This window comes from Spermophilus citellus (assembly GCF_964194105.1).
Source record: "Spermophilus citellus genome assembly, chromosome: 6".
NCBI lineage: Eukaryota > Metazoa > Chordata > Mammalia > Rodentia > Sciuridae > Spermophilus > Spermophilus citellus.
In genome coordinates, this window is record NC_138187.1 from 90203430 (window position 1) to 90275518 (window position 72089).

The window sequence follows — 72089 nt, forward strand, 5'->3', positions numbered from 1 at the left end:
ACATGTATCCACCATTACACATGAATCATACAGAAGGGTCTCACTGCCCTGTAAATTCCCTGTGCTCTGTCTGTCCCCTTCTTTTCCTCCAAGCCCTGACAACCACTGATTTTCTTGTTGTCCCCCTAGTTTTTGCCTTTTCTGGTATGTTCCCTAATTGGGATCGTACAGTGGGTAAATTTTCAAATTGGCTTCTGTCACCGAGTAACATGCACTCAACATTCCTCTGTGTCTTTTCACGACCTGAGAGATCATTTCTTTTGAGTGCTGAGTAATATTTCATTGTTTGAATGTCCCGTGGTTTATCTATCTATTCACTTACTGTCAGTCCATTTGTGCTGCTCTAACAAAATACTGGAGGGAGACTAGGTGATTTGCAGAGAACAGAAATTTATTGCTTACAGTGCGGAAGGCTGGGAAGACCAAGGTGAAGATGTCAGTAGATTTCATGTCTAGGGAAGGCTGCTCTGCTTCCGAGGGAAGTGGTAGCATCTGGTAGCAGCACCCTCGGGAAGTGGGTGAACACAGTGTTGTCATATGCAGAAGGGACAGAGGGAATGAACCCACTTCTTAAAGCTCAAGGACCCAAACCGACTTCAAAAGGCCTTACCTCTTAATATCACTTTGGCCATTAAGTTTCAACTTATGATTTTTAGGGGACGAATTCAGAAGAGCTAACAGGAGAGATTATGGGGAGGTTTTTATGGGTATGACTTGAAGGAGAATGTGCTGGCAGAAAAGTATTCTAAGAAAAAAGGAGGCATATGATCAGTTGCCCTGGGAGGGTAGAGCCACTGGGGATGGGTGGTGCAGTGCGTTCAGTCGGCATTTCTTAGAAGTTGGGTGGTCAGGTAGGAAGGAGTTGGGAGTCTGGCTGGCAGAGCCTGGAAGTGCAGTAGCATAAGCTCAAGATGGTGGTGGGAAGAGCAGAGGGAGAGGAAAGCACCCAGGCATAGGAGGCCTATCCCTGAGTGGTGGTGTCTGGGAAAGAATCCTGTATGGGAAGTCTGCTTGATGAAGAGCCGGTCTGTGCCTGAGCCAGGCCTTTGGAGCACCTCTGGGTGAAGAGTCTTGTATTTGGAGAGGATGGACTACAGTGCAGAGAGCCCCTGCAACAGGAGACTCCACACATCAGGGTGGAAGGAGGGCAGGCTGAGTAGAGCGTCAAGCTTGCTCATGGCACGATGTGGAGATAAAGGGCATCAGGCAGCAGAATCTTTGGGCCTGAATCTCAAGAAGCAGAGTTGGGCCTGTGTCAGTGGTTTATGTGTTATGGGACTAGGGAGCCACATTATTATCACGTAGGTTGACCCCGATAGTGAATGACTTCAGGTACTAGCCAAATGTGAGAGTGTCATGTTTCTGAAACCTAGGGAAGCCCAGTGTTTGAAGAGAAAAAAAGGATAAGGAATAGAAGTTTGGTAACTGCAGGGGGATTGTCCCAGGGCCCCCTGTGGATATCAAAATCCCCTGATACAAATTTTGGCATATAACCTATGCAATCCTCCCATGTACTTAAATCATGCCTAGATGAATCATAATACCTAATGCAATAGAAACACTATGCAAATAGTTGTTGTATTGTATTGTTTAAGGAATAATTACAAGAAAATAAAGTCTGTAATTTTCAGTATAAACACATTTTTGCCCCCCAGTATATTTTTCAATCTGCAGTTGAATGCAGAACCCATGGATGCTGAGGGCCCTATTTTCACTTCCAAGGTCTGTCTGCATAAACTGAGCCAAGCTTTAGAGTGTGCTGGTAGCAAAGAGGCAGTGTCTGCAGAGGAACAAACATCAGAGATATGTTTAATCTCAGCTTTGCTATAAACCAGCTGTGTGGTCTTGGGTAAGTCGCTTGCTGTTTGTAGATTTCAGATTCCTCAACTAGCTGGTAAAGAGAGGATCAGACTAAATGATCTATGTGGGTTTCCAGGTGTAACTTGATAGATCTGTGCCTGCTTGTCAGTTCAGTAAAAGAGGGAAATTAAAAACCCTTCCACCTGCCCCCAGGAGCAGCTGTTGAGAAATCTGAATTCTATGGGAGATTATCAGAACTCTTTGAATCTAGCTAATTTTGTCTTACTTTCAGATCTAAATAACAGCACAAACATTATCAGATATTGCAACACTATCTTCTTTAAAGATGGTAATATAGTTAGTAAACGAGCGGTTGGTAGGAATTCTCAGACAGGCTGAATGCAGTTGCTTCCCTGGAAGACCTGGAAACTATATAGCAGTTTCCCTTTGTTCACAGGGGAGGTTTTGAGATTCCCAGTGGATAGTACTGAATCCTGTTTTTTCCTATATGTCCATCAGTGTTGCTAGAGTTATATCAATCACTACCCTTGTGTTCTGGGGCCATGAATAAAGAAAATAAGGGTTATTTGAACACAAGTCCTGTTGATACTGTGACAGTCAATAGGATAACCATGATGACGACTAAGATAGCACATACAGCATGGGTGTGGGGCACAGGGGTGATTTACATCCAGGATAGACAGAGAGATGTCATCAAGCTATTCAGAACAGTGGAGAATTTTAAGACATATGAATTATTTCTGCCATTTTTCATTTACTATATCTGGACCATGGCCAACCATGAATAGGGAAGCCACGAGGAACCGTTGTACTGCTTCTTCAATGCCTTGGTGCACATAGATGTTTGTGTGGAGGAGAAAAAAGAAGTACAGAAAAAAAAAAAAAAAAGGCAACACACAATACTGAGAGACAAAGAGAGGAGGACCACAGCCATATTGACTAAGCCAGAATCAGGTTAGGCTAATGCTATGGCCCAGTTGTAATGGAGAGAGCGCAAGTATGAAGTTCAGGAAAAAGATGTGGGTTTCTGTGAGATGGCAAATGCAGCCACATCACTGAACATTCTGCCTTTATTTTGGAAAGTAAAGGTTGGAGATTCTGAGGGAATGAAGAGGTCGAGGAACTGGAAGCATAAGTGACAGCTGAAATTTCATGTTCTCTTTAACTTTGTTTTTTAGAGAATTTCCAAACATGTACAAAGATTTAGGCAAAGAACAGTTTACGGCCAATCTCATTTCCTTTTTATTCTCAACCATTTTCCTGCCCCATATTTTGAAGGACATCCCAGACATCACTTATTATATTTCTGTTTGCTGCTGGGAATTGAATGCAGGGCCTCATGCATGCTAAGGAGATGGTCTACCATTGAGCTACCATTGTTAAACATAAAGTAACTACTTCAAATATACACTTGATTCTGGGTAATTCCCTGATGATTTTACTTAAAAACTTTATTTGGTTTAGATGCAAATCAGGTCAATATGATGCAGTTGTTTGAGATTTAAGTCAGATTCTTCAAACTCCTCCATCTTTTTTTTTTTTTTCTTTTTACTGTTTGTTTTGTTGAAGCAACTGTTGTCTTAACGGCTCAGGCCTGACCTTGTCATGACTGCTGAGGTGGTGTGCACTTCTTAGGAGGTAGCAGTGCCTGTCTTCCTGTGTTGTGTCCTTCATTAGTCACACTAGGACCTCTTGGTCCATGGTTCATGAGGGTTACACGTGGCGATGTTCCATATTCCCCATCAGTTGGGCTTCTGCTATGAGAATCTGACCTTTCTCAGCTACTTGGTTAGCCTGAGGGTTAGTTTGTAGAGGAAAGGTTAGGGTAAATGCTTGATTCTTTTATTTACCAGGTTGCAAAGCAGTAAATTGGTTCCCTGAGATATTCCAAAGGGGATCATAAGATTAAAGAGTCATTATGAAGCTACAGATTTAAGTATATTTGATGTTTTAATTAATCTATTATAGTTTTATCCTGATGTTCTGCCTCAAATACTTTTAAAATAATACATTATTCATCATAAGACAACCTGTGTACTGAGATACTGGACAGTCACCTCATGCTCAGAAAAGGAACTTAGTTTCATTCAAGTCTCCTCATCATTAGCCCATCTTCTGGGAAAGCAGAGTAGGAGTTTCTGGAGAGAACAAGGCTCAGAAAGGCGAAGCATTGTGAACCTAGGACTGATAGCACACTGAAAGTATTATACAAAAAGCACACTTTATTTTTGCATCATCCTGAAGATAATTATATTCAGAACAGTCAAATTTGTCACAAGTGTGGCTTTGAAGACCAACTGCAAGTATGGAAGATGAAAGTTTTCATCTATTATTTGCATAGCAAGGGTAGTATCAATGTTTTCAGAACCTACAGGGAAAAAGCAAAATGTTGTTCTCCAGCAGGTGTTCTAAGAGTCCTTGTCAGGGCAGACTTGAGCAGATCTGAACTTGACCACAGTGATTTGGGATCTTCCTGAACCCCTAAGTTGTATGGATGCATAGACACATTTTCTTGGAAAAAGGGTCTATAGTTTAGAGTCTCAAAATATGCAATAAGAGAGTACAACTGGGTTTGAGTAACCATCAATGTTATGAGGTCTGTCTTGTGGTTGGTTCTGAGGATTGCTGAGATGTGCAGAAAAAATAAAACTATTCTGGACCCAAAATAATCTAGGGAGATTAATTTACCGGGATGTTCCTCTCAGGGGGACTAGAGGTTCCATGGACAAAGGGGCATTAACTCTTTGTAGTGTTCTTTCAGGCCAATTTGAAAAAGCTGGTCTGTAGGTTTAGTTATCTGCTTTGAATCCTTAGGACATGCTTATTACCAACCAATTTCATCTCTAGGGACAGGCAAGCATTTCAAATGAGGTGTATAAAAATGAGGATGATGATGAAAGTAGATGGCCCTTTTAGGTCTTTATGTCAATCATCAAAATTTATAGATAGGAGACTTAACTAGGCATTATCTGAATCCTGCAAAACTATTAACATTATAGTTAGCCACATATACCGGAAAACAAAATGTATCCTGCTGAATCTGCATACTCAGAAAAGCATTAAACACAAAGTAGACCTAACTAGCACACAAGTAGCTGAACACTTATGGGGTCAGTGGAGGAGCTGTGTCTTAATAGATTGCAGGATGATTTAGTGACACTGTCATCCCACTGATTGCTACTTAGATGACTTGGTTTCCCCTCATTACTTTGTGTGTATACATTTTGAGATGGAGCACTGAGTTTAACAAGATCTTCTGGGTAGAAAACTACCCTTTGCTGCAAATTGTGAACATACTGAAAGAAGTAGATTAGATTCTCTTCAGATGCAAGTCTGAACAGGTTAAAACAAACTGGGTGCACACACACACATAAAACCCTTAAGACTCAGTGAAATGGTGTAAATGTGTGCGAGGTTAGGGGGGAAGCCTCAAGTTACCTTTTGAAAGTATCCCTGGTGATTCTGATGCTCAAACATGTTTAAGAACTACCGGGCTAGCTGGGCACGATGGCATATGCCTGTAATCCCAGTAGCTTGGGAGGCTGAAGCAGGAGGATCTAGAGTTCAAAGCCAGCCTCAGCAACAGCAAGGTACTAACCAACTCAGTGAGACCCTGTCTCTAAATAAAATACAAAATAGGATTGGGGATGTGGCTCAGTGGTCCAGTGCCCCTGAGTTCAATCCCTGGTATGGGGGAAAAAATTGTAAGAACTACTGGGCTAGATCAACAAATGCTCTCAAACATAAATGTCATTTCTGAAGAACATTCATTTCATGTATTTACTGTTTTCTATTTTCTCCCTTGCGGGAACCAAAGGAAGATATAGTTTCAGATATAGAATCTTTTTATTTAGGATGTCTGAGCTACCCTTTGCTTCTATAACTTTGGAAGTTGATTAAGGTAATTAAGGAATGATATTCTATGTAACATCTCCAAGAAAGGAGCAGAAATCTTGATTTCCAGTGTTGCAGATCATAATCAATGGTGTAATCTACACTTCTGAGGTATTTAAGTCAAATCACAAATTAAACAAAGTAGAACGCTTTGCTGTCGGCTTTACTATTCTATCCATAAAGTGATCAGGTGTGCAGTGTCTTCAATATGATTGCAGTTGCTGTTTATACTTTGTAGAGTTCTTAAAAGATTACACAAGATTTGCAGACCTAACCTAAGTGAATCTTTCTCTTACTCATCAATTAATTTCAAAGACTTATTTGTGATTTTTATAAATTTTTCTGAGACTTGCCAATCATCTATTTCCTTTGCCATACAAACAACCATGTTCTAGCAGGTGCCCCAAAACATCCACCAGGCAAGAAATCTTCAGTGATTATGTGTGTGCTTTTTTTTTAATTGTATAATTCGTTTATACAGAGAAATCATTTGATTGATCTATTTACAATTTTTTTTCCAATTTTCACTTCTACTGGCAAATATATTTCACATAATAGTCAATATTGACTTGAACGGATCACCATTACAAACCTGCAATGACACAGAACTTTTAGTCTTTTCTCCCCGTCTCATTATAACAGAAACATTTTGCAGTTAAGATCCAGGAGTCTTTTTTCTACTTTATGACTAAATCCACCAAAATTGACCTAACATGGCCAAATTTTCAACACATTTCATTGTTTCTTTTCAAACTTATTTGCAGGTATCATAAACCAAGGCAAATAAAGTCCACATCCCCTCGAGCCTTCTACAACTTACTACACACCCTCAAAAAGAGCTTTTCTATCTCCTTTCATCCTCTGGCACAACCAGACATTTTTACTTTAAGACAATACTACTCTCTTTTCCCCTCTGTTTTTTTTTTTTTACTTAGTACCAGTCAATTGCCTTCCCTCTTGCTTTACAGACAACACTAAAACTTTCAATGAATTCCTTGAAGTGTTTTTTCTTTCAGTAGTCTAGATTATATAGAGTCATTTCATGCGTCTTCACCACCCTGAAATGCTACACTGTAAAAATTTCAATTTCTTAATTGGCTCAAAAACAGTATGGCTTGGTTTCACTTGGCAAAGTTAATACAATTGAAATAAAAAACACAAAAAAATATATATATATATATTTATATCATGCACACACATACACACACACATACACACATTTTTAATCAGGAAGAAAAATAAAGATATGCCAATCTGAAAAGGCATTAAAGTAAAAAAATAAAAGCAAATGCTAAAAACTACTTTACAATAAAAAAATTAAATAACTGGCAGGATAAATGAATGAAAAATGAGGAATGTGCAGTGAAAAACAAGCTAATATATAGCATTCCAGTTGATAAAATGGAAAACTTGTTAAGTTTTGTGGTTTGTTTTTCAGGAAGCTGTTTCAACATAAATTTTGAGATACTTCAAACATAAAATCTAGGTGCCAATGTTAAAATTTCAAATTTTGCAAGCAAGCCTTAATAAAGAAACTGGTAGAATTCCAGTCTTTGAAAAATCCTGTTTTGGCTGACACTGTAAATATCATAATTGTTGTTATTGGAAAGTTATGATAAATTCAGAATTAGGAGAAAACCCAGTTCGTAAATATTTCATTTGATTAAAAATACCAGGCTTGCACAATCTAAATAATCTGAGAAAATATCCTTTTTTAAAAAAGTCTGCAATTTAACAGTAATCTGCATATCTTTAGCTGCCATTAAAACAAAAACAAAAACAAGACATAAAAAGAACCCCAAACCATGAAAATGTTACAACTGGTACAAAGTAACCCTATGATGTGCCCACACTCCCATTACAAGGAAAACAAAACTGTACACATTTATAAATAAACAATCTCTCCACCAGTTAATACACAGAGCTTCCTTTACACTAAAGTCTCCTTCCGTTTGCCGCAGAGCTGGGCTTTGTCCCTGGCTCTTCGGAAGCCAGCCTGTGTCCGGTGTGCTTTTGCACTCTTGGTGTCTGTCGCCTGTAAGCTGGAGCTAAATTCTGAGGCGTTTTCATCACCTTCTACCTGCATCATGCTGGAAACTGTGGACGCCCTTCTCTGGGCTCTGAGGTTCCCAGCAGAAGGGTTGTTCTCTTCACACTCTTCATGGAGCTCTGGCAAACCCTGAAGCTCTGGTGGACTGACGGCCTGCTGGAAAGGGGCAATGGCGGTTCGGATACAATTGAACCATTGCTGCTTATGGAATACATCATTGGCTTGCAGAGTGTGAGACTGGCCTGGAGAGGGGTCTTGGAAGCGGACTCTAAAGATATTTTTAGCTGTAAAAATAAAAATTGAAAAAAATGGAAATGAGATTTAAGAAACTGTTTAAAGAAAATGGTCATATAGTCCTAACAAAGGCACTAGGACATCTGTAACTTGCACACTGTTAAAGTGAGCCATCACAGTCACAAAGCACTTGATAGCTCAATGTGTGTAATGAGTACAGGATAAGAGAATCATTTCATTTTAGAATTCTTAAAAAAGTTAAAACTAGATTTATTTAGATTCTGAGCTTAAATTTAAAAACTTGTATTCTACCTTTATCTGAGTTGCCAAAAGCCCCTCGAAAGGAGCCTCCCATGCGCACATCCCCATCCTGCAGGTCTTCTAGCACCAGCTCCTGGACTGGGATGGGCTGCCGGTAAACCTGGTAGGAGTGGCGCTCATTTCGTGTAACAGGCCGGGTCAGAACCAAGATGTCTTGAAACAGGAATATGTAAAGTTTCTAGAGAAATGAGAAACAAGTGTTTTTTAAATATGAAACTTCACTGATTTCAAGTGACTGAAATATACTGTTAAAAACTTGATTTAACAATACTAATTTCATCAAATTTATTTAACTAAGATCTTTCTTTGACTTTATAAAATAATGATTTCACGACTGCATGTTTTATTTGGAAAACTCAATCCAGACTTGATACATTTTTTTTTTTTATTATTGTGTGCTATTAGGCAACAGTTGAGTAAACTATGCATCATAAAGACCTATTAGCAGTCTCATGACTTGAATCACCACTATTTCATTTCAGTTTTCTAAAAAAGTAGGAATTAAAAAATGCAAGCCAGATGAATGTTAATGATTCCATTTTGTCCACAGAAATTTAAACCTTTGTAAAACAATTATGCCTTCTGATGGAAATCGGAGATGTCAGCTTTCAACTTTTCTAAGTAGACCTCAACTTACACACTGTGCTTTTAAACAGCACATAATAAAAATATTATTTCATGACTAAACTTAGTTCTAGTAAGTACTTTTGTAAATATTTCAAAAATAAATTTGCTTCCATTCAATCTGCTGTAGAAATTTGTTGAGTAGTGCTAAAAACTACTTCCATAACTCTATACTCTTAAAGGATTCTTTTTATTAAACATTACAGAACTTAGGAAAGAACCCTTAGCTAAACAAATTGATTTATACTTCAAAACTGGAAAATGAATGTTACTAATTCTTCTCTGAGACATTTAAGTCAGTTATTCTATTACTGTAGAAAACAAATGCTTGCTTTATCAAAATTGATAACAGAATAAAAATCAGTTACCTTCTTTTATTATGCTATGAATTTACTTTCATAAACTTGCTTCATAATTTACATGCAAAAAGTTAAGCTGGGTGTGAAAAGGAAAATAATGGCTTACTTCCTGTTAATACTGAGATGTACTCACATGTCCATTTTTATTCTTCAACTCCCCGTGACACAGAAGCACCTTACTTGCTTCAATTCTAGGGTCCTTCTGTTTCTCATCCAGATACTCTAGCTTGTCAATGTAATACTGGCACTCAGATTCACCTTTCTTCAAGTTGATATCGGAGAGAACTCCTTGTATTATCACTACCTACAAATAATTAAGAAATGGATGGAGTAACTTTTGTATATTAACTTATCCTGCTTCCCTATGGAGTAATAATGTCACATGAAATGATAAAATTAAAGGCTTGAATCAATTAATTCAGTCAGTCCTTTCATTATACAAATGAAGAAAAACAGTCTCAAACTGGGTGATTTGTCTGAAGTTAACAGCTAGTGGAAAAGACTAGATTAAAACCCAGTCCCTAGACTAAAATATAAATGTAAAATATAATTATGACAGATGTGCATCTCCTTATTACTTAGTGCACATTACATTTATTATTTGGTACTTAAAAACAATAAAACCCTTTGCTATGCTGATTCAATACATGTAAGATTTCAGAGTACATTCTATACTTTTCTAAGGTATCCCAGTATATGAATGAAAAATGAAGGATTCATTTAATGGACTACTTACTGCTTCCTCCAGAAGCTGAACATCAGGGTGGTCTTTTGGAGTGTGTCTAAGAATTTCTTTTAACAGTAAAGGGTATTTGACTAGGCGACTTCGAGGGATATCTAGGAAGCTCCAAAGATCTAGTTTTCTACTGAAGGGAGACTCAAGACATCGCTGGAGAAAGTCTTGGACTCTTGGATCTTGTTTCTTTTGATCAAGAAGAGCTTTGGCTGCCAGCTGGTTACTGCAGTAGCCTTTGTAGGCATTCAAGCCTGGTAACTGAAGAGTAATAAAAACAAGTAAGATGCATTCCTGCTATGACCAAGTGCATCCATAAGCCTGTGAACATGAAATGCAGAATGACAGTATAGCTATGCTTGAGTTTTAACAAGCTGTTGACATTTTCTAGAGATGATAATGGGAGCAGAAAAGTATTCTGGACCAACATCACAACATTCTTTGATGAGTTCCTTAAGTTGGCTAAATTCAATTGAAGACTCACTCATATGACTTCTACTCCCCCAATCTCACTTTGATGTCAGTTGCTGGGAGTTCTAGGACACCAGAGCATCTTCAATCATATTCTTCACTGACCCTGAGACTGTTTATGGGTTCAACTATTCCCTGACAAGAGTATAAATGCAGGTCTTTCACTATGGAATCCCCAGTGTCCCTTCCTTGAACAGTGTCCAGCATTTAGCAGGCACTTGAATTTTTAAGTGAAGGAATGTAACAGGTAATCAACAGCATATAATGTGGAAATTCTGTCCAGGCAGGAACATATCTGTAAATATATTTGTAACATGATCAAATTGTACCATTAATGAAGTTTTATTTATTTATTTTAAAAAAAGGTAACCTTTTTATCATATAATTAGTTTTAGTGCTTTTTCTTTTTGTAGAATCTAGTTATGCGATCAAATTGTTTTGATATCCATCAAAAACTGTTGTAGGGCAAATCTACAAAAAGTTGAGGGGGATCAACAACTCTATGCATACCCAGTTCACAAGAATGTGCCCGATCTGTTCCACTGTTCCATCAGGCTTGGTGGCTTCTCCTAGTCTTGCCAACAAATCTGAAGTACAAAAAAGCAAAAGGAACAAAGATTTTAAAACAGGTGAGAACTACATTACTTGTTTAGATCTAAAATTACTTGTGTTACTGCTGTTTAGATACTTATGAAAATTAAGTAGTATATCTAACCTTCATGCAGAGGTATATAAGCATCCAAATCACCAAATATGTGTGTGAGTTCTTCTTCTGACATGATAGACAACTTTAACATGGGGTCATGGTAGGCCTAATCAGAGGGAGAAATGTGTCATACAAAGATCAAGCAAAGCAAACGTGATGAGTGATGCACCTGAAAGTATATGAATACATAAAAGCCAGTGTGGACTCTGTTTGCCACACATAGAAGAAATTAAAGTATATATCAATCCCCCCAAAGGCTCTCTAATACTCATTTGAAGAGAGATGTCTAAATCTCATCCCAAAACTATATTTATCAGTAGATATTTTCTCCTTTACTATTTTTAAAGGTTAATAAACCTATTCTTCAGAATTTTTGAAATGTAATTTTTAAAAACTTGGGTTCCTGATAAAAAATGATCTACTAACCTTTCTTGCAAGCTTGAGATCCTCAATTAAATCCTGTTCACCCCGGGACATTTCATATATTGCCTAGAAAACACCCAGCAAACATCAGAAGTCATTGCTTTCTTTGAGAAAGGAAAATTATTTATAATTGATATCTATATTTAACTAATGATTTGAACAGCTCTTTTTTAAGTGACTTAAGTCTGAAAACTATAATTCGGAATGGAATCTCAAATAAAAGGTTGTTATACGTTTTATAATTTTATCCTTTAGAGTTGTTCAAGTTGATGACGACCACCCATCACAAAGAACTGTTCAATATGAGTTATAAATTTTTACTCAAATATAAAAAATGCAAGTTAATTTTGTCATACTCATTACTATGCTATTCTTTTGGCAAAACATATAAAAAGCATGTCTTTTTTCTTAGTATAAGCCAATAAAGATGCTCTTGGTGCTGAAAGCCAGCATACCTCCTGACGTTTGATTTCTCTGGTGGTCAAAGACTCCTTCATGCTGATGTCTAACATCTCTGACCATAGCACACTGCTTCTTCTCTTGGCTGGTGTTGGGACTGTTGATCTGCTAGATGACTTCTGGGCAGAGACTGGGGATCTGTGATCACCACGAAGGGTAAATGACTGAAAGAGGCAAATAAAAGAAAAAATGAGATTTGGAGGCTACAATAATTATCGTTCTTTAAGTGAAAAAAGAAGAAAAAGTTCTGAGTTTCTCAATGCAAATCAATCATTTGCCAAAGTTTCAATCTATAATTTATATAAATACTTGTCAGCTCAAATTACTTTTTGAGAATAAAAATTAAGACTATCTTTTGATGCATCTTAGTTCAATACAGGTTATATAAACACTGTTCTGCTAATATTATTACTTACCAGCAGATTTCAAAAAGAAAACTCATATGTTTGAATATTAACAGTGCAAACATGTTTGTATAGCTCAAAGAAAAATACAACTTTTAGGCTCCTATAGAAAGTCTCCTGACTGTACCCCTTACCCTTCCCTGTATCCATTTATATATTAATTTTTTTACCTGTATTGTTTGACCAAAACGTCTGACTGCTCCATTTCTTACAGGAGAGATTAAGTTTGCCAAGGATGTGACCCGAGCAAGAGGTCGAACTCTTTTATTGCTTGGCTCCTGTAAAAACAAAACCAGACTACACTAAATGTGTGTTTAGGTGCAATGATTTCATACAAGCCCGGACAAAGTTAAGCCCTCTCACAGAACAGTATTTCTACGTTTTAAGATGGAGAAAGACAGAACTCAAGAAATGAATATTGTTCTTCACCATTAAAACAGACTACTACTGAATAACTTGCTAAAAAATGAATATTGTAAGAAAGGCTAGTCAAATATCTGAATATTAGTTTAACAATGTAACAAATTTACACTCAGAAGAAAAACTAAGATTAAAACAAACAAAAATCCTATAGAACTTTTTAGTTTAATGAGGAAAATAACTTAAAAAGGCCTTATGAAAAATTTCAAACACACACAGAAGTGGAGAAAAGTATAATGAGTCATTCAACTTCAACAATTTCTGGTATAACTATTTGTCTCATTTCTGCCCCTATCTGAATATTTTAAAGCAAATCCTGGACATTATATAATTCCAATCTTAACGACTTCAATTAAAAAATAATTTATATAAACAAGTCTGGTATTGGAGTGAATCAAAAAAATATTTAAGCCATGACAGGGGGCTGATTACAAAGGTTCCCAGACTCTAGGAGTCAGAATGTTTTGGCTCAAATTATGGCTCTGGTACTTGTTCAGGCATTCCCTGGGCCTTAGTTCTCTCATCTGTAAAACTGGGCTAATAATTATAACTTCTTAAATGTTGTTGTTGTGAAGATTAAATGAATAAACAGGGATCAGAACAGTGCTTGGTACACACCAAATTTTAGTTACTGCTAACATTCTTAAGGTATTTCCACTTACTACTTAAACATAGGGGTTTATAAAAAATTAGGTCCTCTTTCACATGATTAATTTATTAACTTAAAGGAAAATACAAATTCAGAAGAAATAGTTATTATTCTGAGTCTACTGCTAGCAAAATGGAGGCATAACATTAGGTGACTCACATAGTTATTCAGATAAAAATGGTACATCACAAAACAGTCATGTCTATTCTTTATAATGTTGATGGGATATAATTTTTTTGTATTTGGTGCTCTCGACAATTATACAACAACATGATTTTGATGAGAATTCAGAAAGATATATCATTAAAAATTATTAAGATCACTATTTAAAAATAAAGTGTCACTTAAAAATTGTAGAAAAAAACATTTTTTTTCCTAAAAATTCTTTGACATAACTAAAGTCACATAAAAAGGGATGAAGAAACCAAATTAAAAAAAAATTAAAAACTGTAAAGGGACTTTAATGATTGAAATATCCAAAGCAGCAGTTATACTTATGGAAGCTCCTAAATGTATAATACATATATAATATATATAAACCAGAAAGGAATGTAAACTGTTGAAGAGACTTTGTAGATAATTAAAGAGAATTAAGAACCTTGACTTTGGGAGAGAGCAAGCAAGTGAGCAAGTCAGAGATGTTAGACCACTCCCCAATTTCCAAATAATACACTGCAAAGTAAGATTCTGACTATGAAACAGCTAGTGTGTAAATGTTACATGAACTGAAAAAGAAACCTTCAAGATATGCAGTAAGATGGCACAGGCTGTGCAGCGGAAGACATGTGAATGTTTTTACCATACACATCTGTGCAGACTGAGTGACACAAACGTGTGCAGAGGCCAGTGCAAGGCATTCCTTTCCATTTAGTAAAGACAGTACAAAGACTCTTCTGTTTGAATGAAGATAAGATTACCTCACAAAGTAAGATATGCCAACATTAACTAGAAACAAAGCAGTTGTCAGAAAGTTCTGTTCTGCTTTTTGGAAACAGAAGTTAGCTGCTCTTCCTTGTTTAAAGTGTAACACATTTGACTTCCCAGTAAATCATAAAACATGTAAGTCCAATTTAAAAGTCTTTGAAAAGGTTCTTCCTGGTGAATTTGAAAGGAGAAGCTAGTTTAGCTTGGGGAGAAAGAATTTTTGATATTTATTTTATTACATGAAATCAAATTCATGTTAAAATTTTTTATCTTTATAGAATTAGTTATCGTACAACTATTAATTTCCTGGCAATTAAAAATGAGGTAATATTAAAAAAACTATAGAATTTAGATTTAGATATAAATATATCACAGCATGTTTCTGACACTAACATGGACTTTGTTTATTCAGTCTCCTTAGGGTGGTGGGATATCATGCCAAGCAATATTTGGTGATTAAGTTGCATGGTTCTTTAAAAACAACTATAATCTTGTTTCTCCACAAAGGACATGTTACACTTCAAGTTTATCAAGCCTAAAGTGCTTGCCAAGAAAGGATGATGCTAAGTCACAAAATATGAGTGGGAGAAGGGAGAGGAGAAGGACACCTCCGCACTTTTTTGTACATGTTTTTTGGGACCCAATAAAAACCTTCCTGCTTTAGTCAAAGAACATATAGGAAGAAAGTTTGTCAGATACAACACAGGCCTTTTAGCATACATGTATTTCAAAAGAGTTAAATTTTAAGGAATAAAATAACTTTAAAAGTGTGATTATGAAATTTAACAGTGCAATACTGAAAATGGCCTACTGCCAATTTCAGAATTCATATGCTATTTGAAAAAAAATGCAGAAAATTTTTGTGGAAAAGTAATATTGATTAGGCATTCATGGGTTACCTAAAAAGCAGGGACAAAAAAACCTATCCCTTTTGGAACACGGGTTAGGATTTGGCCCATGTGACTTAGAAACCTAAGTAGTAGTCCTAATTGAAAAAAAAAAAAAGTTTTTCTTTACAGGTCCTCTGAACCATTTCAATGATCGGAATTTTATTATTAAAAATCCAAATATGTGTCACTGTCACAAAACATATTTCTAAGACAAGGTTTTTAGAGAACTGGTATTACACCTATATTCACTTCTTAATACTTAAAGGAAATAGATAAGGTATTTGGAGGCAATGAAAAAAAAGTAGAATAGGAATATGCATAACTTCCCACCACCTAAAGAAGGCTCAGATAATTTTGGTGGTGGTGATGTATTTATTTCGAAGTGCTGGAGGCATGTTATGGTGAATACAAGAAGCTTAGAACAGATGTGGATATTGAAACAATAACTCTCCTCAAAAGACATTTCAATAACTCTCCTTCCTCAAAAGATAATCTGAAAATCATGGGTATAAACAGAATACCAATAAGGTTTCCATGCTCAAAGACTTTCTACTGTAGACAATTTTTCACCAGGGATAAAGTTCACTTGGAAGGGGAAAAAAACCCAATGCTTTCACAATAAGTTTGTTGTTTGTTTTGGTTAATTTTTAATCAGACTATCCAGTTTAGATAGACAGTCCCATGTATTATCACAGGAAATATGCCTTTACACTGGGCTTATACTTACTTTTCATAGTTCAATTATAGTCAGCTTTTTGTGCCCTAAAATATTTTCTGGATGTCTATAAACAGAAAATTGTTAAGATTAATTTAGTTTTTTTATCAGGATATATTTTACAGATAAATGTAACACCACAGAAGTACATACATTTAAAGTCTGAATTTAGCTTTTTAGCCAAGAAGGGTTTTTCTAACCATGCCACTTAGAGAGTATATTTTAGGACATTGACTTTTCTATGGTCAACTGAATCAAGACAAAAAATTCAGTTTGTGTCTGGGTTTATTTGTTCTGGGTTACTAGATTAACAATTCTTTCCTACCTAAGGAGAACTTTAAAATCAGAAGAGTAAAAATAAAGTTATTTTCAAAAAACATAAAAATAAGTTAATCACATGGGTTTTTTCCCCTTTAGACTTGGAAACAGAAATAACTCAAATTATTAAGCTGTTCTAAAACAATACATTCCTGGTGTTTTTAATCTTCAAATAAAGGTATGACAGAAACATGGCCCATATCCAAAACTAAATAAAAAAGCCTAGTTCTTGGTGGGCCAAAAGATGATCAGTTTTAGAATTAACATTGATGACCGTGTATGTATGAGTTGTTTTACTCAAACAAAACACTTACATATTTAAAGAACATTGAAGCCCACAAACCAAAACCAAAACCAAACAAACAAATATACAAGGCAATCCACACTAAATAAAAGCATACCTCTCTCTTAAAGATGGTAGCTATTTTAACTGCCAAAAGGTGTGTAGATATGTAGGAAAAATGGCTTCACAGAGGTATACAATAAACTGCACATATGTAAAAATGTATAAGTTTTGACATATATGTCTGCAGACCCATTACCACAATCCAGAGGTATACAGTTAGCTGAATACAGGAATATTATTTCTATTACATAAGTAACAACGTGGTATATACCAACAGTTCATACTTTGCAGTACATAGTACAAATACTGCCCAGTACATAATACATACAGAATACCATATAGTGTTAAATGCCAAATTATATAAAATGTCAAAAAATAATTTTGTTAAATGTTCATAAAGACTTTAAAAAGCCAAAATGACGTCAGAAAATTAAAGCAAGGAGAAATACTTAAGCAAGGAGAAAGAACTTAGATAATGTTTCTGTGGCTTAAATATTTTAACACATTTTTTTCTTTCTGAGAAAAAAGTTGGCACACAATGAGCTTATTAGAGGTGGAAAGAAAAACAAACACACACATCAGTTCAGACAACACTTCACTGGCATTTTGTTCACTAGCATTAATTTGTGAGGAAGAGATTCTTATTTTTTCTTACTCCACTAAAGGAGTTCCTAAGACTTGGTAATATAAATTCAAGTTAAAAAAACAAACAAACAAACAAAAACTCCAAAATGCAACCACATTAATCATCAGAAAGAAATGTGACAAATGTAACCAGAGAAGTACATACATTTAAAGTCTAGTGCATAGCCAAGCAGTTATATATAAGCCTATTTATTTCAATTTACACTACAGCTCCTAAATGCATTTCAAACTTGCATATCAAAGTCATACATTTTAAGATTTAATAAGACCAAAAATTTAAAATCATAGTTCATAAATTGTTAAAAATTCCCAAATGTTCCGTGGAGTTAGAAAACATTCCTCTGGCCAGTTCTCTTAAAATTCTTACCTCTTGTTCTCTGAAGGACTGGTTATTAACATCTAGGACTCGGATAGTCCTTTTAATAGGTAAGAGACCTCCAATATCATCATGCGCCACCATGCTTTACCGAGTATCCCTTCAAATCTCTTGAATTAATCCACATGCAAGTCAGCCCCGTAAGGAAGCACCTTGGAGGAGCACAGGCTTTTCTTCTGAGTGCTCAGCCTCCGCTGGCAGCCATGCGCCCATGCCTCCTGCTAGTGGTGGGGCTGGCCGCGTCTGCGAACTGCAGGCAGCAAGCACTCAGACCTCAGGGCTCTGGGGGCGGAGCTGCAGCCAGCCAGGCTCCAGGGGCGAGGCCCGGTGCCTCGTGACTTCAGTTAGCCGCCTGCTGGGTACACCTAGGCTTCTCAGCTTGCACTGTGCAAGAGAAAGCTCTACTAAAAGGTATGGGACTTGTGGGAGGGCAAGTGGGAAAGATGCGGGTTTAACGATGGGCAGAACGTCTCTCCTTGATTTAAAATGTGTTCTCAAAGGAAAATGAAATGCTATCTAAATCACCTACTCTTTCACTTAGTCAGACGAGGGCTCCTTCTTTTCCCCCTATAACATTCTATTGCCTAGGAATAGAATTAACTATAGTAAGGAAACAGGAATTTAGGGTTAAGTAACAATATATTTAAGAAAAGCCTAATTATCCAGGGAGCTTGATTTTATTATACATAAGTGTAAGGATATTAGCAATTTTAACATTATGAGAGTCTTTTATAAGATGGTTCTTACCATCCCCCCCCCCCCCAAGACTAGCGGGGTAATACAGTAGACAAACTATATTTACTCCATTGCTGAAGAAAATCTCCTACTGGATTATAAGTAAAATATAACTTTTAGGATCAGTATTACAGCAGATATTTTCCCTGTAATGTTTAAAAAACTTAAAATCTGTGTACCAAATGTTTTGTAAAATAAAAAAAAATAGATGATTTTTGTTCTAAAAATGTACAATAGGGTCCCTCTCTAAATTAAAAGAACTGATCTTGATATAGTTCTAATAGAGTCAGTCAAAAGACCTGCTTAAAAAGTCTTGTGATACACAAGTGAGGAAATAAGGCTAATGAAGGTAAAGTGATCTCCCTGAAGTGATACACTACTGACAGTTTTCTAAATTTCTAGTCTTAAGATAAAAGAAATTTACTGTATAAAAGGCACCATTCTAGATGCTTGGGTGATTAAAACAAAAACAAGTAGGTTTCATTCTGCTCCTAAAGTGCTAATAGACTATCCTGTAAGGCAGGCCCCATGAAGTGATACTGATACAGATGGCTTTTGCAAATTGCAAATAAATGGTGTAGCTTAGTAAGTGCCTCAGGCTGTAAGATGTTATTTCAATAGGGTCTTGAATGCCATGTTATTTGTTCATGGGTTCAAGCAAGAGAAAAATGCAAGTGGGATGAGGGAGTAAACTCACACTATAAGGTAACAGGCTGTGGGTAAAGACATAAGAGCAGATGACTTTACTAAGCAAGTGAGAGAGACAATGAAAACCATGTTGTAATAAGATATGTGACTGGTGTTTAAGGTGGTTGAAACTGAAAAAATAATGCAAAATCACAAGGAGGGGTCAAGAACTTTGCCTAAGGTAGGGGCTTTGGGAAAGGAAAAGAATATATTCAAGAAGTCAAAGATGCCTAAGATTTTAAGCACAGGACTATAAACGCAAATAAAGAAATAAGGAGGAACAAGTTTCAAAGGAAAATTATTTCACTTTAAACATACCAAAGGCATGAGGCAGTGAAGAACATATAAATGAAACTATTCGGGGCTGGGGATGTGGCTCAAGCGGTAGCGCGCTCGCCTGGCATGCGTGCGGCCCGGGTTCGACCCTCAGCACCACATACCAACAAAGATGTTGTGTCCGCCGAGAACTAAAAAAATAAATATTAAAAATTCTCTCTCTCACTCTCTCACTCTCTCTTAAAAAAAAAAATAAATGAAACTATTCAGTTGGTAGATGATGGACAAGGCCTTGGGAAAAAAAGGCTGGGGTGGATTTAAACTGGAGAGTCAGCTACACAGAGATCAGAACTAAGCCTTAGGAATGAATGAGATGCCTCAGAGGGAAAATCTGGACAAAAAGAACACTGGTCCAAGGACCCAGCTCTGCAGGACTGCAAAGGGAAAGAAAATTTTGCAAAAGGAATAGTTGGAAGGAAAGAAAGAAGCCAAGGGCATAAAAAGTATAAATTATAGCAAAGACGTTAAGGAAGGTAAGAAAAGATCCATGGACTTAGTGATTACAAGTTTCAGGAGGTTCTCAGTAGTGCTAGTACAGTAGAATAAAGATAGGTGAATAAATAGGTGTTGAAGATTGAACAGAGAAAAATAATGGGCATAAATACTGCTAATAGTAAATAATCTATAAAATGTAATTTATTAGGGTATGTGAAATAGTGCTAGTTTTTGCAGGAAGGACCATCATTGCCCTTCTGTAGCTACCACGGATGTATTTTGTATACAAGATGATGCTAATGCTTCATCTTTCTGTTTTGAATTTTTTTATTTTTAAGTGATTTTTTTTAAAAAAGAGATTGGTTATATTTTATCATCTATTCTCTATTATTTGGTCACATATTTTGGAACTAGGTGTGATGTGGTTGGTGTTAAGAGTGAAGAACTGTTTGTAGAAGATATTTCTATAGAGTATTACAGTGGAAGCACCTAGACAATGTGAACTCTAGCTCCCTAATGTTACAGGTAAGAAAACTAATCTCCCCAGGTTCTCAAGAGCTATAGGAATAGCCTAGGCTAGAACCTTACAGTTTGGTTCCGTTAGCTTTATCAGTTAAAAATGGTGTCAGTGAAGCCAATACTTTATGGTCACTTGGTCTCATAAGGGAATAAAGGATAATGTGCAGAGAGAGTTAGGAAAGAGGTTATTAGGGAGTTCTTGTGGGTCTCTTACCCCATGTCTTTCTCAAAATTATGTTTTTCAATTTAGTTCTGTTTGAAGTTATTCCAAGTTAATGAAGGAGAAGGGATATTTTTCATTTTCCTCTTTTAGCTGGGGACCCAAGAGGTAAAGGTAAGAAGTCTTTCTATGTACAAACAGAAAGCATACATGAAACAAAAAGGTTCTAGTGATAATAAATTAAAAAAAAATTCCTGGCACATCAACAATGAAATTTTATTTTCATTTAAAATGTGTAGGTTTGTAGTCTAATTACATGTAGATGTTCAATTAGTATTCTGAGAGAATGTGAGTCTTTGGATTCCATAAAATCAAGGTGCAGGGTAGGCAAAAAGATAATACAAGGTGCAGGGTAGGCAAAAAGATCCTATTTCAAAGAATCATGATACTTTAATTATGTTGTTAATAGCAACAGTTTTTTACTTTCTGTAAATGGTATAATAGAGGCAGATTGGTTAATTGTCTTTGTGTAGAAAATCTAGAATTTATAAACCTAAAAACCAAACTGAGTTATCTAAAAATAATAATGTAGTTTTGTAAAAGGGATCAAGCTTTTTAAATTTTTTAAAATACTGTTTCTTAAAGACATGTTTAGTTGTAGCCTCTGTTTTGCTTGTATGGAGCTTTTAAAAATGCTTTCTTCTCCTAAAATATGAATAAGATAAAGAGAATATTGTTTCGACCTTCTCTATAAAAAATGACTGCTACCTACTTTTCTCCCTCTTTTAATGTGAAATATGTTTTGAAATGTAGAAATAAAGTAGAATTTAAGAAAAATCTGAGCTGAAGATGTAACTCCGTGGTAGAGAGCTTGCCTAGCATGTGTGAGACCCTGAGTTCAATCCCCAGAACTGAGGAAAAAAAAGTATAGTCCTTATCATTTTGGTCTAGGTACTATTTTTACTTACTTATATCTGCAATAATAATGAGCATTTGAATACTAAGCTAGGAAAGCCACATTATGGGCAGAGAAAAACATCTAAGTTCTCTTCTGCCCTCTACAGGAGATATTGTGAACTGCAACAAAAATTTTAACCTGTTTTGGTTTTGTTTTTCAATTTTGTAATTATGTTCGCAAAGACATTGTAAAGATGACTACATCAACAATCTTTGAATCTGTATAAAAATATGAATGACAGCAAAATTTGTATCTTCAGTTCTTATCTAGTTTTCACGTTTCGTATTACTAAATTAAACATATATTTAACAATCAAGTATATTAAAATTTTACAGTTCACAGGAAATATAAAGGCTTTTCTAAAATAAGAAAACCATGTTCCATTTTAAAGTTATAGATTTAAAGATTGCAAATACTACTATATATCTCACTAAAAATGGGTTAAAAACAGAATTAAAAATCTTACTTAAAAAGGAAGCACTGATTAGAAAATGGAACTTTTGAGAAACCAGAGCTCTAAAATATCTAGCAATAAGTTAAAAACAACACACACAAACACAAAAAGGAAGTTACAACATTTGGACTAAATGAGTATGAAAGAAACTAGTAATGAAATTATATGTGGATTTGGGTTTTTAATATCATTTGGATAAAAATTTGAGTGTCCTATTTATGTTTTATTAGGAATTTGGTTTAGGAAAAGATCATAAATTTGGATCAATTAAATACTATTAGAAAGAGGTATATAAACAAATAGTTTGGCAGGCTAGGAAGTATTTATCAAAGCAATGGTTCTTTTTGCAGTGATAATAAATAATAATAAACAGTAAATAAAATAATGTACACAGGATTTTAGTGATGACTTTTTATCTCAAGTATACATACAGGTTAAGAAATAATTTCCAGTATAATGTATGATCACTTATGCTCATGTAGTAGGATGTTGGGTGGGATCCCTCTCATTTTCCCTGACTTTAATTAAGACTCCACATTAAATACAAAACACTACTGTGTCTTGAACCCAGTTTCCTCTTTTTTCAGCCCATTCTTACTTCACTCCCTGCTGTAGCAACCAGCTTCCTTAAAGGTGACCTTGCAGCTCCTGGTCTTAGCTGCACTGTGCATCCTTTGCCTTCCACCTGCTTACTGGAGGCTCTGTGTAAAATCTATGCATATGTAGCCTTACAGGGTAAGTGACGGATACCTCAAGGGCCACCAATGACTAGTGGAGAACAGAAGGTCCTCTCTTCAGTCCCCTGATAGAGCCCCAGTAAGACCAATTCCAGTTGCCCATAGTGGTGTCCAGATTAATTGTAGACATTGCATGAACCCCCTCTGTTTTACTTCCTCATCACACCTCAAGATAGATCACCTGTCAAACGAGCCCTCATTTCAGGCCCTGATTTCTGGAAATAATTTAGGCTAAGACACTGACAATGAAACTGGTCTAGTGGTGAGACACAGGACAGGACTCTGGAATAGGATTTCTCATTAGTAAAACGGTGACATGGTATGGATCAGGATGAGGTACAGATGAAGCAGTAAAGGCAATGGCTTCGGTACTCATGGTAGCAAATGAACAAGACAAGGAGCAGTGGTAATTTTAAGCACTGTAGAGTTGGGCTGGCATTTATTAATTAATTGCTTAGAAGAAGCAGCTGGTAGATCCTTCATGTTTGTCCTTAGTTATTAAGTGGGAACAGCCAAGTAAGAGTACCTGAAATTTCATCACCCCAATTGGGCCAAAATAAATCAGAAGCAGTATTGCATACCAGGAGAAAATATAGAGATTAGCCATTAACCAAGGTCCAGAATGTAGGAGTGTTGGTCTCCACTATATGCTCATTCTGTTTATCTGAGTGCCTCTTACAATGAGATGAACTGTGGCGAATGACAGTGGACCACTGCAAACTTAAAGTTCTATTCTCAGCTATTGTATAAAATGTACAATCTTTAATGGGAACAGACAACAAATTCTCTAGCATTTGGTATATGGCTTTAATCTGGCCTATGTGTTCTTTTCAGTTCCTATTGGTAAGGTTGATCATAGTAGTAGCTTTATTTTCTGGACACATGACAACTGTCCCAAACTTTGGGCTAGCTGATAAGTATTCATATTATTTTTCCTAAAGATTATAGTAATTAAAATAATACCAGTAAATCCAGTATCAATAAACTCTGCTACAATTAGAAGAAACTGGACGTTGCCTTTTACAATACGTATAATGTAAGGCTTAACTTTGGAAAAAGGCTGTGGAAGTGGCAGTTTTACGGTTTCACTGAATCTGCCCATGAAAGCTCGTGGAACAAAGACTGCAAAACCAAAACCCAAAGTCAGTATGTATAGCACTACGTGACAATCCAAAATTACAAGTTCATGTGGATAAACAACTGCAAGACCTGTATAAGAGAAGAAAGCAGAGAAATATGAGGCATCTGCCAGATCTCAGTACAGAATTCCAAACTATCAACAAGTACTCGAAGCAAAACTTTGGGAAAAGCAGCTGAAACTACGAAGTGTTTTACATATGCAAGAATAATGGTAAGGGATTCATGGCTGGCACACTCCAACCTTAGAACTCTCAAAGCTCACTCACAGGACAAAGCTCTATACTATGGAGAAAATTTAGAGAGTAGAGCTCAAATCGAGTGGGACAGAGGAGATGGAAGCAAAGGAAGAAGAAATAAAAGTTGGGGAGGAAACTCAGGAAGTAGGAATACATATATTTAAAAATATGTATTTATTTCTCAAAAAAACAGAAGAGCAGAAGAGCTTTGGAGTCAAGAAGCTAAAAAAAGATCTCCTGAACTCACTTACTCTTCCTTTTTCCACACAAAATGAGCAGTATTGTAGTCAAATCTTATAAAAGTCTTTATAAGAAAAACAAACATCCCAACAATAGAAACATGATAGAAAAATATGTGCCCAAACATAAAAAACTATAACAATGTTTTAAAATTAACCACGACACAACATAAATCAGAATTAGATGATAAGAATTAAGGAAAGAATTAGAAATAAAAGAAAAAACAGCTCAGACCAAAAAAAAAAAAAAAAAGAGACTAACCTAGAAAAAACACAGAGCAAAGAAAAATATCTTTACCTTCAATACACTAGGAAAATCTGTCATCACTCTTTATCATCTGGATCCAAATGACTAAATGTTTTTAACATTTTAACATCTTAAATCATTTTACAAAGCATGAACAAGAGGTAATAGGGAAAACAGATTCATTAGTAATTTTAATAATTTAAACATAGCAAATTTCTTTATATCAAGTAAATTTTGATATAAAGAAATTTTTTAAAAATTTTGTTGAAACACTGTAAACATCACATTTGGCATATAAACAATACATCACTTTTTAGTGAAACAAAATGGTCCAGATATTTAAAATCCTTTACCACAATATTTTATCATCATTCTTACTCAAATTAATCAAGTCCTCTTCCCTAATAAAAGCTTCATTTTAAAACCAGATTTACTTGCCCCCCTTCTAAAACATTACTAAGATTGTTGAGGTTAATTAGTGCTCTCTCTTATTACAGTGTAGAATAAACTCAACTTTTTCTTACCAACAAGTTGTTCTGGTAATATTTTCAAAAAGTCAGAATTCAGTAGGTTATAAAGTGTAGAAATAGCACTGTTATCTGTCAATATGCATTCACTATCTAATAATTATGAAAATGTCTCCCTCTATTTCCTTCTCTTTGCCATTATGGAGAGAAAAGACTAAATTCTGATTCAATGAAAGCTAAAAGCAGACAGTAGAGTTACTGTCTCCAGTCTTTTTTTACACTTTCCTGAAAGATAATTCAATGTTAGTCCTCCCTTATTTGTAGTTTCACTTTTTTGGTAGTACTGGAGATTGAACCCAGGGTACTCTATCACTGAGCTACATCCCTCACCCTTTTAATTTTATTTTTAAGACAGGGCTGCACTAAGTTGCTAAGGCTGGCCTTGAACTTGTGGTTCTCCTGCTTCAAATTCTCAGGCTCACAGGCATATGCCTCTGTGCCCAGTGGTTTCACATTTTATAGTTTCCATTTACTTGCTGGTCAACTTATCAGAAATGTAAGGAATACCATAACATGGTAAATGATATCATGGAGATGTGGAAAGCGCTAAAGGAAAAAAATGACAGTTTCTTCAATAACAACAATAATAAAAAATTATAAGAAAACAAAGAGCAACAGGGAATCTATAAATTAAAAAAACACTTAGATATAAGTAATCACAGATCGTCAAGTATGAATTGTATCTGATCATATTAACGGATTTTTGCTATTCCTTAAAGGCTAGCGCACCACAGTGCTTCCTCTTTACCAGACTTGGCTGCCACACACTAGCCCCAATCTAACAGTTTTGAGAGTGGTTCCCCCTTATTTTTAACCAAGAAGTAGAATAGCAAAAAAGAGGGTCTCTGTGAACCAGTATTATTCATTTTGCACTTAAAAATTCTACAAACCATCTTTCCCCTAGAAACCTGATATTCATTCTTATAGCATAGAAATAAAAGGATATCCACAAATTTTAAAGTGCTTTTCTTTAATAGGGCATCAAGGCTTACCTTCAGATCAAGGCTGCTAAGGCTTACAACATCATCATCTTTCTCTCTTCGTTTTCTTTTCTATAAGGAAAATAAAAAGATTTCATCCTTATGTACAAGTGGTACATGTTAGCCCATAAACAGACTGCAACAAATAGAAAAATCACTTAAAAATGTTAAGCTTTTGTATACATATGCAAAGGGAAAATATTTTGATGAGGAACATTTATAAATTGTCTCTGGCACATACACTATCAAAATAGCGACCCCCCCATAAGTGATCTCTTGCTGTGAAGTGATTCCACCATATAAAATGTGTATTTATGTAAAGGTCTCAGAATAGTACTCATATTGTTATTGGTCTGTGTGTACTTTGAGGAAAAAGTAAAATAGATTTTATAAGAGAAAGGCAATACTTTTTTTTTTTTTTTTTTTTTTTTTAAAAGGAATACTTACTGTTTATCCTGGGGGCAGAGGAGGGAAATTTTCACTAGGGAAAAAAAGTCCTTTTTTCTTCCTGGCCCAAAGTAAAGTAACTAAGCAGGATTTAGCAAGTGAAAGCTGAAACTGATATCCCTGGATTTACTTTCCAGTATCATTCAGCTCTACTGGTGATAAGCAGTAGAAAAACTGTGTACCTATTATTTATGGCATAAAGAATAACTACCCTTAAGTAACACTTCATCTCAAAATAACTTTTTACAGTACTTGCGACCAGTTTACCTCTTGTGAAATTTCAAAAATGGATCAACCAGGACTCCCTTAAGAGTTCTTGGTTCTACACAGAAGAGAAACTACTAGGAGTCTAATCAGAGTTGAGTAGCACAGAGTCAACAGAGAAAAGGAAAAAGGAAAGACAAAGTACAGAAGGGAAAGGGGGAAATAATAGAACCAGGAGGTCTCAGAAAGCAAGCCAACATAAAAATAAGGAGCCCTGTGAAGTTAGAAAAGTTACCTAAACCCAGCCTCCTTGTAAAAGTGGAGAAAAACAAAATTCACATTAAGATGAACAAAAATTCTCAAAGTTAAATCCTGTACAAAATCATTCTAAGAAAAAAGAGAATAAGGGTCAGACTACCATCCTTTTAAGGAATGAAGGCACAGCAGAGGGAAATGCTTGAAGGGGCAGACAAAACTGTAATACGCTATTTCAAATTGAACTAAAAGAAATTAAGAAAATGAAACGAGAAACGAAAGAACAATATAAATCAGAACTGGAAAAAAAACTTGAATATAAGGTGACAACATGAAAAACAAAAAGATCATATCCAGATGATACAGAAAAGTATGAATAGTATGATCACAATGTTGAAAAGCCAACTAGCCAGATATCCTGCATATGTGTATCCATCTGTAGGCCCATGTGTGTATTAGTTAATTATAATATGAGCAAAATATAGAAGTATACAAATGGTGTTATTGTTATGGGTTAGAGTAGAGGCTGGGGATGGAAGGAAGGACTTACATGGGGAAGGACAGGGAGGAAAGAAGGGAAAGGTAATTGCCTAGCAAAAAGATTACAATGAGAGAAAATATGTAAATGTCACATGAAATTGCATACGTGTGAGTGCATGCATGAAGAACCTTTAATAGGCTTTGAAACATTCCACTGTAATTTCTTTAAAATATCTTGAAATCTCACTTCATTGAGCCATCTGGAATTTACTTTTATATGTATGTAGCATGAGGTAGGATAGTCAGTTACTCCCACCCTGACAGAATTTGTTGAGTGCCTATGACTCCTTTATTATGCCTGTGATACAGTAAGTTCTAGCATCATGTGGGTAAGTATCTGGGTTCTTTATTTTGTTTGTTGGTCTGTTTATCATTCCTGTGCCCATATCACCCTATGTTTTAATAACCAATACAATACAGTTAAGTCATACACTTCCTATCTTGTATACTGCTTTTTGTTTTGGGGTCCTCTACTCTTCCCCATGAATTGTAAAATGAGATCTATCAAATTCCAATAGGATTTCTATTAAAACTTCACCAAATATGGAGTAATTTGCAAAAAGTTGTCATTTTTATGATAGAGTTCTTGCATGAAAATAGTGATTTCTTTATTTAATTAGGTCTTTTATATTCTTTTTTAATGCTTTCCAATTTTCTCCATAAAGTTCTCATACATAAATCTTTCATGGATTTATTGCTAGTTTTTTAAAAAATTCTTCCTATATTCATATAGGTCTTTAAAAGTTACATTTGATTCTTTTATTGCTAATGTATATAGATTCTTGTTTCAATTTTTATTATTTTAGTAGATGCTATGTACACAGTATTCTATGTAGACAATCATACTGATTGATGCCCACTATCATTAACCTTACCCTAAGTGAATACTGTGCTTTAAGATAGCTCAGAATATTACTACATAAATTAAAATATACACTAGGAGTACATGCTCAATATATTTTTGCTAATAGGTCTGCACAATCAAATGTATGGAGACTCTTATTTACTGAATTTCTGTTTGAGGTTAGGCTTATCAGCCTATAAGGAAAAAGGGCCAAGATGGGAAACGTTTCAAAGGAAAATATAGAATTGCACTAAAATTAGGAGACTCTTGCTATGAATGCTTTAGTGGCTAAATGACACACGTAATGGGAATAAAAGCACAGAAATCTTCAACAAGAATACCCAACAGAAACATGTATTAAACAGAAAAGAATGCAAATTAATTCTGTATTGCCTAATTCATTAGAACATTATCAAAAGATATATAAGTTACAACTGGCAAACTAGAAAAAGAACCATTTTTGCTATCTTCCCCAAATATAAAAGCATAAGAATTATATGATCTATTTGTATAATTTATTTATATATGTATTATACTGTAATCAGGTTTCGAGTGTCACATCACACAAAAATAAATGCCTTTGTAAAATCTTGCCTTAACGAGTGGACCAATGGTACAGAATAGAAGACACAGTAACCAATCCGCAAAACTACAACTATCTTATATTTGATAAAGGGGCTAAAAGCATGCAATGGAGGAAGGATAGCATCTTCAACAAATGGTGCTGGGAAAACTGGAAATCCATTTGCATCAAAATGAAACTGAATCCCTTTCTCTCGCCATGCACAAAAGTTAACTCAAAATGGATCAAGGAGCTCGATATTAAATCAGAGACACGGCGTCTGATAGAAGAAAAAGTCGGCTATGATCTACATACTGTGGGGTCAGGCCCCAAATTCCTCAATAGGACACCCATAGCGCAAGAGTTAACAACCAGAATCAACAAATGGGACTTACTCAAACTAAAAAGTTTTCTCTCAACAAAAGAAACAATAAGAGAGATAAACAGGGAGCCTACATCCTGGGAACAAATCTTTACCCCACACACTTCAGATAGAGCCCTAATATCCAGAGTATACAAAGAACTCAAAAAATTAGATAATAAGATAACAAATAACCCAATCAACAAATGGGCCAAGGACCTGAACAGACACTTCTCAGAGGAGGACATACAATCAATCAACAAGTACATGAAAAAATGCTCAACATTGCTAGCAGTCAGAGAAATGCAAATCAAAACCACCCTAAGATACCATCTCACTCCAGTAAGATTGGCAGCCATTAAGAAGTCCAACAACAACAAGTGCTGGCGAGGATGCGGGGAAATGGGTACACTTGTTCATTGTTGGTGGGACTGCAAAATGGTGCAGCCAATTTGGAAAGCAGTATGGAGATTTCTTGGAAAGCTGGGAATGGAACCACCATTTGACCCAGCTATTCCCCTTCTCGGTCTATTCCCTAAAGACCTAACAAGAGCATGCTACAGGGCCACTGCTATATCGATGTTCATAGCAGCACAATTCACGATAGCAAGATTGTGGAACCAACCTAGAAGCCCTTCAATAGATGAATGGATTAAAAAATGTGGCATTTATACACAATGGAGTATTACTCTGCAATAAGAAATGACAAAATCATAGAATTTGGAGGGAAATGGATGGCATTAGAGCAGATTATGCTAAGTGAAGCTAGCCAATCCTTAAGAAACAAATGTCAAATGTCTTCTTTGATATAAGGGGAGTAACCAAGGACAGGGTAGAGACGAAGAGCTGGAGAAGAAGAATAACATTAAACAGGGATGATAGGCGGGAGGGAAAGTGAGAGTTAAGGGAAATTGCATGGAACTGGAAGGTGAGCCTCAGGGTTATACACATTACATATAAGAGGAAAGGAGGAGTAGGAGAAAAATTATATAAGTGGAAGAAACGATTTATAGTAGAGGGGATGGAGAGAGAGAAGGGGAGGGGAGGGGAGGGGTGAGGGGACAGTGGAGAATGGGATAGACAGCAGAATACATCAGTCACTAGAAAGGCAATTTGTAAATCAATGGAAATGTAACTGATGTGACACAGCAATCTGTATACGGGGTAAAAATGGGAGTTCATAACCCACTTGAATCAATCTGTGAAATATGGTATATTAAGAACTATGTAATGTTTTGAACAACCAACAATAAAATAATAAAAAAAAAATGAATAAACTCAAAAAGAAAAAAAAAATCTTGCCTTAAAAATAATGCATCAGTTTCTCCATCCTGAGATGATCAATAGCAAAAAATGATTTATCTTATATATGTATATTTATTTCGAATAACTTGTTTACACTAAATACGTATATATGTAATTTTATATATGTATAATCAAACATCTTATATTTTTAATCAATATTTCATAACATATGATCTTAAATTTAACATTGGTAGGAAGTGAGAAAGGATTGTATAAAGATTAATATATATATATGAGTGCTTTGCAAATTGTGTTTTATTGACTTGAAATAAAAAAATTCTTCCAGCTTATTAGCAGAAAAGAAAAGGACTAAATTGGGCTGCAAAAGATGGCTGTAGAAATTCTATTCAAGATATTCAGAAGTAAAGACAAGTGAGACAAGAGACTGAAAGACAACCCAGGAACTAATTCTAATGCCTTGAAATAAAAATCCCATTATGGACTTACCAAAGTGAAGTCCCAGTGGGGGCCAGGTGTTAAAAATGTGAAGGAGCTACCTCTCCGAAGGGAATATCTATGAAGAGAAAATTCAAACAATAAATAAATAGACTACATAGTTTTAAAACCATTTAAAATTGCCTGATTAGTCATTCAATCTTGGAAATAAGAGGGACAGGGCACAAAACAAAAAAGGACACAGATCCTGGTCATGTTCAAAATCTTTAGAGTAAAATACCTTATATAAAATTAGTGAACAAGCTGGGCACAGTAGTGCACACCTGTAATCCCAGCAACTCGGGAGGCCGAGGCAGGAGGATCGTGAGCCTCAGCAGATAAGCAAGTCACTGTGAGACCTTGTCTCTAAATGAAATATAAAAAAGGGTGAGGATGTTGCTCAGTAGTTCAGCACTCCTAGGTTCAATCCCCAGTACCCCCTCCTCCCCCAAAAAAGAGAATAAAAAAGTAGTTCACCAAACCAAGCAGAGTTTATTTTAGAAACACAGAGATCAATAATATAGAATTTATTAATATAATACATTGCATTAATAGGTTAAATAAAAACCGGCAAGTTGAACTTTCTTAGATTAAAAAATATGAAATTCATTCATGCCTAATATTTAAACAAATAAAAACAGAAGAATATTCTTCACAAGTAAAACCTAGCTGGGTGTGATGGTGCACATCTATAATCCTAGCAACTCAGGAGGCTGAGTCATGAGAATTGCAAATTCCAGGCCAGCATAGAAAACTTGGACAGATCCTGTCTCAAAAAAAAAAAAAAAAAAAAAGGGGGTTGTGTAGCTCACTGGTAGAGCACCACTGGGTTCTATCCCAGTACCACCTGCCCCTCACCCCCAATTTAAATCCATGTTATTTACATTGGTATTGAAAATCCCTGCTGATTTAAAAAATTCAATTTTAAACTATATATAAAGCTCTGAATAATACATTTGAGATAAAGATCTCAAGTAAGATTAAACTTTGGTTAGAATTTTGTTCCTTAAGGATTTTGTTTTCCATTCACTCTAAAGAAATAAATCAGGATATTCCTATGTCAAAAGCTGTCTTTACCTTTCTAAAATACAAATCTCTCTATATATAAAAATATAAACTTCTTTGTTTGTAAAATATGTAGAAAAGCAAACATAGCTAGCATAGGAGATAAAGGCAGTTTATAAGCCATATTTATTGTTAAATTAATTCAAATATAAAGAAAAATAAAGCAGAGATATGTCCCCAATCCCACCACCATGGAAATAACTGAAGAGCAACCATATGAGAAAAGTAAAGAGTATTATGAGTTTACTGTGGCAATGGAGTCAGCTATCATCATTTGCATTTTAACAGAGGAGCATGAAGCCTTATAATGAAAAAACAGGGGAGGTTCAAGTATGACCTGAATGTAGACTGTCATTGAAGGGAAGTTGTAGGCGAGCTAACTAAAAGAATGTGTGTGTGTGTGTGTGTGTGTGTGTATTGTGATTGGATAAGGTGCCTATTTGGCTTACTTTGGTTGGTTCTAAGTAGGAAATGGGACCAAAGTTAGGAAACTGACAGTTATTAATGAAGTCCTGGCTATTTTAGGCTAAGTATTATAGAAGTTATTATTTAGCTTCTTGGATTGTCAGGCCATAGTCCATTTGTGAATCTGGTCTTTTCCTTTGACTTTCATGATCTTTGTTCATCATAAATTTAAAAACACCACAGATGGCTGTCATTCCTGCAGAAATTTACAAGTTTAAATTTGCAAGTTTAAATCAATTCAAGGGTTTCTGTAGTTTTCTAAGTTCAATAAAGTGTGTACTTTATGATAAGTCAGTATCTTTATAGTTTTGTAGTTTAATTGGAAGAGTTGTGATGTTTTCATGATAAGAATATATATATGTATATATATATTTATATATACAGTGCTTGTTACATAGTAGACAATAAATGATAACTAGCTATTGCTTTTTTAACTGTTCGTTTTAAACTTTATTCCATTCTACATTTTACAATGAAACACCTTGAAAATAATTCTGTTTTTAAGAATGTGTTTTTTCTTCCTGTTGGCAATCATATTGTTTGATACATTGTTTGAGAATGCCATTAAACAGTTTAATACCTTTCTTCTATTTATAATTCTACTTCAACTCATATCTATCATGGTAGAAGAAGGCAATGACATATCAAAATCTCTGAAGATATAATTTGGCTTAAGAAGAATTAATAGAATGATTCTCTTTTCAAACAGCAGCCTTACCATTTCTAATTATGCTTCATTTGTATTAAAACTAGTTTAATGTAAAAATAATTTACATTGTTCAGAAACACATCAAATAATATTAAAGAAAGTATGTTGGATACAAGGGAAATCACAGTGGTATTAAATAAAAAAATATGTAATAAACCACAATAGCTCATTAATGTTTTTTTTTTTACTTCAATTTTATTATTGGGCATATTTAAAAGTATATTCAATATATGGACAAAAATATTTGTATATATGGATAGAAATTTTCGAAAAGATGAAGGACTACCATTTCTAGCTTTCATTTCAATCTTTTAAACCCCTCTCCCACCTTTTAAGTAGAATGTCCTGTGGGGCCTATAAAAAGGCCACTTTTAATCTTAAAGTCTTATGAAATTGAAAAAAAAAAATTTCCCATAAGAATTTAAAATAGATGCTAGATTTTGAGTCTGCCTTCTATAAAAAAATGTGTATCTTTCCAAGATTTTTGGAAGTCTGGCACTGTCACACATGCTTTCTGGACATAATTTATTTTTTAGGTTTCTTTTTTCCATGGGAATTCAAAACAAATAGACTCTTATTATTAAAATGGGGGAAAATAGCATTATTGTAAAGCTGATTACAGATAATACTGGAAAGAATCTACCATTGATTTGGAAACGTTTTTCCATTCGTTAATGTCTTAAGAATTCTTAAGAGCTATTTTTCTTTCCAACTTTTAGACATCAAACTCTTTCTGAGCCGGACATGGTGGTGTATACCTGTAATCCCAGCAGCTCAGAAGGCTGAGGCAGAAGGACAAGTTCAAAGCCAGCCTCAGCAATTTAGTAACCTGTCTCAAAATAAAATATAAACAGAGGTGCACATGTGGCTCAATAGTTAAACGCCCCTCTGGTTAAATCTCCTATGCCAAAAAAAACCCAAAACCCCAAAATAAAACAAAACAAAAAAAACCTTTCTGAGGTCAGTACAGTTATTTCTGTGTAATAAAAAAGTATTAATAGCTTTAGATTTGTAATTCTTCTTAATACTTGTCCTATACCCAAAAGGAAACGCTTATTAAATATTTTAAGTGCCACTGTGAATGCTACTTTGTAACATATATTTGTATTAGATTAAAAATAATCTTTTGAGATCATTAATTGCTGCTTCTCAACCCACTCCTCACATATGGCTTCCATGTAGTTATACAATAGCACTTTCCTACAGCAGTATTTTTAAAAGTCTAATCTGTGCACTTATATAGGAAAGAGAGCCTGTCATCCGCATAATCTTTTATCATTTATCATATTATATCTACATATTATTAAGTGACATGAATTATAATTTATTTCAGAAGACTTTTTTATTAAAGTGCCTTGTTCTAGCTTTTAATAAAAAAAAACTTTGTTGTTCCTTGACTGTGCCCCAAATATAAACACATTTCACCACCTCTCATGCTCACATGTTGTATCAACTGCAATAACCTCCTAATTGGTCTTTTGTTATTCCATCTTTGCTACATAATAGAGTGAGTCTTTAAAAATATATATCACATTGTTTCCTCTTATTTCCCAATTGTCTAAATCAAAGTTAGCAATGGTGCACCAGTTACTCCATGATCTAGCCCCAGTCATCTTTCTGATCTCATCTATCATTCCTCACTTTGTTTCACTCAACTCTAGTCAAGGAATTAACTGGGTGGAGACTGAAGAGGGGTAGGGTGTAGCTGGAGAGGATGGTTCCCTAGGAGCATGCTTTTGAAGTATATATTGTATTTGGCCAGAGGAGTCTATCTCTATGAACTACTTTCCTCCACCACACTCTTCTGCCACGATGTTCAGCCTACCTCAAGCCCTGAGGAACGGAACCGGCTGTCAATGGACTGAGACCTCTGAAACGGTGAGCCCTCAAAGAAACTTTTCTTTCTCTACAATCGTTCTAGTCTAGTCTTTTAGTTGCAGCAGCGAAAAAGCCAACTAAAACACCTTGTTTTCTTTGAAGTTACTTGAACACACCCAATAGAATTCTACTTCAAAATCTCTGCACTTGCTGTTCCTCTCTATCTAGAATACTCTTCCCCCAAATATTGCATGGCCTAGGTCTTTCCTTCAGTCTTTGCTCCAATTTTTTTTTTTTTATTATCATCAGAGACTTTCCTTGTGATCTTTTAGAAATAACAAACTACCCTCTTCCTAACTCTAGTCTTCCTACCATGCCTGATTCACTTTATGTGACCACCTGATATTTTATATATTTGATTACTGTTTTGTCCCCCAACCAACTTGCACAAAAGAAAGGACTTCATCTGTTTTTTTTTTTTTTCAGTAGAATTCCCATTATCTACAACAATGTCTGATACCAGGTAGGTATTCAGCAATAATACTGAATAAATGAATTTAACACTGCTTCCAGTAGATAATATATTTTTTTAAAATTTTACTTTCCCTGAACTAGTTTTTCCTGATTCTCCTACTTCTTAGTCTCAAGAGATGGTAGCTTCTTTTTCTCTGCTCTTTCACTACTTCTTAATGATAGGCTATAATTGGTATAGAGAAGGTTTCAGAAAGATATATTCAGATAAAGATTATCCTAAACTTCAAGTAAAAACCAGCTTGAGGCAGGAGGATCATAAGTTCAAAGCCAGCCTAAGAACTTAAGAGACCTTGTCTTAAAAAATAAAAAAGATGGGGGATGTAGCTTGGTGGTTAAGTACGGGGGTGGGGGGTTTTTCAACATCTGGTATCAATAAACAAACAAATAAATATCTGCTCGAGTGAAAAACTCTAGCTTTTTGCAGAGTAACTTACATTGGGCTTATAAACATTTTGTTGCTGAAACTAAGTGTTTTTTTCCCCTATTTCTCAAAAAGGGATTGACATATCCAAGCCTGACGAGAATGTAAGTTATATAAAGGACTGTAGTTTATCTAAAATAATGTTCGTGAACAACAGGGACTTCTGAAAAGATGGAGTAGACAGGAATTACTATTTTTATAGATATAAACCAGACAAATGACACTTAACAGGACAAGTAAGTTAACATTTAACAGTTTTTTTGTGTACAGGCACATTCTATGCACTTTACATTCACTAAATTTCACATGGCCCTTGGGTACTATTATAATGCACTGTGCAGAGATATTAAGAGGTAGTAAGCAACTCAACCAAGGTCATTCAATTTGTAATTGGAACCAACCGCACTGCAATGGAAAGCAACGTCTTTATTATTTTTTTACATGACTCCTCTTCCAGATACAGCTTTCTGAAACCCTAGTCTAGGGTCTATCCTTTCCAGACTCCGACATGCAAAGAGGATTCTGCCTTCCGAAAAACATTTTATTGAAAAACTCGCTTTTAGGTTCAAACTCCGTGAGAGTTTTGGTCGGAGCATCTGCAGCCCACGACCAATCGGCTGTGGAGCACAGAACCAGTGTGGCTATTCCTCTGCCTCTGGGAAGGGCCAGGAGGAGAGTGTCAACAAGCCCGCCCCTCCTCGCAGGGCTGGGCAGCCGCAGTCGGGGCCTCACGGACGTCAGCTCCAGGCCGAGCCCTCCATCGCTCGGGCTGCCCACCGCACTCGGCTCCCGGGAACCCGTGCCCTGCTCCCCACCCCCGGCCTAGGCCCACATCCTCCCCGGGACCCCGCGCTCACCTCCCGTCCAGCTCCGGCCGTGGGGTGTCGGCCGAAGGACCCGCGGCGCCATCCCCGTTGAGTACGGAGGCCCGGCGGCTTCGCCTCCGCGGCCGGGGCTGCTTCTGAGCCGCCGGCTCTAGCTCCATGTCGTGGAAGAGGGGGTGGGGCGGTGGCCGGGTGCCCGGGAGACCGACAGGGACGGGCACAGTGCCCGCCGCTTCTATGAGACAGCAAGTGCCTGTTAGAGAGCCGCCACCACCACCATCATCCGGGGATTTGAAAATGGCGGCTGCGTAGCGATCACCCAATCAGGAGCAGGCGACGGTTGCTAGGGGACGTGGAGTCCCGCCCCCTCCTCTGCCAGACCTGAAGGCGCCCAGGGAAAGGGAGGGAAGAAAGACTGGATGGGAATTGGGAAAGCTTGGATTTCATTCCGACTGTATTTCTCAATCCCCTAGTACTTCTTTCACTGTTTATTAGCACTTTCACTGCAGTCCAAGGCAAATGGACTGGAAGCATTTCAGGTCATTAGATCTTCATTAGCGTTCAGGGAGGATAGAGGTTGTAAGTAACGACCTATTCTGAAGCTTGGTTATTGACTATACACAGACTAAATTATTCTTGTGAGATATATCCCCAATTGCCAAAGATCATGGAACTGTCTCTGGAAATCCGGGCTGTCTCTAGGAAACCAATGAAATCTAGTTATGAGCCCTATGCTAGGAGACAGTGACTGTGTCTAAGAAGGCAGCTAAAGGAACTAGTAAATAAAGGATCTTCTCAAGAAGACGATTGTGAAACAAATGAACATGTTCTTTGATTTTAAATATTGTACTGCATGTGTTAAAGTCTTTAAAAATTTTCTCTTATTTGGCACTATAATTCCATTTCTTGGAATTTATCCTAAGAAATAAAATTATCTGTACATGAAGATATATTAATGACATTGTTGTTATAATAGAAAAATTAAAGACAACTAAACCAAACAATGATAGGAGAATTGCCAATTCTGGCTCATCTACTGGAAATAGTAGTTTCAGCCAATAAAAATAAATTGGGACGTGTAATAGAATAATACATTGTAATTTTCAGTAAAAAACATGGAACATGAAGGTGTATTCAGTATATTCAGAGTCATGAATTGCAAGATATTACACAGAGGGAAAAGATGAAGTCAGTGTACGAAGATGTCTGTAGGTGTCAGACTTTTGGGCATTTAAAACATTTTTAATTTTACTTTCTTATGTTGAATACTTTTTTGAAAAGAGATACTGAACTTGTATTACCTTTACAACACAAGGGGAAAATGCTTTAGTTTTGAAAAGGATAAGAAGTTAGGGAGTAGGACATCCTTCACTAACAAACACCTTTACCCCACCTACTCTTCCCTCAAAATTAAAGAAGGGGGCTGGGGATGTGGCTCAAGTGGTAACGCGCTTACCTGGCATGCGCGGGGTGCTGGGTTCGATCCTCAGCACCACATAAAAATAAAGATGTTGTGTCCACCGAAAACTAAAAAATAAATATTAAATAATTTCTCTCTTTCTCTAAAAAAAAAAAAATTAAAGAAGTAAGTACTGTTTTAGTACAATTACATTATAATAATACAGACTGTAATCCCAGATAGAGCTTTATAGGATGCAGATATTTGGACAAAACCACATTTTTACCCACAGGAACAGGTGAGATCCTTAGAAGTCAGAGTTTGTCCTCAGTTCTGCAGGTCCTGAAACTGGTTTTGGTGGTGTAATGAGAGGTGGCCCATCCTTTTGGAACCTGTAACAATCACTGTCAAAGTGATAGATACTCCAGGATGTTGATGTTCATGTGGGATTTAGCAGGAGGGACTTTCCTGTGATCAGAATACTGTTGTTTTAGGTGGGGAAATGCTTTGCAAATTTTTATTCATTTGGGAACTTACTATTTTGTTCAACTATTCACAATTGTTTATTGAATTCGTACAATAATATTACAAGTACTGGGCCAGATAGTAAGGCAGGAAGTCAGGAATAGAAGACAATTTTTAAGCAGAAAATTGCTGGGCACCATAGAAGCAGAACAAAGGAAAGTGGATTTTACTGAGGATTTGTCATTGAAAACCTAGAAAAGGCTGGTAAAGTCTCCTGGTCCTACAGGAGATCAACTTACTGGTGTCTGAATATGCCTGCTCCCAAATTCAGTGTCTTACTCTGCCTTGAATACTCAATACATGACAAATATTCTCTGAATCCTTATTTTCTCAGTTCCATGCAAATCACCCCTTTCCCTTCACATACTCTTCAGGTCAGGGATTAGGAAATTAATTAGATTTCAGCTTTCATATATGTGTAAATCCTGTCCAGATCTCTCTCCTTGAGCAAATGCTATCATTAACTTTATTGGTCCCAGATTTCTTTAAGTGTTGATTAATGATCATAGATTTAGAAATATTCTCTTGGAGGATTTCCAAAATTTTTAGCCATATGCATTTGATTGAAAATTTTAGGCAGATTAATTTTAAATATATTCAACAACTAGCACACTAATATAAATTAATATGTAATAAATAATGATAAAATCTATTCCTTAGATAAATTAAACACTAGTTTTACAAAACTGCTGATCAAGGGATATATATCTTATAGTGCAAAGCATTTATCAAATCCAATCCAATAATTTTCTAATTATTTGTTGATTTTGGTGTAATGTTTTGTTTGCCATTATCACTAGCTAAATGGAGCTTGAAATTACATAGAGAAATGAAATAAATTTATGAACAAAGACTTTCCTATTAGGGAACTAGTAGTCTTAATAATTAGGAAATTTCTCTTTATATCATCAATAATTTTTTCTTTTTGTTTTGAATACCCTTTCGATAAATTCATAGCAATTACACTCAAGAGAATGAATGTGTATATATGCACATGGGTATAAGTACATATGTTGTAATAATTTTAAAAATAAAAAAAATACATTTAGTATCTCTATTATTGTTATGAAAATGTTTATTAGACTAATTTTTAGTTGTGTCCAAACTTAATTGCTTCTGCCAAATGGAAGACATTGTAGTCCAATAGTTAAGTATGTGACTCTCTTGTCAGGAAGTGGTGATTCAAATCCTGGCTTACCTACTCAAGGTTTAAGCAACTTCCCTGCCTATCAGTGTCCTTGTAAAATGTTTATGGGGGGAAGGGGTCATGATAACTATACTTATAGTACTGCAGTGAGTTAATATGCCTTTAGAAGAATCATTGGCATAGTCAGACCTATGCTGCCTTAGCTCTCAATGCCATGAACAAAATTCAAGTTGTTACAAGTGAAGGGTGGGAATGGGGTGGGTATTAAAAATTCATCCATAAAATGGAGGTAAAATTCGATTCCTATAGTGAAAGTTACAACTCCTGTACAAAACCATGTGACAATATCCTGAGATACTGCCAGTAGAGTTAGATGGCTATGGGTCTGGGGGGTCTGAACCTGGTGTTTGTCACTGGACTTCCAGAGCCTGCCACACTGGGGAGATACACAATGGTGGGAGTTCATGTGCCTAAAGCAGAAGACTTGGCTGATGTGCTCAGTGGTACCTCCTGGACTGCCTAAGATTGGGTGGGCATTCCTTACCACCTGGGATTCCTAGGATAAGCTGTTGAGGGCCCTGGAGGCTGGACTTTTAGGATAACACTTTTAGGATAACAGCCAGATATTGAGCCAGGCACTCTTTAGTTTCTGGATTGTGGGGTAGGGGAGGCCCCAAAGGGTGGGGTGGGACTGGGAAGGTGGGGCAAACTTAGGGGACACAGAAAAGTAGTTACCAACTAGTACAAAAGTGATTTATTATTTTTTTTCTAACAACCAGTAAGCTTATACTAGTTTGTGCCAGCTGTATATAACTTGGGCTTCATAGGGAAAATACTGGAAATGCCCATTTCTTCCTTTTTCTTCTGCCATCCCAACAATCTGATTTACCACTCTACATTTTAGATACTTTAGTTCTTTCATCAAATCTTCAGACTAATATTTGCAGAAACATCACAATTAGAAGAATGCTTTAAAGATACCGGACCTATTATTTTTCTTATGCTACCAATGGGAAGATCACCTTTATGGTAATTATCTTACAAGGAAAAATTTCAGTTATCTCTAAGAAACAAAAGTATATGATGTATAGGCACAATAAGGCAGTATATTTGAAATCAGGTTATTTATCTTTTAAAATCTATCACATGTGGCTAAGGAGGTTGTTTTTCTTATATCTATCTATCTACCTACCTACCTATGGTATAATTACTGTGTTGGTCTGCTTTCAGATATTTCAATGAGGAAAACTAAAATTCCAAAGATGGGGTGTTAGCTATTGGTTTTAGAGAAGGTGAATCAAAAGTTAACAATATAAGTGTGTGACCAGAGAAGGCACTATTGATCAGAAGTACACTGAAATTATTTTTTTATGATTATATCATCTTGAAAGGGTAAAGTTTCTAAGCTGGAAAGCTTGAATTAAAATGTAAAAGATTAGGTATTATTAAGTTCCTCTGTTACACCCAGATTCCTGAGATAGTTAAGACAACGCCCTACTGGCCATTCAGCCTAGGGCCCTGTGCAGTTTGTCACAGGGCCCGAACCAATCAGTTTGAATGTGTACCCAGTTTAGAAGTGACCAATCACCCCTGCCCAGCCTGTTCCCGCCAATGAATGGACTAATCATGTATCAGAGTTGTTGTTCAATTTTCCCGCGCCTCATGATGATTTGTTCTGATGTATGCAAAGCCCCCCACCCTCTCCAAAAAGTGTACTTAAGCTCTGCTTGACCTCTGCTCTGGGCTCTGGGCTGCTCTCCCTTCTTGAGTGAGCACGGAGCCCCAGCGCGCTGGAACGGATCCCAAATAAATCCCCCTTGCCATTGCATGGAGCTAGTCTCGTGTGGTCTCTCCTTCTCCGACACTTCGCCGGACCCTTACAATCTTATTAAGAGATCACAGAAGATTTAAAAGGCAGAATGGTGTTCCTAGTGGGAAGGAAGGATGGAGGAGGAAAAGGGAAGGGTTTGGCTTGATGGGAGGGAATAATAGTAGACAGTGATTTTGGTTGCTTCCAGGGTTGCCAATAGAGAATTTTCAAAGAGAACTTCAGAAACCTCAGAATATTGATAAAAATAATTTTAAAAACAAAATATTCCTTGCTGACAAGGTTTTCTTTCTTAGCCAGTGAATTGGCAAGTGGATTGACTGACCCATTCACTGAGTAATATTTCAGGAAGGAACTTTGAAAAGAAAGGAAATCCTAATTGTAAACGTCACATTTTTTTTTTTTATCACATGGAAATTTTTTCATTTTTTCAAGACCCAAGGACAGCTATCAAGTGTGGCTGCATATATGTATGCACTATATATGGATATATATAGTGCATATATATCCATCCATCTCAGATCTATAGAATCTGAGATCCCAAAGGTAAGTGGGCAGGCTGGAAAATTCTTGAGTTGGTGCTGAAACAGAAGTTGTCATACATAGCAGAAATTTCTTCTTTCTTAGGAAGACCTTGGGCTGGGGATATAGCTCAGTTGGTAGAGTGCTTGCACAGGTCCCTGGGTTCAACTCCAAGCACCAAAAAAAGGAAAGAAGACCTCAATGTTTTCTCTTTATGCCATTCAAATAATTGCAAGAGGCACACATATATTATTGAGTACAAAAAGAAAATGTTTGAATACTATCCACAAATTATATTTAAATACTGATATTAATATTTTATCACAGAGATTTTAAAGCAAACATTATTAGTATCAATGGTGATTCAAAATAATGTTTCAGTTCCACAGAAAATATTAATTTAAAATTTATGTGCTCTTGATGACATAGTCTCAAAATACATCAAGCAAAATTTGACAGAAAAAGAAATGGTAGATGAATTAATAATCATAGCAAAAATTTTGACACATCTTTTAAAATAATTGATACTGAAAATTTGGACTACACAATAAATCAGTGTGACTTAATAGATCTATTTATTGATCTTACCTGTCTCAAACACTATTTTAAACAACTGTTTAATACACATTCTTTTTAGGCATTCATGAAACATTTTCAAAAATGTACCATATGGCAGAATATAAAGGAAATTGTAACAAATATATAAAGAGAGAAATCACTTAAAATGTTTTTTGATCTTAATGCAATTAATAAAACATCACATGGTGGTGGACATGCATGAGTGAGAGGTAGACATTTTTTGGTTTGCTCTATATATTTAGGATCTTTTGACTTGTTGAAGAGAAGCTATTCAAAAAGCACTCAGGTAATAAGAAAAGCTGATTTGCTATCACAGCAAATTTGCTTATACTCTTTCTTTTCCCCTGTCAATGGTTAATGAATTCATAACCCAAGAGGAGAATTTTTAAAGATGCTTGTTATTTTCAGCATAGTTCTGTGATAGAAGCAGATTGTGATAATCTGTCATTAACTCACCTGCAGTTGGCACAAACTTTATTACAGGTCGTTTAAACCCATCACAGCCAATTTGAGACCAGAAAAGTGTAGAACTAAAAAGAGACAGTACTGCTTTAAGTGAAGAAAGCTTTGCAGCCCTCAGGTGGAGTCATTTCCTGGTCCTGTGATTAAAGCATAGCTAGAAATGATTGCTCCTCAATCATTACCACTGGGCAGTAGGGGCAAGTACAGATCAGCATGGTAAGTGGCTCGGTACCTGCACATTGTTGACAGTGCTGATTTGGTGCTGAGGCAAATTTTACTCATCTTTTCCTCCACCCAAATTTCTCAGTAAAGTCTTACTACAAGAGAAGAACTTTTAAAATAGGCATTTGTTTCTTTCAGTACCCATTAGATGTTGGAAGCAGCTTTGGATAGGTTCTAATCTGTTCATCTGTAGCTTTGCTTCTCTCAAGGTGAAGGTAGGTTGGTTTGCAATCCTTCACTGCTGTATTAAAGCACCGAAGCAAGAAACTCTCCTTTAGTTTTTACATTTGTTTTTGAACCACTATGCATATTTTTCTGTAGAAATCAATTGCTTAATTTCCATTTATGCTTTGGAGTCTCTGGGGACTTCAGACCCAGGCTACTATTGCTAGGATCATAAATGCGTGACAGGGTAAAGTGCACAGACACTTTCTTTGCTCTCTATTTCTTTGAGTATAATAATGAATATTGTGCTTACAATAATTCTGTTTTGAGACCATCTTTTAAAAAATTTTTGTCCTTTTTAGTTTTTCATGACAGTAGAGTCTATTTCGATATATTTATACAAACATGGAGTACATCTTACTCTAATCAGGATCCCAGTCCTGTGGATGTGCATGATGTTGAGACTTACTATGGTGTATTCATATATGTATATATATCATATATATAATATATATATGTCATATATATATATATATATAAAAGCTATGTCAGATGCATTTCCCTGTCTTTCCTATTTGGGAACCATCTTCTAAGGCCTACTTCATCTGTAATCTCTTCTATGGAAGTGAATAATTTTAAGTGTCTTAGAATTTTTTGTCCTTAAAGCAATCTTTAAAACTGATTTCATCTCTAATTATCTTGTCCTGTTGTTCTCTCTTTCCAGCATTTTACAGATTATTAATTTTTTTCTCTTAAGAATTATGCCTTCCAACAAGAGGAATACATCTAGTAATGGAATGTTCTGTATCTTAACTATAAATGCTATTATTCTGGGGTGATGTTTTACTATGGTTTTGCAAGATATTTCCTCAGAGGACAAATGACTAAGGAGTACATGAAATCTTTTTGTGTCATTTTTTAGAACTGCATATGAATCAACAGTGATCTCAATCTTAAATGTTTAATTAAAAATTATGCTTTCCTAGTAATTCAAATAATCTGGGTAGCAGCATTCATTAGTGTGCTGTGACCTGTCAGTGTTGAGATTTTGTGGACATCTTGCAGTCTTACAGTGTTTCCTATTGTGACTAGTATTTTAGCAGGAGGGAGAGGATAAGAGAAGACTAAGGTGAACATGGTTTTCTACACCCCTGGAACCAGTTCTCTTATAAACCCAGCTTCCTCTAAAGCCAAGCAAGGGGCTTGTTGAACCAAGTGACTCCTGCTGAGTTACAAAAGGACAGTATTATTCTGTTTGAACCACATGAAGAGCAGTGATGAATTTTTTTGTTAATGATTATTTTTACTGTGAATCCTGTGAGCCACAACCACATTTCTGTGCAGTACAGGACAGGGTGATGGACAGCTACGGAAGAGTTAGTGAGAGAAATGTACATGTAAACTTTACTGATTAAGAGGCTCTAACGATGTGTAAACAATGAACACTCTCTTCCCCTTTCTCAATTTTAACTTAAATTTGGGGAATAAAGCTTTGATCTGATTACAGTAGCTAATGTATTCATAGCATTTAAAGTCTGTCAGGTGGGGAGAGGAATGAAAACTCTTTGCAGATAAAGGCATTTGAAGAATGTTTGCAATGGAATGTGTTTTTTCGATTTTTATCTACCAAATAGAAGTAGGAATATTAGTTCTAAGGAAGGTGTTTTCAAAGTTAAGTTCTCAGCCTTTATCATGAGACTGATAGTTACACAGAGAAACAAGAAGGAAGTTCCCCTAAGCACTTAGCTTGAACTTCTCATGAAGAAGGCTGCAATTTGCCTCCTGAATCCAAGACACAAAGTACAAGGATTTGAGGCTGCTGAGCATGAACAGAGTCCAAGTCAGATTGCAGGGGTGTGGCTGGTCAGAACTTGCTCTCTCTTGAGAAGAGGTCTGTGTTGACCATGGCCAGTGATTGATGGGGAGGTCCAAGGTCTTTTTGTAGTGGAATCTGCTCGGCTGACCAGGTCAGACAGCTTGAAGGGCCTGATGATTTGGAAGATAGGCTCCTCCTTATCTCTCTGACAAGGACTTGTTCTAGGACCACTGGCAATCAAAATGTAGCAATATTAAAATCAGTAATTGCTGTGACTTTAGATTTCTGGGATTTAACCTTTTCTTTTCATCTCATAAAAAGTAAATAATTTTGCCTGCTTAAATTACTAAAAAAGTTGTTTGATTTAAAAAATGGGATGGAAGCTGGTAAGAAGAAAATAGTAAGTTTAGATAAGAAAAAAATTACTTACTATCCAGATGTAACTAGGATTAATATCTTGATGCATTCATTTTCTGTGCCTTTTTAAAAATGGATAGAGCACCAGACCCTGTAAATATAATAATGTGTCTCAGATGCTTCATACTTGATTTTTTATCCTAAGCATTTTCCATGTATTATTTTTTGGTAAATATTTAAGAATTATATAATATGCTCTTTGATTGAAGTACAATTCTTTAAATAAATATCTGACAATAGGTGAATGGTCAAGTAGATTGAGTAGATGGTTGAACAGATTGGTTCTTGGTTTTCACCATTATACATTATAATGTTATGAATAACATTGTGCCAAAATCTTTGTTTTTCAGGGTCTCTCTTTTGTAATTCATTTGTTTATGCCACTTGCCTATTTATCTAGCATATATCTTAAGAGTTTAAAAAAATCAGGGTATATGCAATTAATTTATACATAGCCCTTTATATAATACATATTTATATATATCAATTTGTTATGGTAAAGAAGTTTTACATTTCGCGGTTGATAAAACTATCATATTTTGTCCTTGGCAAATTTTCTACTAATTTTAGCTTAGATTATTATTTCTTACATAGAGAAAATATGCACAATAAATATAAAATTTCAAGGTCTGAAAAGATAACCCCTTTTATTTGTCTGTGATGATTTATAATACCTGATAAGGTTGGAAATTGATTTTGGTTTTATTCCTTTACAATAACTAGCTAAATTTTTTTCTGGGTGAGTTGGTATGACACCAATACTCACATACTATGCACACACACACACATACCCACTTCCCCATGCATGCTTACATGTGTACATACACATACACATAGATTATATATATTCTTAACTCAGTTTTAGCCCAATGTACAATAGGTACTTAGTTTATGTTGTTGAAATAAACTTTCTAATAGCATTTAAGCCAATGGTTCAGTTGTCTCTGAAGTTTAGCTGTATGAAACCTGGTCTTTGGTTTCCATTGGACATTTTTGATTATCATCAGAAGATATTTATCTTGTGGGCTTTAGCTGGCTTCATCTGTAGCTAGAAGTGCTGAGCAACGGTGCTCATGGTCTGAGTGCCTGTCCAATTCTAATTCACTGTGGCTTATTTCAGAGGGAGTGCCTTTCCATTCACATTGGTCAAGCTGGCGTCCAGATTGGGGATGCTTGTTGGGAACTCTATTGCCTGGAACATGGAATCCAGCCAGATGGCATCGTTCTTGACAGTCAACAGGATCAGTTGGAAAATTCTAAAACGAAGCACATGAATGCATCTTTTGATACCTTCTTTCATGAGACGAGGGCTGGGAAGCATGTGCCCAGAACACTGTTCATGGATTTGGAACCAACTGTTATAGGTAACATAAGGTTTATGTTCTAGTGTACTTTACCATGTCCGCACTCAAACAAATCAAATGGGCAGAGCATGAGATTGTACTAAGCCATCTGAACAGAGTCATATAAACCTTTTCCAAATTTAGAGCCTCATTTAATAGCCATTTAGGGTGATGAATGTGACAGACATACCCAAAGAGAAGACTAGGTCTTTTTTTTGTGTGATGAAACTAATTAAAACCTTATTAATTTGACTGCTCATGTATTGTAATAGAACACTGAATTTTTCCTGGGTTTGTGAGCCTGTTGCCCGCAGCTACTGGAAAAGAATTTGAAAGTTTGTCATTATTTTGTTTATCGAGACCAGAATATTTGAAGATAATTTCAAAGCAGCAAGGAACTGAATAAATATTCAAATTATGGGGGGGAAATCAATACCAATTGATGATTAGTAATGGTAGACTTTGTTGTGTCTTGGGAAAACTCTCTTGGGGGCTAGAGAAATGGGGCTAGAGAAATACTGGAGAGAGAAGAGTTTATACTGACATGGAAAACAACTAGAGAGCAGGGTAGATTTGGGTTTGAGATTGTGTGTCAGTTATCTGTTCCTGTGTAATAAATACCCTCAAACTCGGTGGTTTAGGGTTATAATCACTATGTTGTTCATGAATCTGTAACTTGGTGGGGCTCAGAGAGGACAGCTCCTCTTTGTTCCACAGGGTACCTGCCAGGGAGGTTCAGATGGGAGCTTGGAAAAAGGGGATCTACTTTGAAAGAGGCTCACTTAAATGGTTGGCAAGTTGGTGCTGGTTGTAGGCTGAGATGTAGGCCAAGCATGCTTCAGGGCCTTGGTTACTCTTTGAGATGTAGGCTTCTGTGGGCTGCTTTGGCTTCCTCACAGCATGGTGGCTGGGTTCTGAGTGCAAGCACCATATTAGAATAAGAGAGAAGACCATGGCACTTTTATCACCTAGCTTAGAAAGTCATATAGTGTCATTTTAGCTATTCTGCATGGGTTGAGGTAGTTAACAAAGATCCACAAGGGTGGGGGGGCATATGAATGAACCCTACCTGAATGCAAGATTGGTGAGATTCTAGAAGCACATGTACAATGGGAAATATTTTTGAAGTTATTTTTGGAAAATATAGTCTGCCTGTAATAGAAAAATAGAAGACATTCACACTAGATTGGAGTTGATTTCCTTGTCAGAACAGAGACAAAAAAAAGTGACAAACTGACAGGGGCAGGTTGATTGATGTCACTGTAAACGAAAAAACAGAATTTTTTTTTTAAGAGAGAGAGAGAATTTTTTAAAAATATTTATTTTTTTAGTTTTCAGCGGACACATCTTTGTTTTTTTTTTTTTTTTTTTTTTTTTGTATGTGGTGCTGAGGATCGAACCTGGGCCGCACGCATGCCAGGCGAGCACACTTCTGCTTGAGCCACATCCCCAGCCCCCAGAATGTTTTATTGAGAGGAGTGGGATAGAAATGCTGAGGCCAAGAGACCCATATACAAATTCAGTATTACTCTGTAGATGCTGTGAAAGAGTAAAAAATAAGAGGGCTGGGGACGTGGCTCAAGCGGTAGCGCGCGTGCCTGGCATGCGTGTGGCCCGGGTTCGATCCTCAGCACCACATACCAACAAAGATGTTGTGTCCCCCGAGAACTGAAAATAAATATTAAAAATTTTCTCTCTCTCTCTCTCTCCTCTCTCACTCTCTCTTAAAAAAAAAAAAAAAAAGAAATTACAGATGGCTTTGAGAACAGATGAGTTCCGGCATGGTGGTGCATGCCTGTAATCCCAGTGACTTGGGAGGCTGAGGCAGGAGGATCATAAGTTCAAAGTCAGCCTCAGCAACTTAGTGAGGCTCTAAGCAACTTAGTGAGACCCAGTCTCAAAACAAAACAAAACAAAACAAAAAAATAAAAATAAAAAGGGCTGGGAATGTGGTTCAGGGTTAAGCACCCTTGGGTTAAATTTCCCATATCAACCAACCAATAAACAAAACAAAACAAGACACCAATCACCACCAACAACAAAGAATCCCAAACAAAACAAAGAAACCTCACAACACCCCATAAACTCCCCCAAAACAAAAAACAAAAGGATCACCAGATGAGACTGGTATGGAGGCTAAGATAAACAATTATGTTATAGTGTGATTCAAGTTATAAGTGCCTAAAGATAATATATAAATTTTTATGAAAGACTAAGGGAAGTTTGCAACTGTGAGCCTTAGCTGGAGTCTAGTGTTCCAGGAACCTAGGCAAAGTGGGTTATGTGTGTTTCCAGGGGACTTTGGTCAGTGTCCTTGAAGGAGCAATGTGGATTTGAAGAGGCTAAATCCAGTTATCATGGACATCCCAGTAGGTATTTTAGCTTTTGTTAATCAAAAATTCCAGGCAAATAGAAGGATTAAGGCCCAGGATCAGAAGCTGAGAAAGTCAAAAGATAGGAAGGTAGCAGCAACAATTGGAAGAAATTCGCTAGTCCTCTAGGACATAGCTCACAGGGAGCATGATTTGGAAGGTCCTGAGCCAGTTCAGACAAAGAGACAGAAGAAAAGTGTTGCAGGATTTAGGGGGAAAGCATTGGTTTTCATTGTTTTATTCAACAAATAAGAGTGCCTCAGTCATTCTAGGCACTGTTCCTGACATTGGATATGTGTATGTGGGTGTATGTATCTCGGTCTCCATGGAGACAACATTCAAGTGAGGTGCAGACCAAGAAAAACCTAATAAACAGTTTTTCCGATGATGACAAGTGGTCTGGAGAAAAATAAAGCAGGGAGATGAGGAGGGGCATATTATGTGTGTGTGTGTGCACAAGGAAAGTCTTAATGAGAAGGAAATGAGGACATAAAGCCTATCTTTTTGGAAGAGATCAGAAAAGACTTCATGGACAAAGTGATATTCCACCTGAGTTCTGAAGAATGGGCAGGGGAATTTCAATAATTCATAGGTGAGAGTAAAAGAAATTATGACCACAGACACATTCAGATGCCTGGGAGTATTGTTTTGGCTTGAACCTGAGGAAGCTGTTCATGTAGAGGAGTTATAGGAGACTTAAACTGGAATGTTTCTTTTATGGTAGAGAAGTATCATACATAATCTATTGGCGAAAAAATGTAAATAGTTGTTACAATTGGAACCTTAGAAGGCAAACCATGGGATCTCCATGAATAAGATGTTTGATTTGTATTTGATAGGAAATAGAGGCCAGTGAATAGTCTAGATTTGGGAGAAAGGCAGATTTAGAACCATGATTTGAAGATTAATCACAAGATTTATTCAATTAATGTACTTGGCATCTGCTATGTGCAACATCATGACACAAATAGTGTGGAGTGAAGAAAATTATAAGACTGTTGTAAGGGTACGAAGTTATGCAAACTGTTTAGAGTTGAGGTGTCCCTCAAAATCTCATGTGTGAGACAATGAGAAGGTTTAGAAGCCAAAAGACTGGGTTATGAACTCAGTGCATTAGTGCACTTGAGTGGATTAATTGGGTAGTGACTGTAGGCAGTTAGAGTGTGGCTCTAGGGGTCATGCCAGAGCAATGAAGTTGGCCATCCATGTCCTAAGACCTATGAAACCATGAGCCCCCACATAAACGTTTCTTTCTCTAAAATTTCTCTTTTCAACTCTTTTGGTCACAGTGGTGAAAAAGCTGACTGAATCAGAAATGTCTTTCAATGTTGGCCTCACTGAATTCCAGACCAACCTAGGACTTGATCCAAGAAAAAATTCTTTCTTTGTAGAATTTTTTATTGTTAGTAGATTGAAGATGCAGATAAACTCATGGAGGAAGATGAAAGATAGCTGAATATTTTTGGTTTTCATAAACTGTTTTGTGCATTCATCCTTCCTGCATTTGAGTCCCAGGATCATTTGAGTTTGTGTGGTTAAAATCTCTTATAAATCATACCGATTATAATTTAGATTGGTATACTTTTCATGCTATTTCAGCACATAGTTGGTGATTTTTAGAGAGGAATACTTGTCTCAAAATGCCAAAGCATCATGGAGTATTGAGTGAGTTGAATAGTGTCCCCTCTAAACTAATATTTACCTGGAACCCCAGAATGTGACCATATTTGTAAATGGAGTCTTTGCAGATGTAGTTAGTTAAGATGAGGTCATGCTGGATTGGGGTGGGCCCTAAAGTCAAAGAATTGTGTCTTCCAAAGAAAAAAAGAGAGCACATTGACACAGAGGACACATATGACAGAGGCAGCTACCACCCAAAGATTGTTAAAAGTCACTAGAAGCTGGGAGAGAGAGGAGTGAGGGAGGGGAGAGGGAAGGGAGGGAGAGAGAGAGAGAGGAGAATGGATTCTCCCTAGAGGCTCCTGAAGGAACCAACCTTGCCTACAACTTGATTTTAAACTTTTGGCTTCCTGAACTGTTAGAAAATATTTTTTTGTTGTGTTAAGACAAATTTGTTATGGCAGCCTTAAGAAACTAATACAGGGTATATGGTGGAAAATATACTTTCAACTTATATGTAAAAGATTCTACCTTTGTCTAGATAAAGAAAGCCTAGTTCTGAAGTATGTTTGTTCTTTTACCACAACACTGGGGAAAAGGGTGGGGACAGTATGGAGCCCTGAGAGGATCAGCAAAGGTCTGACAGTTGAACTGCACATGTGCACTGACTACCTTTCCCTCTGCAGATGGGATCCGTACAGGAAAGTTCCGTTCACTCTTCCACCCAGAGCAGCTTGTTAGCGGAAAGGAGGATGCTGCCAACAACTATGCACGAGGTCACTACTCTGTGGGCTCTGAGATCATCAGCCTTGTGTTGGAGAGGATCAGAAAGCTGGCAAGTGACCCTTCTCTCCTCTGATCAGGCCATACCTGGGCACTGGTGGTCTGCAGTAGGATGCACCAATATTATCTACAGGCACCACCACGGCCACCCGATCCTTTCATCTGGATGTCTTTGTGGGTGTTCAGACCTAGAAAAGGGTCCCAGTGTTGGTTATGACTATACCTTGTTACATAAAAAGGGTGACACAAGGCTTTTACTTACTAGGTGGTCCCATCTACCTTTGCTTCTACTAATGCAGGGTTTATCTTGCTATCAGAGACTTTTGAAGCACTCTGAAGCACATAATTTTCCAAGTCACCACTGCTTGTGAAGTTTTTAGGACACAGATCCTACACCTAGAGATTGGTTACCCTATTTACTGACAGTTCATTCTTCCATAAGGACCCAAGTCTGGAGTAGGTGGTTTGGCATAATCATTAGGTCTGCTACATCAGCGGTGTAGATGGAAGGTTTAGAAGAGATAGGTACTTCAATTATTATTTCACTAAAATATTTTGCTCATCACTTTCTTTGTTACTGATAAAGGCCTTGCTTTTCATCATCTACCAATACACTCACTCATGGAAGCTAATGAAAGAAGGTAGAATATCTATGCTTTGCTTATATAGGTTGATAATCCCTTATCTGAAATGCTTGGGACTAGAAGTATTTTGGATATTTTTTTTTCAGATTTTAGAGTGTTTTGCATATGTATAATGAGACATTCCAGGGATGGGACCCAAGTCTAAACACAAAGTTCATTTATATTTAATATACTCCTTATATACATAGTCTAAAGGTAATTTCATATAATATTTTCAGTGTCCCTATGTTTTGACTATAACCTGTCACCATGAGGTCAGGTATGGAATTTTCCTCTTGTAGCTTCATATTAGCACTAAAAAAGTTTGGGATTTTGAACTTGGGATGCTCATCCTGTAGTAAAACTCAAAAGAGCTTCCCCTACTCCAGAAGTACCACTTAGGTATACTCCAAAGTAACGTTTGCTGTGGAGTTAAAATGTAAACCAGGCCTCTCTAAAACTTGTTGACTTTGTTTTGGGGAACTTATTGTGTCTTCGGTTCTGCATCGATTTGGCTGCATTCTCACATTGCATGCACTTTTCCTAGGCAGAACAGTGCAGTGGACTTCAGGGATTTTTGATTTTCCGAAGCCTTGGAGGAGGTACTGGATCGGGATTTACATCTCTCCTAATGGAGCAGCTCTCTGTAGAGTATGGCAGGAAAACTAAACTGGAGTTCTCTGTCTACCCAGCCCCTAGAATCTCCACTGCTGTAGTGGAGCCTTACAACTCCATCCTCACCACCCATTCTACCATGGAGCACTCAGACTGTACTTTCATGGTGGATAACGAGGCCATCTATGACATCTGCCATCATAAACTTGGTGTTGAACGCCCCTCCTATGCAAGCATCAATAGGCTGATAAGCCAAGTGGTATCTTCCATTACTGCTTCCCTTCGGTTTGAAGGACCCTTGAATATAGACCTTATTGAATTCCAGACCAACCTAGTACCCTATCCAAGAATACATTTCCCCATGACAACCTTTGCCCCCATTATCTCTGCTGACAAAGCCTACCACGAGCATCTGTCAGTGCCTGACATCACTGCTGCTTGCTTTGAGTTGTCCAACCAGATGGTCAAGTGTGATCCTCAGCTTGGGAAGTACATGGCCTGCTGCTTACTATACCGAGGAGATGTGGTTCCTAGAGATGTGAATGCAGCGATTGCAGCCATGAAGTTGAGGACCTCTGTTCAGTTTGTAGATTGGTGTCCAACTGGTTTCAAGGTGGGCATCAATCATCAGCCACCTGCAGTGATGCCCGGAGGGGACCTGGCCAGGGTCCAGCGAGCTGTCTGCATGTTGAGCAACACCACAGCAATTGCAGAGGCCTGGGCCCGGCTCGACTACAAGTTTGACCTCATGTATGCCAAGAAGGCTTTTCTACACTGGTACATCACAGAAGGCATGGAACAAGGGGAGTTCTCAGAAGCCAGGGAAGATCTGGCAGCTCTGGAAAAGGATTATGAGGAGGTGGGACTGAATTTCTGATGTAAATAGGACTAGTGGAAACAATGTGAAGTTAAAATGTCATGCTTTCTGTTCAAGCCATTATACACTTAGTGGCTACAGTTCCCTGTACTAGAAGAAAAATGAAATCAAGTTAGGCAAGAACCTAAATTCCACACTAAATTAAATGGGTCTTTATTAATAATGCACATATATTTCCTTGTCTATGGTGTAATTCATCTCTGCTGACTGGAGCCTTCTGGGGAGTCTTTTGAACTGGGTCATGTCTAGGTGTTTTTTGTTTTTTTAATTTTAGTTTTTATGTTAGAATGGAAACTGGGCTTTCTTCTTTGCTTCCTTTAAAACTAAGAGAGTATTAAACCCTAAAGTTTATGCTTTTCCTTTTCTGTGACTAAAGCAGAAAAACACTCATATTGATTGTGAATGTTATTTCCCCTGTATCTCTATTTTGTCTGTTGATTAAATAACACATATTTTCAGTCTGTTTCTTTTCCTTCCTTCCAACACGGGCTTTAAAGTTTCCATTTGCTTTTCATGCAAACAAACCAGAATTCTCTTGGGTCTTTATAAAATTTGGTTTAGTTAAAATGCAAATTCTGAGCTTCACTGGAGAGGGTGTTGAAGGAGAACCCTGGGGCTGGGAGGGGTGTAATCTAGGTACCCAACATTATAAAAAACACTGTGAAATCAATTCTTTGGTACTGAACAGTCTCATTTCAAACAACAAAAATGTTCCGTAGACGCAATAGCTATGAGTGCACTGAAACTGCCAGGGAGATTTTTACAAACCATGATGTTTAGTCTGACTACTATTGGAAATGAAGATGAATTAGATATTACAAAGGTGCATCCTTGGGCTTAGGTGCTGTTCTTGGGAGTGATTGTGGCAGATCATCAGGAGCCTCATCCATCTGTTCTGTTTAGCTTGCAGTCTTAGCCCTCCAGTTATTCACTCTTGACCTCAACCTGGAATATACTTTGGCCCAAGTAGACATCTAAAGGTAGTAAGTGCTCAAGCCACAGCTACAGGAACACAGTTGTTTTGTGAGACTTCCCAAACCAGAAGGATGCCACCCTCTTCTTGCTCATACCATTTGGACCCAGGAAATGACCCTCCATTATTTGTAAAAGGGACTTTAATTTTTAGAAGAGTTTTAGGTTCACAACAAAACTGAGTGTAAAGTATGGCCCTCCATTTGTAACAGTTGCCCGGGAGATTCTATCATGTTCTAAAATCATCATTCTAAGAATGATGGCCCTCAAGAATGCCACTCTGACAATATACCATATTGTATATTTTCAACTGAAATCTTTGTTCTCTTGGAGGCCAGTGACGACAGGTGCAAATGATATCTAAATACCCTTGAATGCCTGCACAAGTGAGCTGGATTTTTGATCAGTTCTCAGATTTTTAAGTACCGGCTGGATCCTTCTGAGACTCTACTTCTAAGCCCTTCTTCCAAGGACTTTTTTAGATCTGACATTAAGTCAACCTCATGCCAGAGTTCCATTTGGAATGTAGGCCCTGTTAATTCTGAGATGTGCTAGGATTACAGGTATGTAGCAGGGAAAGGATCATAACTCTTATTCTCGTATCTCTAATTTGCAGTGATCAAATATTTGGAAGAATACTAAAAATTTTTTCCTTTAAACCAAAGAAGCAATTTGGTAATTTTTATCAACATTTAACACAGATCAATAGTGGACTGTCTGAAGTGTGGAAGAAAACCTTCTTCAATTGCAAGAACGTATTGTAGTGTTTGTATTACTGGGTTGGGGGGATCCATTTTTCAATTTACCTATGTCTCTTATGCTTGCATTTAAAATATTATTTCTCTTAGTAGTAAGTAAAGCTGTTTGATGACTTAAATAAATACAATGGACTTTTCACATACTTGTGAGTTTTAAGATAATGTTTCTTAAAGAGTGGTCCTTAAGTCTCAGATACTTTTCTTTAGATCTTTTCTTTGCATTAATTTTGTTGCTTAATGAACAATAGGGAAGAAATATTAGGAAGGGGGGATACAAATCATGGCACTGTTGCAATTAGGTGACCTTGAAATAGATGCTTAACTTCTCCATACACGAAAACCCTCATTGTGGACAAGGTGATTTCCAGAGCCTTTCCAGTTCCAAGAGTCTGTGAGTCTAAGAATTGGTCAATTGGTAATGTCAGTTGACTCTACATGCCTTACATAAGTATTATGTTCATGTATTTATCAACTTTCTATCTTTCATGGTTCTTCTTTATTAGCTTGTTAAATATTCTTTCTAAAGATTCTTTTTGTGGATACCTCAGAGATAACTACATTCAAGCCTAATATTAGCATCTGTCATGCAATAGCACTTCTTCTGCTCCCTGGAACTTCTTTTCTTTCCTCCTGTCTTTTGTATATTGTTACCTCATATTTTAATACTACATATATTTTGAACCCCACAAGATATTATTACTATTGTTTAAACAGTGAGTGTTTTTGCGTAGATTTGTCCTCATAGTCAGGTTCTCTGATGCTCTTCATTCCTTTTTACATGACTATACTTCCATCTGGTATAATTTTCCTTCTGACATTAAATAAAGACAAAACCACCAAACTCCCCAGAAATCAGAAAACAAAAACACTCTGCAATGTTCTTTTAATGTGGATCTGCTGTCAGAAAATCATTTTAGTCATTATTTTTCTCTAAGCATCTCATGTTAACCATCTTGGAAGGATATTTTCTCTGGTAGGTGTAGACGTCTAGGTTGACAGTTATTTTGTGTCAGCACTTTAAAATATGTCATTTCATCATCTTCTGCTTCTACCATATCCATTGAGAAGTCAGTTGTCAATCTTGTTCCCCTTTGAAAGTCATGCCCTGCTTTGGTGTTTAGTAGTGAGATGTGCTTAGGTGTGATTTTTTGTTGTATTCATCCTTCCTGAACTTTTTAGAACTTTTAGAATTCATGGCTTGATGTCTTCTATCAGCTTTGGAAAATATTGGCCAATAATTCTTTAAATTTTGTTTCTAACTGAGTTTTTTCCTCCTATTTTCATGTGATTACACAGGTCAAATCTTTTTACATGTCCCATGTAAATGTTCTACTTTCTGAGATCATTACTTATTTTTTCCACTCCTAACTTGTAGGAAACCTTGCTCTTTCATCTCTTTTGTACAACCCTTTTCTTTTTGCCCATTGATTTATTTTTTCCCCTTATTTATCTGTCTAAGTTCCTCCATTCAAAAAGTCAACATAGGGGTTGGGATGGTAGCTCCATGGTAGCATGCTCACTTAGCATGTGTGAGGCACAGGGTTCAATCCTCAGCACCACATATAAATAAATAAAATGAAGGTATTGTGTCCACATACAACTAAAAAAAAAGTCAATGTAGTCTTTTTTATGGATTCTGCTGTCCTGTAATATACTGTTTTATCTATCCACTCTGTCAAATTTCCAAAAGAATATATGTTTTCCATCCTTACTTCATCTTCTGCTTGTGGGCCATCCTTTGTAACTGGGTTTCTCCCCCCTCCTAGCCTTCCTACTGAAATGATCAATTTGAAGATCACTGATCAGACCATTGGTGTCAAAACAAGGATCTTTTTTGCCTTAAGATTTCTTGAACTCAGATTTTGGTCATTTTGTTGAAGTCTTTCCTTTGACTCTTTTGTGTCATTGCTTGGTGTGCTTTCTGCATTTAACATCACCCAGATTCTTCTTCTACATTGTCTTCCCTTTGTGGATAAATTTTTGGTTATATTCTGCCCTTATTTATCATACAGCCACTTATCACAACTGAGCAACTGTTATAGTTCAAGGTTTGAACTTGAACCAAAAAACTCGGTTAGAAACAAAATTAAAATTTCTTAAGTCGTATCCTGAAAATTCCACCTACTGACTAGGCCTGTCATCCCCGATGCTTTACCCACACTTAAAATTCCATTTCATCCTGGAAAAACATTATTTTGAGGAGATCCAACATGGCGGCGGGTGGGGAGGCAGCGCTTTCAGTACCTCCTCAATAACGGGGTCAGAGAGACGCATTGATACGCTTAGATTCTACCTGCTGAGAAACTCCTAGCAAAATTCTCGCCCCATGCTAAAACTAAATATTCAAGGACATGAATTTAATGGGCTACTGGATACAGGTGCAGACCTTAGCATCATCTCTCGTCAAGAATGGCCAAAACATTGGCCATTACAACAAGCCACTCAAATGCTTCGAGGCCTAGGAGTGGCGACTAATCCCGATAGAAGCGCAATGGTATTAGATTGGAAGGATCCTGAAGGATGTGAAGGAACTATACAACCATATGTATTGGATCATCTTCCCGTAAATTTATGGGGACGAGATGTCTTAGATCAATTAGGTTTGACATTAACAAATAACATCAATCAAAATGCACCCACTATTATGGCTAGACAAGGTTTTAGGAAAGGAAAAAGATTAGAAAAACAAGAACAAGGTATAGCAGTACCAATACAAATAGATCAAGGAACAGACAGACATGGGTTGGATTTCCACAAAGGGCCACTGAGACAATAAAAATTACATGGAAATCAGAAAGACCAGTATGGGTTCCTCAGTGGCCCCTGACTAAAGAAAAGATACAAGTAGCCCATGATCTGGCCAAACAACAATTAGCGGAAGGACATATACAACCTTCTGTATCTCCCCATAATACTCCCATTTTTGTCATCAAAAAGAAATCTGGTAAATGGAGATTATTGCAAGACTTAAGAGCCATTAATAATGAAATGGTAATTATGGGACCTGCTCAATCGGGGATTCCTCAATTGTCTGCTTTGCCAAAAACTTGGTATGTTTTAGTTATAGATATTAAAGATTGTTTTTTTTCAATTCCAATTCATCCTGAGGATAGTCCACGTTTTGCATTTACTATCCCTGCACTAAATCATGAAGATCCTGATCAGAGATATGAATGGAAAGTACTCCCTCAAGGGATGGCTAACAGCCCAACTATGTGTCAAATTTATGTTAACAAAGTAATCCAGCCACTTAGAAATCAAAATCCTGAACTACAAATATTTCACTATATGGATGATGTATTATTAGCACACAAAGCTAAAAACACATTGCTAGAATGTTATGCCACACTTACAAATTTATTAAAAAATTATAATCTAGAGATAGCAATAGATAAAGTACAATTAAATTTTCCAATTAATTATTTAGGAGTTCTATTGTCCTCAACCATGGTCCGTCCACCAAAAATTCAAATACGAGTAGATCAACTCAAATCACTTAATGACTTTCAAAAGTTATTAGGAGACATAAATTGGATAAGGCCTTATCTAGGTATTCCAACAGGAGAATCAGGACCTTTATTTGATATCCTAAAAGGTCCATCAGATCCAAATTCACCCCGAATGTTAACGCCTGAAGCAAGAAAGGCATTAAAAATCATTGAAACATATATGGAAAATATGCATTTGGATAGAATTGATATAAGTTTGCCTTTATTATTTATTGTACTACCAACAAAAAATATTCCTACAGGAGTATTTTGGCAAGAAGGTCCATTATTATGGATACATTTATCTTATTCTCCTAACACTATTCTTACTAGGTATCCTGAGGCTGTAGGACAATTAATACTCAAAGGAGTGAAAACAGTAAAGGGAGTATTTGGAATTTCTCCCAATAAAATTATTACTCCATATACTATGAATCAAATTGATGAATTAGCTAATGAGTTAAATACTTGGGCAATAATCATGTGCAAATCTAATGTTTCATTTGATAACCACTTACCATCTAATCCTTTATTGTCTTTTTGGTCATTGCATCCTGTAATTTTTCCAAAAATGACAAGAAAAACACCTATCATGAATGCTCCAAATATATTCACTGATGGGTCAAATAATGGTACAGCAGCAATAGTTACACCTGATCAAACTTTTACATTTTTAGTACCCAAACAATCAGCTCAAAAGGTAGAGCTTAATGTAGTATTACAAGCTTTTGTGATGTTTAAAGATTCTGTATTTAATTTCTTTTCTGATAGTCAGTATATAGTTAATGCTCTAGTATCCCTTGAAGATGCTGGTAGGATTTCCCCTTCTTCTACTGTTTTCTCTTTGTTTTCCACTATACAAAGTTTAATCTGGGACAGAAAAGATCCATTGTTTATAGGACATATCAGGGCACATACAGGATTGCCTGGAGCCCTTAGTTTGGGCAATGATTTAGCAGATAAAACTACACATGACATACATATTTTCTCTACACTAGAAGAAACTATAAATTTTCATAAAAGGTTCCATGTCAATGCTAATACTTTACAAAAGCATTTTAAAATAACTAAGGAACAAGCTAGACAAATAATAAAACAATGTCAAAATTGTGTGACCTTTTTACCACAAGTTAATCTTGGAGTCAATCCTAGAGGATTGATACCTAACCATATTTGGCAGATGGACGTCACACACTTGCCAGAATTTGGAAAATTAAAATATTTGCATGTTACAGTTGATACTTCTTCTGGATTTTTGATGGGCTACCTTCATGCCGGAGAAAAAACTAAAGATGTTATAGCTCATTGCTTACAAAATTTTGCCACTGTGGGCATTCCAAAACAGTTAAAAAGTGATAATGCCCCTGGTTATACTTCTACCTCTTTTAACAATTTTGCTCATCATTTGGCATTACTCATATAACAGGAATCCCATACAATCCACAGGGACAAGACATAGTTGAAAGAGCTCATCAAACTAGTAAAATGTACTTATTAAAGCAAAAAGACGGAATTTGAAAGGGGTATATATTCCCCAAAGATAAACTTAAAATAACCCTTTTTACTCTAAACTTTTTAAATTTGGATTCATTAGGACTTAGTGCTGCAGAAAGGCATATGTGTCCAAAAAATGTACATAAGCCCAAGGTACTTTGGAAAGATATTCTAACAGGACAATGGAAAGGTCCTGACCCAGTAATTGTCTGGAGTCGGGGGTCTGTTTGTGTGTTTCCACAGGAAGAACAGCAGCCGATTTGGATTCCGGAGAGATTAACTAAAGTCCTGACCCAGTGATTGTCTGGAGTCGGGGGCCTGTTTGTGTATTTCCACAGGGAGAACAGCAGCCGATTTGGATTCCAGAGAGATTAACTAAAGCGATTTCTACAGACCAAAAAGAAGATGATTTGGCTCAAATCCATAACAGCTGATATCCAAAACTCCAATTTGGCTATCCTTACATCTGCGACAGAACCAGGATGCTTTTTTCAATATCTATTTTATTATTGCCCTTTCCCATATCATGAAGTTCTATTTTGTTTTTTGAGCTCATACAAACCTAGGTTAATGTTTTGCTGATCAGTTCTATTTTTTTTTTTTTTTGACTATAGAGTTTTAAACATTGCAATGGAGATTTCACCTGTAAAAAGTTATAAGGCCTTTACTATTATGTTATGTGTTGTATGTATTATATTATGTGTGCACACTTGTGTTTTGTGTTATATGTTTGAATGTACGTATGTCCATATATCATATATGATGAGCGCTCATGAAAAAATGGATCCAAATATTTTTTTTATTCACGTGATTTAAATGGTTTAATTTAAATTGGGTAAATAGCTATTAAGAATTGTTTTAATATGTAAACAAAAAAGAAGGTTAACAGATCTGTTTGTTTACTTTCACCTTTCCTTTTCATTATATTTAATAATTCTCTTCAAGATAATGTAAATTGTTAAGAAAATTGTTTTCTTTTAGTGGCTTCTGGAATGTTACATAATTTTTTCTTTAGCCATTATTGCCAGAATTCCTATCTTCATCCCAGTGCCGGTGAAGACAAAGATGAAACTAATCTACAGCTTCTGCAATAGCCATCACTGAACTGCTTGCAGAACTTGCCTAAACTATGTGCAGAACTTGCAGAACTTGCCTAGACTTGCCTAGACTATGCATTGTGAACTATCTGTTGGTGCAGCGATTTGTGGTAGTGTTGGGGTATTTTTGCTGATGATGTCATTGGTGGTACAATTTTTCCAACAAGAGCCATCAGTTGGCTTGGTGTATCTTCCTCCCTTCTGCTTGTCATGACAAAGACCTCTCCACAGGTGTGGCTGTATACTGGACCGGTAGTAAATGACGGGTAAGATCCAATTACAATGGTACCAACCTAAGACAGGAGGCTGACGCCCTGAGGTCAGCTCATCCGAAGACGGGTAAGGACCATATGTAGTATTGGACAACCTAAGGCAGGCACGGTCCCCAAGCCACATGCTTGTTGTTTAAACAGAGAGGGGGAGATGTTGAGAGCCACAGCCAAATGGGCCCCAGCAAACTTCCAGCTGCCAGCAAACTTCCAGCTGCCGGCTGATGATTGGCTCACAGCAGCCCCAGCAACATCTAGCTGATTGGCTCCTCTGCGGTGATGTTCATTGGGCTGTTTCCCTGCCCTTCAGACTGCCAGCTGATGATTGGCTCACAGCGGCCCCAGCAACATCTAGCTGATTGGCTCCTCCACGGAGCTGCTCATTGGGGGACTTCTTTGGCTCCACCCACGCGACCCAGCCAATCAGCCTCAAGAACAGGAGGATTGTGGGAGGTGGTGAGGGTTGTGTGGGGGTGAGAGGCTTGTGGGAAGCCGGTGGTGGCAGTTGGGCTCTGAGGGTTTTTTCCTGAGGAGCTGTTTTGTTTGGCGTTTGTAGTTCTAAAAATAAAGTTAGTTTCTTTTGACAAGTGGCTCCTGAATTGTGCCCAGCCAGACTGCGGCAATCCAACATGGCAGCGGGTGGGGAGGCAGCGCTTTCAGTACCTCCTCAATAATGGGGTAAGAGAGACGCATTGATACGCTTAGATTCTACCTGCTGAGAAACTCCTAGCAAAATTCCACTGAAGAGAGACCGGCCAGGAATTAGTAGGATTTTTGGAGGTGACAGTTTGCCCCAGACGAGTGAATCTCCACCACGCGGCGCAGAGGTCCAGACCCGCCAGCCGCTGCCTGCGCGACTTGGCGATCGTTGGCTGCCCGCCCGCGGCCCCGCGACTGGGCGGCTAGCCTCCGAGGCACAGCTCAGTAGGAGCCGCGCAGGGACTCTAGGAAGAGGTCTCTAGCGAAGCCTTCATGAAATAGCGAACCGGGAACTGAAACCAACCAGAGATAGACCAGTCCCACCCCTCCCATCCGACACTCCGGCAAGGAGCCTGGGGCCTGCCATAACAGAGAGGTGACGTCACCGGAGTTCGGCCGTCGGAATTCCTTCCCAGCGGAATCCACTTTAGCAGGTGTGTGACTCCCACCTCCTCCAGATACAAGCAGCCGGGAAACCTCCGGAATCTCTCCAGGGGCGTGTCTGTAGGGAAGTAGAGGGGATTCCTGATCCCCAACTCTCCTTACCACCAGCGGCGACACCCAAGGTCTTAGCCGCCAGTTTCCGGGGGCGTGCCCACCAAAGGGGTCCGGAAAAATTAAACTGTTGGATCCCAGATCACCGCTCCACAGCACTGGGGCTTAGATGAATGGCAGAGAGAGTGCTCAGTTGTTAGGGAAATAGGACACGCGGTGGGGCTGCAAGTGTAACGAGATCCTTGGGGAACCGCCTTCGGTGAACAGGACCTGGCTGGCTGGTTGGCAGGAGGAAGGGGGGGAGGGGCCGGAGAAGTGAAACGGCTCTGGACTAACAGGATTGAGAGACTCCCAGGAGCTGCCTTACAGGGATTGCTGTTGGCACATAGAGGGCAGAAGCTCGGCTTGGAGGGCACAGCTCCGCCTACTGGAAGAGAAGAAAATGGATCTCTAAGACTTCAATTTTTTTCCTCTCTTTTTTCTTTTCTTCCCTTTTCCTTCTTTCTTTATTTCCCATTTCAAGATTTATTGTTCCTTCCATTCTCCTCTAATCTATCTATCTCTCCTTCTTTCTTTTTAAGAGCACCTTCCTTCCCCTACCCCCCAGCTTTCATCCCTAGCATTACATCTTCCATTAAGTGTAATTGTCTAAATGCAAATATGTGAATGTTTCGAGGCCGTCTATAGGGCTCCTAAATACCTAGCTACTACCAAACACCCTGATCCAATCGCCTGTTAATATCCCCCTTCAGTAGAGCAATCTTCCAAAGTAGCCAGGACATACTAACCCTCATACCATCATAGCACCTAACCTAAACATAAAGTCCTAAGACCAAACAACATATCACTATATGCATACAGAATTCAGAAGCCGTTTATGAATTGAATGAATCAGCTTTAAAGTACAATAAAGCCCAACATTTCTAGGCATAGTCTCCCACCACAAAGGAGAGACCACAGAGATATACAAAACCAAAACAAATTTATAGGAGAAAACAGAAACACAGCAGTTAAACAGAGTTGGAAAGTAATGTGAACAACATGAAAAAACAAGGGAAAAAAGGATTACAAACAATGCAAGACAACCTAAATCTACAGGAGAACCTAGAGGCATCAGAAACATGGACAGAGAAAGAACTCAAGGCATACCTGACTCAGATGGAATGGAATCTGAGAGAAGTTATGAGACAGCAAGTCGAAACAATGAAAGAATACTTTGAAAACGAATTGCATAAGCAAATTCAAATTGCAAAGAAGGAACTCTACCAGGACATAGACATCCTAAAAAGAAATCAAACAGTAATCCTAGAAATGCAGGAAACCATAAACCAAATTAAAAACTCAAATGAGAATATTACAAATAGACTAGATCAAATAGAAGTCAGAATATCAGATAATGAAGACAAAGTTTATCAACTTGAAAAGAATATAGTCAACACAGAAAGGATGTTAAAAAATCACGAGCAATCCATGCAAGAGATATGGGATGTCATAAAAAAACCAAACTTGAGAGTCATTGGGATAGAAGAAGGCATAGAGGTTCAAACCAAAGGAATGAACAATCTATTGAATGAAATAATCCTAGAAAACTTCCTAGATATGAAAGATGGAATGGATTGCCAAATTCTGGAAGCCTACAGGACCTCAAACATTCAAAACCATAACAGACCAACTCCAAGACACATAATTATGAAGATATCCAACATACAGAACAAGGAGAGAATATTAAAAGCTACGAGAGAAAGGAGGCAGATTACATTCAGGGGTAAACCAATTAGGTTAATGGCTGATATTTCATCACAGACTTTGAAAGCAAGAAGATCCTGGAACAACGTATTTCAAAATAATGAAAAATAATGAATTCCAACCAAGAATACTGTATCCAGCAAAATTAAGCTTCAGATTTGACAATGAAATTAAAATATTTCATGATAAACAAAAGCTAAAAGAATTTGCAGCCAGAAAACCAGCACTGCAAAGCATTTTGAGCAAAATACTACAAGAAGAGGAATTGAAAAATAGCATCCAAAATGAACAGTGGGAGGTATCTCAGTAAAGGGGGAGAAAAATAACCAAAGAGGAAAAACTAGCCAACCTAAAATAAATAAATAAATAAACATGTCTGGAAGTACAAACCATATTTCAATTGTAACCTTAAATGTTAATGGCTTAAATTCACCAACCAAGAGACATAGGCTAGTAACCTGGATTAAAAAAACAAATCCAACAATATGCTGCCTTCAGAGGACACATATGATAGGAAAAGACATACACAGGCTGAAGGTAAAGGTTGGGAAAAATCATACCACTCACATGGCCCTCGGAAGCAAGCAGGAGTGGCCATACTCATATCGAATAAAATCAACTTCAAACCTAAGTTAATCAAAAGGGATAAAGAAGGACACTATACACTGTTAAAAGGAACCATCCACCAACAAGACATAACAATTATCAATTTGTATGCACCAAACAATGGTGCTGCAACGTTCATAAAACAAACTCTCCTCAAGTTCAAGAGTCAAATAGATTACAACACAGTAATTATGGGTGACTTCAACACACCGCTCTCGCCATTAGACAGATCCTCCAGACAAAAGCTGAATAAAGAAACTATAGAACTCAATAACACAATCAATAACCTAGACTTAACCAACATATATAGAATATATCAACCATCATCAAGTGGATACACGTTCTTCTCAGCAGCACACGGATCTTACTCAAAGATAGACCATATATTATGCCATAGGGCAACTCTTAGTAAATATAAAGGTGTGGAGATAATACCATGCACCATATCTGATCATAATGGAATGAAACTGGAAATCAAAGATAAAAGAAGGAAGGAAAAATCCTGCATCACCTGGAAAATGAACAATATGTTACTGAAGGATCAATGGGTTACAGAAGACATAAAGGAGGAAATCAAAAAATACTTAGAGATAAACGACAATACAGACACAACATACCGGAATCTATGGGACACAATGAAAGCAGTTTTAAGAGGGAAATTCATTTCCTGGAGTTCATTCCTCAAAAAAGAAAAAACCAACAAATAAATGAACTCACACTTACATCTCAAAACCCTAGAAAAGGAAGAGCAAAACAACAGTAAATGTAGTAGAAGACAATAAATAATTAAAATCAGAGTGGAAATCAATGAAATTGAAACAAAAAAAACCATTGAAAAAATTGATAAAACTAAAAGTTGGTTCTTTGAAAAAATAAATAAGATCGACAGACCCTTAGCCATGCTAATGAAGAGAAGAAGAGAGAGAACTCAAATTACTAACATACGGATGAAAAAGGCAATACCACAACAGACACTACAGAAATACAGAAGATAATTAGAAAGTATTTTGAAACCCTATATTCCAATAAAATAGAAGATAGTGAAGACATCGATAAATTTCTTAAGTCATATGATCTGCCCAGATTGAGTCAGGAAGACACACACAATTTAAACAGACCAATAACAAAGGAAGAAATAGAAGAAGCCATCAAAAGACTACCAACCAAGAAAAGCCCTGGACTGGATGGGTATAGAGCAGAGTTCTACAAAACCTTCAAAGAAGAATTAATACCAATACTTTTCAAGCTATTTCAAGAAATAGAAAAAGAAGGAGTTCTTCCAAATTCATTCTATGAGGCCAACATCACCCTGATCCTGAAACCAGACAAAGACACTTCAAAGAAAGAAAACTACAGACCAATATCTCTAATGAACTTAGATGCAAAAATTCTCAATAAAATCCTGGCGAATCGAATACAAAAGCATATCAAAAAAATTGTGCACCATGATCAAGTAGGATTCATTCCTGGGATGCAAGGCTGGTTCAATATACGGAAATCAATAAATGTTATTCACCACATCAATAGACTTAAAGATAAGAACCATATGATCATCTCGATAGATGCAGAAAAAGCATTCAACAAAGTACAGCATCCCTTTATGTTCAAAACACTAGAAAAACTAGGGATAACAGGAACTTACCTCAACATTGTAAAAGCTATATATGCTAAGCCTCAGGCTAGCATCATTCTAAATGGAGAAAAACTGAAGGCATTCCCTCTAAAATCTGGAACAAGACAGGGATGCCATCTCTCACCACTTCTATTTAATTTAGTCCTTGAAATACTAGCCAGAGCAATTAGACAGACAAAAGAAATTAAAGGCATAAGAATAGGAAAAGAACTTAAATTATCACTATTTGTGGACGACATGATTCTATACCTAGAAGAACCAAAAGGGTCTACAAAGAAACTACTAGAACTAATAAATGAATTCAGCAAAGTGGCAGGATATAAAATCAACACGCATAAATCAAAGGCATTTCTGTATATCATCGACAAAACTTTTGAAATGGAAATGAGGAAAACCACTCCATTCACAATATCCTCAAAAAAAAAAAAAACAAAAACTTGGGAATCAACCTAACAAAAGAGGTGAAAGATTTATACAATAAAAACTACAGAACCCTAAAGAGAGAAATAGAAGAAGATCTTAGAAGATGGAAAAATATACCCTGTTCATGGATAGGCAGAACTAACATCATCAAAATGGCGATATTAGCCAAAGTTCTCTACAGGTTTAATTCAATGCCAATCAAAATCCCAATGGCATTTCTTGTAGAAATAGATAAAGCAATCATGAAATTCATATGGAAAAACAAAAGACCCAGAATAGCAAAAGCAATTCTAAGCAGGAAGTGTGAATCTGGAGGTATAGGGATACCAGATTTTAAACTGTACTACAGAGCAATAGTAACAAAAACAGCATGGTACTGGTACCAAAACAGGCAGGTGGACCAATGGTACAGAATAGAGGACACAGAAACCAATCCACAAAACTACAACTTTCTTATATTTGATAAAGGGGCTAAAAGCATGCAATGGAGGAAGGATAGCATCTTCAACAAATGGTGCTGGGAAAACTGGAAATCCATTTGCATCAAAATGAAACTGAATCCCTTTCTCTCGCCATGCACAAAAGTTAACTCAAAATGGATCAAAGAGCTTGATACCAAATCAGAGACTCTGTGCCTGATAGAAGAAAAAGTTGGCTCCGATCTACATATTGTGGGGTTGGGCTCCAAATTCCTTAATAGGGCGCCCATAGCCCAAGAGTTAATAACAAGAATAAACAAATGGGACTTACTTAAACTAAAAAGTTTTTTTCTCAGCAAGAGAAACAATAAGAGAGGTAAATAGGGAACCTACAGCCTGGGAACAAATTTTTATTGCTCACACTTCAGATAGAGCCCTAATATCCAGAATATACAAAGAACTCAAAAAATTAAACAATAAGATAACAAATAACCCAATCAACAAATGGGCCAAGGACCTGAACAGACACTTCTCAGAGGAGGACATACAATCAATCAACAAGTACATGAAAAAATGCTCACCATCTCTAGCAGTCAGAGAAATGCAAATCAAAACCACCCTAAGATACCATCTCACTCCAGTAAGATTGGCAGCCATTATGAAGGCAAACAACAATAAGTGCTGGCGAGGATGTGGGGAAAAGGGTACACTTGTACATTGCTGGTGGGACTGCAAATTGGTGCAGCCAATTTGGAAAGCAGTATGGAGATTTCTTGGAAAGCTGGGAATGGAACCACCATTTGACCCAGCTATCGCCCTTCTCGGACTATTCCCTGAGGATCTTAAAAGAGCATACTACAGGGATACTGCCACATCAATGATTATAGCAGCACAATTCACAATAGCTAGACTGTGGAACCAACCCAGATGCCCTTCAATAGATGAATGGATAAAAAAATGTGGCATTTATACACCATGGAGTATTACGCAGCACTAAAAATGACAAAATCATGGAATTTTCAGGGAAATGGATGGCATTAGAGCAGATTATGCTAAGTGAAGCTAGCCAATCCTTAAAAAACAAATGCCAAATGTCTTCTTTGATATAATGAGAGCAACTAAGAACAGAGCAGGGAGGAAGAGCATGAGGAAAAGATTAACATTAAACAGAGACGAGTGGTGGGAAGGAAAGGGAGAGAGAAGGGAAATTGTATGGAAATGGAAGGAGACCCTCAATGTTACACAAAATTACATATAAGAGGTTGTGAGGGGAAAGGGGGGGGGAACAAGGGAGAGAATTGAACAACAGCAGATGAGGTAGAGAGGGAAGATGGGAGGGGAGGGGAGGGGGGATAGTAGGGGATAGGAAAGGTAGCAGAATACAACAGTCACTAATATGGCATTATGTAAAAATGTGGATGTGTAACTGATGTGATTCTGCAATTTGTATTTGGGGTAAAAATGGGAGTTCATAACCCACTTGAATCAAATGTATGAAAGATGATATGTCATGAGCTTTGTAATGTTTTGAACAACCAATAAAAAAAAAGAAATCAAGGAAACACCAAAAAAAAAAAAACAAAAACATTATTTTCATCAAAAGAGATCCATGTTCCTTATGTGTTCTCAATCTCATTTGTTTATGCCAATATCTTTTTCCCAAAGCAGGTTCTAAACAACACTGTCATTGTTTGACTGACCCCCTCATTTCTGCATAGAATTAAATCCCATGGATTTGGCTTCTGTAATGTTTTCAGGATCCATTCACTTCCCCTTTTATACAGGTCATCAAATCCTCTCGCCACAACTAGCACTAATATCTAAATGCTTTTCTGCCTTTCCGTTTGTCTTCCTAACTCATCCCGCACACTATTCCATGGCTGAAAATTCCAAAGCACAACTTGGATCATTTTGCTCCCATACCCAAAGCTTTAATGATTCCGAGTTGCTGAAGCCCATCTTCCAGCACATATTATTCTCTCTCGCCTCTGCTCTCGCTTCTTTCCCTGCTATGACATGTGATGTATTTTTTACTTCAAGATGTGGTTCGGGTGTTACCTGCTCCATGAAGCCTCTTGGGACTCTTCTTCCTGTGTCCTCTTAACAACCAGAGCTGTCTAGAGCATCCATGCACTCGTACCCAGAATTTCTGGAGGGTTGAGATTCACTCTGGACTCTCTCAGTATATTGAAAATATTGTAGTAAGTACTCGTTGATGTTTTTTTTTCCACTTGTATACCCTATCCAGTGATTCACAGTTTCATTGTTTTTCTGTCCTATTTATTTATTTTGCATTACAATTCTTAATACACCATTATACAATAATTTATCACATCTCTGATTATATATAAGGTATGTTGACACCAAATTTCATTAGGTTTTTTAAAACATGAAATTTTACTTCAAAAATTTTCTTTAACTTACATGTTGTTTCTGACTTTAGCCACTGGAGGGCACTAGTGAGACACTTAAGTAACCCTGCTCAGTTAGCACAGCGGTGGGCCCTTGGGTGTGTGTGTTCTGTGTATGCGTGTGTACACGTGCATTCATATTCATCCAGAAAGAGACTGACAACTTTTGTTTCTCAAAATTACTAACTTAGCTTAAGATGAAAAACTTAATTACTCCTTAAGCTTTTAAGGTCCGCTCGTGAGTCTTATTATTTATGTCTAGTAAACTTGTATAATGACTTTCAAAGGGAATATTCACAAATGTTTGGACTCATTTACAATCTTAGGAAAGTGCTCTTAACTATTTAAGGTTGAATATGAATTTAATATATTCTCTTTTAAGGAGTTTGACAAACTTTCCCAAATACCCTAAGTAATTCTTTCTAAATCAAATAGTTTAAACTATAAATATGATGAATGAGTACATTTAAGTATTCCAAAACTGTCTATAAACTAACCAGATATTTTTAAGATCAAAGTGTAAATGTATTTATGAAATTTATTTATTTTAAAATTGAAATCACAAGACTGAATATGATTCTTTTGTCAAAACCTCTTAAATATTAAAATTACTGCACTTTAAATGCCAAATATGAAGAGCTTTCTTATCACAAGAACATCAATACATCCTTATCTAATTTACCAACTATTCACTGAGCACCTGCCACATGCTCATTGCTATTCTAGACACTCCAGATACAACACTGAACAAAGCAAAACCCATCCCTACATTGTGGAATTGAAGCTAGTGGAGGTGAGAATGGAAGATATAAGCATGAAGTGTATGAATACACCCAGTTCCATTGGCTGTCCTCAGTGGGTGTCCTCTCTTACACAGTTTCCAACATGTTATGTGTTACAGTTGCGGGGCGTAGGAGCAGGTGTGGTTCTCTATTCCTGAAACAGAATAAATCCCACACAGAGAAAATCTGAGGTCTTTGTGCATTGCCACATTGGTCAATAATTTCTTCTGCAGAATTTAGTCATGTTTAACTCAAAAAGACCCTAAGTAACCCCCTTCAAACCTTTAGTGACACAGGGTGTATGTGTTCATTAGTAGAAAGCAATGCCATTGACTTGAGGACACAGACACCGAGCAATTGGCTAGGCTTGATCAGTAAGTAGATAATTAAATTGTTCATGCACATCTGCCTTGAGGAGTAATTCAAAATTGTGACTTAGAAAAATGGCAGGTTATTATTGTGAAAGTCCCAATCACAATGTTAAATTCTGTGTACCAAGAGCTTACTCTATCACTTGCTGG

At 36.9% G+C, this 72089-nt stretch overlaps 2 protein-coding genes across 4 annotated transcripts; one reads left to right on the forward strand and one right to left on the reverse strand.

The window, feature by feature from the left end:
• Nucleotides 1–6144: 6144 nt before the first annotated feature.
• Nucleotides 6145–37259, reverse strand: NET1 (neuroepithelial cell transforming 1). 2 transcript variants are annotated; one of them, XM_081299884.1, is made up of 12 exons: nucleotides 36995–37259; nucleotides 31138–31204; nucleotides 26185–26244; nucleotides 12670–12777; nucleotides 12092–12259; nucleotides 11640–11702; nucleotides 11223–11319; nucleotides 11018–11094; nucleotides 10040–10297; nucleotides 9437–9607; nucleotides 8312–8498; nucleotides 6145–8049 (listed from the first exon to the last, which is right to left on the reverse strand). In XM_081299884.1, the coding sequence occupies exons 1-12, from the start codon at nucleotides 37120–37122 to the stop codon at nucleotides 7646–7648; spliced, it is 1788 nt and encodes a 595-aa protein (XP_081156010.1). In that variant the 5' UTR covers nucleotides 37123–37259; the 3' UTR covers nucleotides 6145–7645. The 2 variants fall into 2 exon arrangements, with proteins under 2 accessions (XP_081156010.1, XP_081156011.1); XM_081299885.1 differs by lacking the exons at nucleotides 26185–26244; nucleotides 31138–31204; nucleotides 36995–37259 and adding an exon at nucleotides 17774–18047.
• Nucleotides 18142–56123, forward strand: TUBAL3 (tubulin alpha like 3). 2 transcript variants are annotated; one of them, XM_081299887.1, is made up of 5 exons: nucleotides 18142–18193; nucleotides 47164–47407; nucleotides 52065–52217; nucleotides 53336–54258; nucleotides 55865–56123. In XM_081299887.1, exons 2-5 carry the CDS (start codon nucleotides 47314–47316, stop codon nucleotides 55865–55867), a joined length of 1173 nt encoding a protein of 390 aa, XP_081156013.1. In that variant the 5' UTR covers nucleotides 18142–18193; nucleotides 47164–47313; the 3' UTR covers nucleotides 55868–56123. The 2 variants fall into 2 exon arrangements, with proteins under 2 accessions (XP_081156013.1, XP_081156012.1); XM_081299886.1 differs by having other exon boundaries at nucleotides 53336–56123.
• Nucleotides 56124–72089: the final 15966 nt, after the last annotated feature.

Bases quoted from the DNA above. Each gene is read 5' to 3' on its own strand.
- NET1 (XM_081299884.1), bottom strand. From the start codon at position 37,122: ATGGAGCTAGAGCCGGCGGCTCAGAAGCAGCCCCGGCCGCGGAGGCGA. The intron at 26,245-31,137 runs GTAAGTCCATAA...TTTTCCTTATAG, and splicing joins CCCACTGGGACTTCACTTTG to AAAAGAAAACGAAGAGAGAA. The intron at 11,320-11,639 runs GTTAGTAGATCA...CCCTCTGATTAG, and splicing joins ATCTCAAGCTTGCAAGAAAG to GCCTACCATGACCCCATGTT.
- TUBAL3 (XM_081299886.1), top strand. From the start codon at position 47,314: ATGAATGCATCTTTTGATACCTTCTTTCATGAGACGAGGGCTGGGAAG. The intron at 47,408-52,064 runs GTAACATAAGGT...TTCCCTCTGCAG, and splicing joins TTTGGAACCAACTGTTATAG to ATGGGATCCGTACAGGAAAG. The intron at 52,218-53,335 runs GTGACCCTTCTC...TTTCCTAGGCAG, and splicing joins GAGGATCAGAAAGCTGGCAA to AACAGTGCAGTGGACTTCAG.